Below are 60,948 nucleotides of genomic sequence, written 5' to 3'. Positions count from 1 at the left end.
AAAATAAATGCTGACTCCAAGTCTTTTTCAAAAAATCAAAATTTTCATAAAATAAATAAAAAGTGAGTTTCGTCGTCGAGTGGGGATGCATGTGAAAAACACGGGTCCACATGATGGCCTTGCAACAAATGGGTGCATGACATGGACAACAAACCCAACGTGACATGGGCACCTTGACATGACATAGAATTGGGCATCAGTGTGTGGGGCAAAGCACAATAATGATGCACAAGAGATGGGCTCGACATGCGAACATGGCTAAGGCAAGATGCTGATGCAAGCAATAGGCACACCAAAGGTGTTTAATGTGGGCTTGGCCCACATGGATTGAGGCTAAAAACCAGATTGGCAGAGGCTTAGCTTGTAACATGGATCAGACATGACCTTGGGTTGATGTGATAAGAGAAGAGCTTGTTTGGTTGAGTGGTAGAGGCGGTTACATTAGCACCTGTTGGCAAGAGACAACATGAAGAGGTAAGACTTGGCTTTGCATGAAGGGAACGTCAAATATGTCTTGCAGGCTCCACATGAAGCATGAAAAGGCAAATTCATACACACACAAAGTCGGATAAAAAAGGTGGATAAGTGTATACTAGTTTTAAAGTCTTATATAAGAGAAACCATATTTCTAGTTCCACATGTTGCTTACACATCAGCTGCATGATTACTTAAGCAAGGAGCGTAGGAGAAGGAATGTCCCAACTTTGAAAACATATCAATAAGTTGGCGCAGCTATCCATCAAACATTCACAATCCTTTCTCTCTCTTAGTCATCCATCATATAACATAAGTAGAATCTCCTAGTACTAGAAAATTGGAAAGGTCGAAAGCTTTCTATTGTACAACACTTCTTTCAAGAAGGCCTAAAGCATGTGTTATATTTTAGGTCTATCATTTGGAGAAGAGTCGGCGCTCTCTCAGTGGCATTATATTCATACACACATAGGTGGTCTTGAGGCGGATTGGTCTTAGCACTTTGGATGAGTATCGGTTAAAAAGCACAATACGTGAATTAAAAAGCTAAAAAATGCTTAAAAGGATGAAAAAAAAATTAGAAAAATAATTAAAATTAGATGGACTTGATACACTAATTAAAAAGTATTTAAGTATTTATCACATAAATAAAAGTAAGGGCTTAATATCTCTCTCTCTCTCTTTAATTTTCCTACTACAAGATTACTTCGCTATCATTAGAAAAACTAAGGTGGTGTTTGTTTTTTTAGTTTTTTGCTGAAAGCAATTTAGTTTTAAAATTTAAATTGTTTGTTTTTCTACTTTTTCATGACTTATTATAAACTTTTTACTAAATAGAAAAAGCTAAAATATATAGCTTTTTCTAAATAGAAAAAATAACATGTTGATTTTTTTTACTTTTTAATACTTAATAAAAATAAAATACTATAAAAACAATCAACCTAATATTTAACACTATTAAGTATTAAAGTTCTATTTAAAATTAAGTAAAAAAACAAACACCACCTAAGCTTCTCCTTGGACACCTCAATTCATTTTTTTGATAAGCAGATTAAAATCATTATTTTGGTGAATTAGGTCTTTTATTTACAAAATTGTCTTTACAGGTTGTTTACCATTCTTTGAATTAATATTTTAATTGTATTAATAAAACCTTTTATAACTAACTTAAAGATAATTTGCCTTTAATTTAAATGTATTTTTAACTTAAAATTACTATTAAGTAAAATTAATTTTTACGTTCAAAAGATTTAAAAAAACATCTTAAAAAAACATCTTTTGCTCTCTTGGATACACTTCTTATTTATTATTTTTAGAATTGAAAATAATAACAACTTTTATATTAACATAGAAATTTTTATATAAAAAGTATGAACTCCCCTTATGTTTTTAACAAGAATTTTTACAAGACTAAAAAGCATTGTCAGTGACGTCATTACTAAGTTGGACATTGAGAAGACATATGATCATGTCAATTTCGACGTTTTGCTAATAGTCTTTGAAAAAAATGAGATTTGGTTCCAAGTAGATAAAATGGATTAAGCAGTACATCTTCAGGATGATTCTTTGTTTTGGTTAATGGGACTTCCATAGACTTTTTCTAGATTTCTAAAGACTTGGGACAAGGAGATCCTCTGTCCCAATGTCTATGGCCAATGAGAAGCTCTCCAATATCCTTAACAAGGCTAAGGGGTGGGTGCATCGAGGGTCGGCACTGAGGAGTAGCTAACGTAGAAGTTCTTACTGGGGTAGTACGATGTAAGGTGGGTACCCTCCCCACTAATCTATCTGGGCCTTCCATTAGGAGCCCTTTTCAAATCATCTTGTGCTTGGGAGGTGTTGGACTAGAGATTTCATAGACAACTTGCTAAGTGGAAGAAACAACGCCTATCTAAAGGATGAACTAACTCTAATAAAAAACACTTTGTCCGATTTATTAACTTCATGTTACTATTTGTCATCTCAAAAGATGTGAGCTCAAGGTCAGAAAAGATCCAAAGGGGTTCTTGAGAGTCACATATGGTGAATCAGTCAACAGTTTGTATGAATAAGAGGAGTGAGGGCTTGGATATTTGGAAGTCTATCCACTCTTAACAAGGCTATTTTCAACAAATGATGCTAGAGATTCATAGCTGAGAGAAAATCCCCTTGAAAATGAGTAACTTTACGGAATTATGAGGAATGTGGGGGATGCTCTATTTAAAATAGAGTGGGTGACACATTCCTCAATTTTTGAACTACCATGGATCTTTTATTAGAAAGAAGAGGGAAAATGTCTAAATTGTTGCTTTGTTGTACTTATTTTAGACCATATAGAAGGAGAGATATACGAGACCATTTGATAATATAAAAAAGGTGGACCAAACTATCAAACAATCTTTTATATATGATTTCTTGGAATGGGTTGTAGCATACATAAGAAATTATTTTTTCTCTATAATGAACTTTGTTGGGTGGTTAAACACTAAGTAAAGCAAGGGAGACGTTTTTTTGTGTATCCCTCCACTTTGTTTTGACTTGTTGATGCCCTTGTATACATTGTGCATGCTTTTTAGTCAATCTAGAGAACATCCTAGCCTGTTAAAGTGTAGGCCCTTTCAATTCAAAGGTCGGACAGAACATATTAGTAGCCTTCTAAATTGAGAAAGAACTCACCCAATGTTCCAACATTGAAACACAAATCAAACATATTTTTTATATAACAAAAACTTTTGTAGCCAAGCCCTTCAAACTCTCCATGAGATCTACCACACACCCTAGCATTCGTGTTAACCGACTAGGCCCTAATGGGTTGAAACACAAATCAAACATATTTTTTATATAACAAAAACTTTCGTAGCCAAGCCCTTCGAACTCTCCATGAGATCTACCACACCCTAGCATTTGTGTTAACCGACTAGGCCCTAATGGGTTGAAACACAAATCAAACATATTTTTTTGTATAACAAAAACTTTCGTAGCCAAGCCCTTTGAACTCTCCATGAGATCCACCACACCCTAGCATTCATGTTAACCGACTAGGCCCTAATGGGTTGAAACACAAATCTAACATATTTTTTATATAACAAAAACTTTCGTAGCCAAGCCCTTCGAACTCTCCATGAGATCTACCACACTCTAGCATTCGTGTTAACCGACTAGGCCCTAAAGGGTTGAAACACAAATCTAACATATTTTTTATATAACAAAAACTTTCGTAGCCAAGCCCTTTGAACTCTCCATGAGATCTACCACACGCCCTAGCATTCGTGTTAACCGACTAGGCCCTAATGGGTTGAAACACAAATCTAACATATTTTTTATATAACAAAAACTTTCGTAGCCAAGCCCTTTGAACTCTCCATGAGATCTACCACACGCCCTAGCATTCGTGTTAACCGACTAGGCCCTAATGTGTTGAAACACATATCTAACTTTTCAAGGTGTAGTTTTTCATAAAGGCAAAAGGGATAAATGTGGAAAGAAAAGGGGATGTCATCATAAAAATGATAACAAATTATGTCCAATACGATTCCACTAAGTAGAAACTGCAGCTCAGCTGATTCCAATTCAAAGGGTTAATTATTTCTTAAGCTATGCAGAAACTCATCGAAATGGTAATGTTTCTATTAGACATGCTAGGGCTACCTAAGGCAATCATTGCTTGTAAAAGGAAAAATTACAGAACACCACATGGATCATTCAATCTTCATGTTCATGAAGCATGCTAGAGAAGGTTACTAAGTGGAACCCAACCACTCAAGGACTGCAAGTCTGTTTGGCAATGCCCTTAGAAAACACTATTAGCATACATAGTATTTTTGAAGAAAAATTAGACATTTAACAAAATTTCACTAGTATTTCTTAGAAAAATACTTGATAAATGATTTTCCTAAAATTACTTTTAGAGAAAACACTTCAATTAAAAACATTTCAAATGGAAACGCTCCCAAACGCATTCTTAGTAATCTAAGGATCACCAGCCTAGAGAGCTTGCACTTTTTTTTTACTTCGAACTTTCTAAACTTCTAACACAGATTACTTGCATGAATGTGACCCAGAAGGTTGCAAAGAAAAAAGTCAGCAAAGAGAATGTAAAACACTGGTGTTAAGCATTCTTACAAGGCAAAACAAGAAACTAAAATGCCCTTAAAAGAAAAAGGAAAAGAAACAGCCAATAAATTCGAAAATGGGCAACTAAATGGAATTCAGAAATGAAAGCTATCATCTAACAACTAAGAAACTCAGCCAAAATTCCTCAAAATTTGTCACATCTGTGAAAAGAATTCATGCATGGGGAGATAAAAGCATGCCCAGCTTAAGATACTTCGACAATATAGATCAATAATGAAGCCACTTACCATATCCTAGTGTTTTTGAGTGGTTTGAGGCCTATGAGAGCTACTGGGCTGAAGTCTTGTGCAATGAAGTCCCCACTGTATAAGGAGAATAACTGGAAGACCAAAAGAAAACCTGAAAAATGAAATATGTCGGATATGTTATAGGAAAGAAAGGAGAAACAACATGGTGATGAAACTATGCCCAAAACGCCTGACTACTTTATTCTGAGACAAGCTTAAAAGATACACCAAGATTACAAACACACCATTGAATCTATTGCAATTGCTGAAGGATAAAATGAAAAAACACTTTTGACAACTTTCACATTTGCATTGTGCATTTCTTTTGAGAATGCCCTAACATATGACAACGACCACATTGAACTACCCTTTTTGGCCGCTTAAAGTTCTCCACACGTAGGACCTTCTTTTTGGGCCTCCCAGGTGGTCGACGAGTCTTGGGTGGGCGGATTGTGATATCAACTTTTGCCCCTCCACCTTCTGCTCCCTCACCTGGCTCCTTCCAATGTCTCTTGTCCGGGACAGGATTTATCATCTGTGAATAGGTGTCCCGGTAGCTTGCTACTGTGAAACAAGGCTCAGCAAACAGATGGGCATTCTGCCCACAAGAGATGAGTGCTGCAGCAGCATGTGCACAAGGTAAACCATAGAGCTGCCAGCGGCGACATGAACACACACGACTACGTATGTCCACAATGTTTGTCCGCTCAGTTGACACAATCTCAAATTCAATTTCATTTGCACGAAGTACCTGATAGCAATGAGCATCTGCAATCGCCTCCAAAATCCGCTTCTCAGCAGATGGTACTAGAATTGACGTCCACCTCATACCCATATTGCGACGCTCATCAAACCAAGATGTCAACTGAAGACGAATATGCTCCATCATTTGCACAATAGGGAGCTCATGACATTCAAGAGCCCATTTATACAACAACTCTGTGACCCCCAATGAGAAATGCCCATACCGTACCCCATCAAAGTATGCAACAGCCCAAAGTTGAGGTGGAAAGCCCTTAAACCATGGAATGACATCTTGTGAAATCTCAATCATCTCGGTTATCTTGCTTTCAAATTCAACAGCTGTGAGTGCATAAACAGCATTCCAAAAAATATTCACCAACTTTGTGTTTTTAAATGTATCACGGAAATTTTCACTAATAAAACGTAGACAGAAGCCATGAGAAGCACTTGGGAAATGTGTTTCAACTGCCTCCACGATGCCACTTTGTCTTTCAGATAGGATTGTAAGTCTAGGCATGTTGTCAGTATTTACTCCAAGAAGCTTCCGCAATTCTGACATGAACCACATCCAATTCTCATCACTTTCCGTGTCAACAATAGCAATTGCCAATGGAAACAATGCATCATCAGCATCAACAGCTGCAGCACAAAGTAATGTACCCAAGTATTTTCCTTTAAGATGTGCCTTGTCAAGTTCCAAAAGTGGCCTACAAGCATTTATAAATCCATAGATTGATGCGCGGAAGGAAATGAAGAGGCGCTGGAAGCAATTTTCTTGTCCTGTGGCAAAAACCGATGCGATGCTTCCAGGATTTGTTTTCCTTATTTGTTCACAGTATCCAGGAAGAAGGCGATACCCTTCTTCAAATGTTCCATGAAGTGCAGCCATGCTGCGTTCCTTCCCACGCCAAGCTTGCATGTAAGACACTGCAACACCATGCTGATCACGTATATCCTGCAGGATTTCCTTTGGTTTGTATTGTGGATTATCCCGAACTCGTTGTTCTACAGATCTTGCAACCCAACCTATAGATGCTTGCTGATGATGGCAGTTGCGAACTCCTTCACAGGTATGCACCCCATGCAGTGTTCTAATTGAAAAGGTTGGAACTCCAGGACATTTCGCTACATGGACCCGCCATGGACAACCTTCCTTGGAGCACTTGGCTATAAACCGGCTGCGATCCGATTTCACGATTCGGAGATCAAAATGCAGTGCTATAGCAATATCTTTTAGTGTTCTTCTGCAAGTCTCAACATCAGGGAATTCTTGCCCAATAACTAAAGAATGATCAACGGAAGCATCAGAAACAACTAAAGAATGATCAAGGGAAGCATCAGAAACAACTAAAGCATGATCAGCCATGAATCTACCAAACCAAGCAGCAGCACTGGCTTTGGCAGACTCAAAAGCTTCTCCTTGTGACTTCTATAGATTGCATGCAAATGCCTCCAAAAGGGTGAACTTCTAACATATAGCCACCGCATAAAACCTCCAATAAGGTGTGAACACTGCAACAGAAAAACAGAAGAATAAATAAATATAAATAAACAATAATATTACATGACTTGAAGCAAATATTGAAGAATAATATGTTAATATTGAAATGGAAAGGTATATTTTACTGATAGAACAACAGCAGTGCAAGTAAGATCCTTTTGTGAAGATCATACACTGAAAGAGTTTTAAACTATGAATGGGAGCCACCCAAACGGATAAAAAAGCATTAAATTTGCCATAAAATGAACACTATACAATGTTTTCCAAGGTTATAGACACTCGTAAGGTGACTAGATTAAAAGGCTAGGAAAATCCATGAGTAGAAGTCACAATCCTGTAATTTTTCTTAATTCTGATCATAAGAATTAAGGGTATAAAATTTGCATTTACTTCCCTCCCATTTTTAGAGAAATAGAAAAAGGAAAATAGTGAGTCAAAACTCCATAAAAATTCACAGACAAACAAGTATAATTTATCAGTGCAACAAGAAGCTGGGACCTATAGTTTAAGCCCCAAATATTTTCCGCAGCAAGAAGCAAACGAGATTAAGCCCCAAATATTCACTCATAGGTTCTATGGACCAGTTTAACATGGAAAATAAAATGTTTTAGTCTAATGTCATATGCCAGAATGTGACAGTGGAAGGTAATAAAAAATGGCTCCAAAAACAATAATTTGATCATAGGCTGGGCTTCTCATCCCCCGGAAATCATGTGTTGACAGCTTGCATGTGTGCACTTAGAAACCATCCTCAAAATCTCCATGAAAGATTTTTCTCTCTTTTTCCTTTTTTTGTCTTGAAAAATCTAGCTCATGATAAGAAGAGACTCTGAACTAGTGGATGCTTCTCTCTCTCTCTCTCTCACACACACACACACACACACACACATACACACTCTCTCTTGCTTCAGGTTTTCAGGAGGGATATGTCATCCTCCTTCACAAATTTTTGTAAGTAGCAAAATTGACATTAATTATATATTCAAACTAAGAGAAGCACAGGTACAGCAAAGAAAAGGACAACAAACAAATAAATAACACCCAACTCATCATCCCAGCAATAATAATCTATCTCAATTGAGTAGATGGTTCTCAACAAAGTCAACAAGGCTCCTCTCTTGGCAGAGTTATCAGCTTCCACATCTTCTCAGTTTGCCAACCAGGAATTCCAAGAAAATGAACAACCCCTACATCTCTAAAAGCTCCAGTGTCCTTCACAACCAGCAATCATTTCTCCATGGCCCTTTCCTATCATGGGGCATCCAAGCAAGAGCTTTCACTGTATTGCCCTGCACTATAAGATTACAAACATCCAATGATTTCACATTTTTAAGTGTTCTACTAAGGCTAGAATCTCCACCTCGATGGCCAACCAAAAACCAACTAACTTTGAGACAGCCTTGATAATCCCAACGTAATGGTCTCTTAAAAGATCATTAATACTGAAATATTAATGGTCTGGGATACCTGAGGATACCCCTCAAAGTTAAGCTTAAGACTTCCAAAAGGTAGAGGAGTCCATTCAACCTTAATAGCGAACTCTCTCCTATGAGTACGACAAATCAATCTCTAGTTGAATGTGATGATGCTAAAGGTAACATTAGAGAACTCCTTAGTAACAAACATCCGTAAAGTGTTGTATAATAACAAATACTCTCCAATAAGTTAAGCACAAATATTGTTCTGTCTTTAAAGATTCTGACATCTGCTCAAGCTAATAACTAACAAGTAGTTAGGATGAACTCTCCCCTCCACAATCACAACACCAACCACACACCCTTCCCCCTCTCTCTGGTTTCTCAGGAACCCTACAAGGAGATAACCACATATCTGCATTCCTTTAATGGTGGCCCACATGGTCCAGGCCAGGGAAAACTACTTCCATTTAATTCTCTAATGACTTTTCTCAGGTAAAAAATTACAAGTTAGGCTTCTGGTTAATGTTCTAACAGAATGACCACCTCCCTATAACCAAAAGAAAACTAGCCTACATTGAGATAGACCCGAGCTCCTTGAGCAACTGCTGACTTGTCACAGCCTCCGCCTTTCTGATGTCTTTAAGAAGGTGTTCAATAAATATAACCTTAACTCACCACTACTTATGTTGATAATTAAGTTGGATACAAGGAACAAAGATTCTTGTGCTTGGATCATATTGTTACAATTGCAACACTTCCTTAGAACTGAAAATTGACCCCATGAATGTGATAGCCTATTCACTAAGTGAATCTAGAAAAACACAAGCTTGTGAATCATGAATGCCATGCTAAAACATGTCTTACATGCTCCAATGTGAACTAGTCTACTTGAGAAGCATCACATCTAAAATCAATGTGAAACAAATATCACATCCCACCAACTAAGCTATATAATGTATTGCTTGATGCATATTAGTACTGTCCACTACACAACTATAAAAGGGGTACAAAAAATTGTCCACCTGCTTAAAAGAAACTATGAAAGGGAGACAAAATAAATGCCCACCTGCTTAAAAAACGCAGTCGGGGAACTAAATTTTTTTATAACAAGCTAAGCTATAAGACTCATTTCTTGCCTTGGACAGACACATAGACACTGCTGAAATTTCCTTTTTCCAAAGTTCAATATGGGCTTCCAACTATTTGGTAATTCATCCATTTTTCTCTAAAGGTACCTAAAAATTATGATATATAAGACCAAATGATAATTTCACTATTGCTTGTGATCCCTGATAATGGCTCATTATATAGGAGTTTCCCCATTATCCGTAGCCCCAAATCAAGCCCAAGTAATCTGCTACAGAGCTTCCTTATTATATGTGAATGTGTGTGTATGTATGTGAAAGAAAGAAAGAGAGGGGGCATGAATGATTACTAAGGATTCAAGATATAAAAAAACCCATTCAGGAGAATTATACATGTTAGCAATATCGTCAAACTTTTGCATCAATACCATCTATCCAAACCATCGGCTATACCAAAACCTCATTTACCATCCATTCCTTGAAACAAAGAGGCTTTCTAGAAACGCACTCCCATATCATTCTACTCTTCCAAAGGACAGCCTAGTAGCAGTGGTGGAGTCAGAAAGTTTTTTCAGGAGGCCAATTGGATCATAGAGAAATTTTTTAAATAAAAACTAAAAACTTAATTGTTCACAATATCACTATTTAATAAATTTATAATTCTCCTAAATGGATTTTTATATCTTGAATCCTAATTAATCATTCATGTAAATACTTGTAAATATTCTATGAAATTTAAGAAGAGAATGTCCAAGCAGAATAAATGGTATATTAAAGTAAGTAATTCCAATAGAATATTGTAAAAAAATTTAAATAACAGTCAAATTTGTTGGATTATACATATGGACACATGAAAACAATTTAAATATCCAGATATTATAGTAAAAACAAGCGTTTATTTTATAACAATTATTTCAAAAAGAAAGATTATAAACATATGTTTCAATGAGTACCAAAAAAATCAATTAAAAGTAAATTTAAAAGTTCTCTAAAAGCTTCTCAAAAGAATTTTAAGAAAAAAATTAACAACAAAATTTATTAAACAATTTAAATAATTTAATAATTTTTGTGCCCAAAAGGTCCAATAGAGAATTTAATAAAATAATAATTTTACAAACAAATGTATACAAAACAGAATATACTTAATGATTATAAGATATTTCAGAAATACATTATCCTCACAAAAATCAGTAAAAGGTACTGACAAGGACTACAAAAGTGGGAAAGAACAATAGATTTTAAAATGACCGAATTGCTACGATACTCCTATGGTAAATTAGTGAAAATGCTGAGATTTTGGCTGAGAACCAGGTTCCACTCCAATACATCACACATATAAAGGGGTTTTTACTCTTTTCATTCCTCTTTGTTTTTTTTTTTTGGAGGTTCAGTGGGGCACATGTGCACCATCCTATCAGCACCTGCCAGTAAGGTTCTCTGCTTATCTTAGACCTCCATTTTCCCATCTCTTCCACCATATTTTCAAACTACTACCTGGTCCCATAAACTGTTCCTCTCCATTCCAAATCTCCATAACACTTGTCTAAAAGAGCTCTGTCAAATGACTATATGATCCCTTGAAATCCCAACTGTCCACACTGCATTGAGGTGCATATCTCCCAATTCTGCAACCCCCCACCCCCACTCCACCCCACTCCCATAAAAAAAAAAAAAAAAAAAAAAAAAAAAAAAAAAAAAAAAAATAACAAAAAAAAAACCAGCAATTTCTTTAATCTTTCTGCACTTAAAATTGAGATAGGGAAGATGGGAAGACCAGGTCATATGACTATGTAAGAAAATAATTTTGCGCCTTCAGAAAAATACAGTCCCACACCACTGACATTATATTGACATCATAATATTAGTACATGTTACAGCCCCAACCTTTGGAAGACAATCCAAACAGTAAAGCAAAGTAAGAGTTTGAAAAAAATACTCCACACTATACTCCATAAATCCACCTTTTAAGCAGAATTTTTTAAAAAATTTTGTTTTATTTTCTTTTTTCCCTCTTTTCTTGATACACAGATAAAGAATTATTAGAACAGTACATAACAAAGGGAGCACAACCTTTAAGCATTAAACCACGTCAAAGAACAAAAGGATGCATCCAAAATATCTCATTTATCTTATTCCATCAAAACCAATAGTGTCATCAGCAAGCAACAACTGGGATGTCAACTACTCCCTCCCTGTCTCACTACTCATTATGTGAGCCATTGAATCATATTCCTAGGAAATTAGCCCCACTAAAAGCCTCCATCACTGGGATTAAAAGAAAAGGGGATACAAAATCCCACCACCCCCTTCTGATAAAAAAAAAATAAAAAATCCCACCACCCCCTTCTTAACATTTGGTCCATGATTTTTGATAAATGTTTATGAACACCAAATAGAGTAATAGGTCCAAATTCTTAACTTGCACAACCCACTGCCCTGGGACAACAAAAGTTGCATCAAGCCCCTTTCAAATTCCCACAACAACAATAACAACACACACATGCACGCACACACCAAAAGACAAAAAAACAAAACCAAAAAAAGAAAGAAGAAAAAAAAAAAAGAGGAGAAGAACACATATCAAACATATCCACTTCCCAGTCTTTTGTTTAACTAGTGCATTTGAAAAGGAAAGAACAAGATAACTTTTGACAGAATAAAATCCATAATCCACAAACTCAAAGAGCAAGTGCAATTTATGAGTAGCTTGGGTAGCACTAGTGGTATCTTTGTTTTCTTTCTTTCCTTGCATTCATGTGCTGTACACAATCCAAATGTGCTTCATGTGGACATGGATTGCCCCCTCTTTGATACTATTTTTAGCTATTCTAATTTATCAAAAATAATAATTATTCTATCCTTGTTAAACCTTGTTCCAGGTGCTCTAATGACAGCCATTAAAACCTTCTATGAACCATTTTGAGGTTAATTTATGAGAATGTAAAGCTTATCCCATTACCATCATTATGTTGTCATTCATCACAATATTGTTCTTGTAGAATTCTCTTCATATAACTCGCTTGTGGCAGTCATTCTCCTTCTAGCAACGTGATCAAAACATTTCAATTGACTCTCCTCTGCCATTCTATAAGCTATTGGAGCAATAATAGGTTATCTAATTAATCAATCCATCAATCAAACAGTGTATTATCCCATGCAGGACATGATGCAAAATCCTGTCATGCATTTAACATCAAATTAAATCTTGGGATTTAAATCTACTACTATAGGTCCTGTTTTACCTTGTTTTTCCTTCTTTTTTTCTTTCCCCCTTTTCTAGTGATAAGAAACTATGCTTGTAATTATTTTTTTAATGAGTAAACGCAGAATATATTATCAAGAGGCAAAAGAGCCGCAAAGCATACAGGTAGTATACGAGGCGACAAAGGCCTCCTAACCAAAAAAGAACAAAACACACCAACCCCTAAGTGGAGGCTATCCACTCCAAGAAGCCTATAAGGGAGAGCATCTCCTCCCCAATGTACAATTTAGCCCAACCCCATAAATTACACACAAAAGAAGTTTTTAACTTTTGAATTGCTAACCCCCCCTTAAAAAGCTAGTCTATTCCTCTCCTTCCAAATCATCCAAAAAATGTACAACGAGATGGACTTCCACAACTTTTTCCTTTTTTTTTTCCCCACAAAAGAGCCCTTCCAGCTAAATAAAACCTCCTTTACAGATTCTGGAAAGGCCCACTGAACACCAAACAACCCAAGAATGATATCTCACAATACTCTAACAACTGTACAATGAATTAAAATATGATTTATCGTTTCCTCTTCGCAACCACATAAGAAACAACAATTAGGAAACTGCCACCCTCTTCTCTAAAGCCTATCAAGAGTGAGAACCTTCCCCTAAGCGGCTTCCCATGCAAAGAAAGCAATTTTGGTTGGAACTCTATCCACCCATATATTGCTATTCGGGAACTCGGCGACAATGGGGCTTGCCAACACGCTGTACGCTTTCTTGACTCTAAACAGCCCGTCTCTTCCTTCCTTCCAAATCACCGAGTCTTCTTCTAACGTAACCCTATACTCCCTCAACACATCCAGCAAGTTGCCCACCGTATCCAACTCCCAATCATTAAAGTCCCTTAGAAACCTTAAATACCACCCACCTTGGCCAAAATTCTGGTTCCACATTTCTTCCACCGTGGCATTCCTATGGGCAGCCATGGCAAAGAGATTCGGGAAGCTTTGGGACAGCACATAATTCCCGCACCAAGGATTTGTCCAAAATCTGATTTTGCTGCCTTTTCCCACCTTGAACGCCATATTTTCCCAACACCAATCAGATTCCTTCAAAATCTCCTTCCAAACCCCTACTCCAAACACCCCATTTGTCTTCCTTGTCCTCCATCCAAAGTCCTCTTGCCCATACTTTGCCTCAAGCACCTTCTTCCAAAGTTCCTCCTTAGCACAAGCAAACCTCCAAATCCATTTGCCTAGCAAGGCTTTGTTCAAACGAGCAAGCTTCCTTAATCCCAGCCCTCCCTTTTCTTTATCCACACACACCACCTCCCAATTGACTAAGTGGGCTTTTTTTTCCCCATTGCCCCCTCCCCACAAAAAGTCTCTTTGTAACTTTTCTAACCTCCTTGCCACTGATTTTGGCATGCGGAACAAAGACATTTGATACAAGGACATGCTGGCCATCGTGCTCTTTATAAGAGTGATTCTCCCACCTTTGGAAATATATTGGCGTTTCCAAAGGGCAAGTCTCCTCCTCTCCTTCTTTTCCACCCCATCCCACACGGAAGTGGCCTTATTAGGCGCCCCAAGTAGACGGCAGGCAGCTGTCCCACCCTACACCCTATTTCAACAGCCATCTCGTTCACCTCTTCCACCTCCCCTACCAAAACAACCTCACTTTTGTCCAAATTGATCTTTAACCCTGAAGCCGGTTCAAACCAAAAAAGTATCCAGCTCAAATGCGTTAAGTACTCTTTCTAATCATATCACCAAATAGAAAGATTTGACAAGAAGGATGAGAGGTCCTTGACAAAAGAAAATGCACATGGACACAAACAGACTAGAGAGAAAACAAGCCTTCTCAAACAACCCCACCATAAACTCAAAGGGGCATGAGATCCCCAACAAAGTCAACAACAGAAATGACTCCTCTCTTGTGTTACAAGTTCTAGTCCAATGTCATTTTTGTCTTTTCTTCCCAGTCATCTACCAAACACCTTACTGCTTCATCAATCATGGTAGATCTTGGTTTTTAAGGGAAAAGGAATTAGGAAAACTCTAAGTAAAAATAAACCACCAAATCTTTCTGGCTTGAATTTTCATGGCTAGTTTGGTATTAGAGTTGAGAATCTTTTCACAGCCAGAGCAAAGATCCTACAACCGTATGTTTCTTGACCCAAGCAGGATCCATCTTCCACATACTGATTGTTACGTCAGGTAGACATAGATGTCTAAATTTTGCATTCTGCATCAACACCAGCATTTAACTAATGAATTTCCAACCATACTTCCCAAGAAAGCCTTCAAACTGTCTCCAATTGCCGACATCATGAAGGCTGCCAAAGAATGATCTGCTCCTGTTGTTGCCAAAGTATAAAGATATTTCAAGCTCCTCCCCATTCTTAAAAATCATAAAAAAAATCTCCCTTTTAGTCATCAAGGAAATAAATCAAAGGGAATACAGCTTTATCATTAGAAAAACTCCCTGTAATTACAATTCCCAATGCATACTCACAGTGAATTATACCTAGAAAATTTTCCAATTAGTGGTTAGAGGTTATCTCAGAAACCATCAATGAGTGACTCCATCCTCTTTAGTTGAATGAACTCTTGGAATTTATATGTTTTATTCTTTTCTCAGTTCACTGAAACAACACTGAAAATGATGACCATAGACAAGCCATGGTTGCATATTTTATGACAGGCACTGTTGATGCAAAACCTCTCACCTGAAATTTTTAAAAAGGTTGTTAGGGGGGAGTGTAAGTGAGAGAGTGCAAGTTTCCAAGCATTCAAAACACTACCTAAAACCATAAAATCATAACAGAATTTTCCAAAAGTTACTTAGATTGCCATCCAGAGATTACAAGGAGTCGTGCCAATGATCCAAGTTTGAGCAGGTGTGAACCCTTTGATACAGAGAAAAATGACTATTCCAAAATCATTTTGAATTTACTAATGTAACTGCTTCCCGCCACCATACATAACTTCTAATATATTACTTGCAAAAGAACTTATAATATATTACAATATTGTAATAATATGGGAGATGCACTGAAATACTACAACGCATCTCACCACATCATCTGTTTGTTGACCTAAGTTTCTATTTAAATCTTTCTTAGATTTAATTGTAAACATCAAGTCAATTTTTATGACTGGAAAACAGAACATGTATTTATAATGCCTAAAAAATGGGCACACCACTAACACACATGATGTATACAATAGACACCACCAAGCTAGCAACAAGAAGAGAAATAAAAACCAAAACCCCCTCCTGAGCTCAACCAATTAACAAAGTCTATCATGGGCTCCAACTCAATCCAAAAAATTACAAATAAAGGACGATTTAATAGCTTGGTTTTCAACTCGACATTTCCAAATAACCTCTTATTTATTTTCTTCCATATAGTCTAAAATAAGCACAAAGGAATGACCCTCCAAGTCTTCTTCACTTCTTCCCCACAAAGGACTCATAACAATCTAAGAGATTTCCTCTCATAGAAGAGTACAACACCCAAACTATTCCAAACAAAGACACAAAATTCTTGCTTCAGCACAATGAAAGAGAACAAGATCAACCTATTCTTCTTCACCTTCACACATATAACATCTATTCACCAATCTCCAATCCCTCCTTTTAAGCTGATCTAGCATCAAAATCCTCCCCCAAACTGCTTTCCATGCAAGGAAACTCACCCTCATTCGTGCCAGGGGTTCCCAACTATGCTTGCAAGAAAAGGTTCTCTTCTTCCCTCAGCTAAAGAAGAGTTGTTAGATGGATAAAATGCCACACTTGGAGTCTATCCAAACTATTCTTACTTCCACATCGCTTCTAATTGTGCTTGTTTGCAACCTCCAAAAAGAAGCCTCCATCTCCTTCAAGTTCCCAATCCTAGAACAATCTTGAAAAGGAGGGACTCCATTGGCCCCAATTCCCAATTTGTTTCCACTTGTATACTATCAATGAGTCTTTTGCAATGCCTATTGTAAACAACACCAGAACAAGCTCCTAGACTTTACCATCTTTCCATTGCCTACCATGAACCAAGATCTACTTTTAACAACCTTTCACATGTTTCTAATTGCCTTTCATAACCCCATCCTAGAACTAATCCCTCATACCCCTTGAGCTCCATCCTCCCTCTCCTTCCCTAAACTTTCCATCAGTGACTTGTTACCAAAAGGAAACCTCTTAGTAGCGTATCTTCGAGAGTGGAAAGATTTTTAATAGCAAGGGCATCGCTCCTTTTTCCATGAAAGCGATAAACCAATTTACCAAATGAGGTTTTTTCACAAGCACTCCTCAACTCAAAAGAAATCTCTTTGGATCTTCTCTAGTCTCAAACTCAACCTTCTCGTAGTAACAGTCACTGACATGAAATCTATTGGTACATTAAGTAATGCAGATGAAATTAAGTCTTCCTCCTTTTGAAAGGTATTGCCTTTCCATACAACAAACCTCCTTTAAATCTTTCTTCCACCACATTCCAAACCCCGACAATTTATAAGGAGCTCTCAAAGGTAGACTAAAGTAGATATTAAGTAGTCTCCACCCTGCAACATAGAACAGAAATAATTCCTCCATGTTAGCAATCCTCTCAAAATTGGAATTAGCTCACTTTTCTCCAAATTAATGTTTAAACCAAATATTGCCTCAAACCACATGAAGGTCTAGCTTAAGTACCCTATTTGCTCTTTGATTGGCATGGTAGAAAACAAAGGGATCTTATTAAACAAGAGATAGGACACTTTCATCACCTCATCGCCTCTTCCACCCACCTTGAAACCCGAAATGAAGCCCCCCTTCTTAGTCCTCATTAGAATACAACCAAGTACCCTCATTAATAAAATGAATAAGTAGATAGAGGATCTCCCTAACTCACACCCCTAGAGATCTCAAAAAAACCATTAAGGTCCCTTGGCTAGCAGTAAGAATCTAACTGAGGATATGCACCACTTTATCAATCTCATCCACTTTTTAGCAAAACCCATTTTCTCCATGATCGTACGCAAAAAGTTCTAATTGACATAATTGTACATATTCTCGATATCTAGTTTACAAATAACTCCACTAATGGAACTCTTCAGTTTTGAACTTATGGTCTCAATTTGCAATAAGAACCACATCCAATGTTTGTCCACCCTCCACAAAGGCATGCTAATGAACATAAACCATTTTCCCAATACTTTTTAGATTAGTTGATCAAGACTTTTGTTAGGAGCTTATACAAACTCAATGAGTATCAAGTCTTTCAAGTCTTTGACTCTTTTTTTTTTTTTTTTGGAATAAAATCAAGAACTTGACATTCAAGCTTTTCCCAAAAATCCCGGAAAAAGACCATTGCCTCGAACTTTACAAAGTCTTAATACAACTACCAAAACGCCATAGTGAACCATCTAGCCTTTCTCTTTGGCGTTTTGGTAGTTGTATTAAGACCTTTCTCTCCACACAAACTAGACAAAGCACAAAACCTTTCTCTTTTGAAAAAGGGACCTCCAAGCTCCCAAAATCAATGCCCCTTAAAGTCTCAAAGTTTATCTCATTAATAAAATGAGATCCCGAAATGAAGCCCCCCTTCTTAGTCCTCATTAGAATACAACCAAGTACCCTCATTAATAAAATGAATAAGTAGATAGAGGATCTCCCTAACTCACACCCCTAGAGATCTCAAAAAAACCATTAAGGTCCCTTGGCTAGCAGTAAGAATCTAACTGAGGATATGCACCACTTTATCAATCTCATCCACTTTTTAGCAAAACCCATTTTCTCCATGATCGTACGCAAAAAGTTCTAATTGACATAATTGTACATATTCTCGATATCTAGTTTACAAATAACTCCACTAATGGAACTCTTCAGTTTTGAACTTATGGTCTCAATTTGCAATAAGAACCACATCCAATGTTTGTCCACCCTCCACAAAGGCATGCTAATGAACATAAACCATTTTCCCAATACTTTTTAGATTAGTTGATCAAGACTTTTGTTAGGAGCTTATACAAACTCAATGAGTATCAAGTCTTTCAAGTCTTTGACTCTTTTTTTTTTTTTTTTGGAATAAAATCAAGAACTTGACATTCAAGCTTTTCCCAAAAATCCCGGAAAAAGACCATTGCCTCGAACTTTACAAAGTCTTAATACAACTACCAAAACGCCATAGTGAACCATCTAGCCTTTCTCTTTGGCGTTTTGGTAGTTGTATTAAGACCTTTCTCTCCACACAAACTAGACAAAGCACAAAACCTTTCTCTTTTGAAAAAGGGACCTCCAAGCTCCCAAAATCAATGCCCCTTAAAGTCTCAAAGTTTATCTCATTGATGCTAAGTCCCCAATTGCCCGCCTCAGAAAGTAGATTATGAAAGGTCCCATAACATTATTCTAACTTTGATCAAGAAGTTTCTTCTTCTACGTGCATTAGCCATTTGATGAAAGAACTTGGTGTTTTTATCCCTTTTTCTTTACCAAAGTTCTCTTGACCTCTATCTCCACAAAGTTTCTTTCATTGAAGCCTACTTGTTAAACTCATCCACCAATGTCTTTCTAGCCTCAAACTCTTCAACAGAAAGGGTTGCTTCTCTCTCCTTGGAATCCCAAAATCCAATCTGATTTAGAGCTACAATTTTTCTAATCGAAATATTCCTAAACACCTCTTTGTTCCATACATTTAGGTCTTGTTTTAGTAGCTTCACTACCATAATATATGAGTCATTACTCAGGCTACACACCAAGTGTAGGGCCTTCTAGCCAACGGAAGATCTGGAACCTCAGCTCCTCAATGATCTCTAAATAGCAACACCTTAGATAATTCCTCCTTTCGCTAGGAAATCAAACTATATTGAAATCCCCTCCTACACACGAGGAGTCAGTCCAAAGCCCTCTTATATCAACCAACTCTAACCAAAAGTCCTTCTCCCCAAATCCATATTTTGGCTAGCTATTACACCCTTAAGAACAACCAAAAGAAACCATCCTCACAATTTTTAAAGTGACAAATATTGATAATAATCTTACTTCCATATCAATCAAATCTAGCGGTCTCTTATCCCAAAACATCATACCTCCTACACTTTAGTTTTGCTACTCCCTATTCAAAGAATCTTCCCACTCCTAAGCTTCTCACAAGTTGCACTTTCATCTACTACAACCTTAGTTTCTTGCAAGCAAGCAAGGTTTGCTATATGAGATCTAATAAAAAAACTCAATTATCTTCCTTTTATCCCCGTTATTGGGCCTCTAATATTCCATCATTTTTTTTTTCGATAAGTAAACACACATATATTAGCAAAGGCAAAGCGCCGCATAGCATACAGGGAGTATACGAGGCGACGAAGGCCTCACAACAAAGGAACAAAAAACAACAAAAACCCACCAGCCCTCAACTGGAGGCTATCCACTCCAGGAAACCTATAAGGGAACGAGGCTCCGCACCATTATACAATTTTGCCCATCCCCACATATTACAAACAAAAGAATACTTAACTTTCTGTATAGCTAACTCCCTCCCCCCCTCCCCCCCCCCTGAATGCTAATCTATTCCTTTCCTTCCACACCGTCCAAAAAATAAATAACGGTATGGATCTCCAAATTTTCTTCCTCTTTTTACCCACAAAAGAACCCTTCTAGCTGATAACCGCCTCCTTTACAGTTTCTGGAAAGACCCACTGGGCTCCAAACAAACTAAGAACCATCCCCCACAACACACTAGCCACTGTACAATGAATAAGAAGATGATTAACATTTTCCTCATCACTACCACATAAATAACACCGGTTAGGAATCTGCCATCCTCTCTTTTGAAGCCTATCAATAGTAAGAACCCTCCCCCAAGTAGCTTCCCACGCAAAAAACGCTAGCTTGGAAGGAACGTTCTCCACCCAAATGCCCTTTTTGGGAAACAAAAGGGTACTATGGCTGGTCAACAGCCCATACGCATCCTTGACGTCAAACTTCCCATTTTTTCCCCCCTTCCATAAGGCCAAGTCCTCCTCCAAGGTAATTCTTTGACTCCTTAGGATTTGAAGCAATTCGTCAACCAAGGTCAGCTCCCAATCATTGAAGCCTCTAATAAACCTTAGGTTCCAGCCTCCTTGGCCAGAATTCTGGTCCCATAAATCCCCCACAGTGGCACTCTTTTGGGCAGCCACATTGAAGAGTTGAGGGAACCTCCGGGCCAGCTCCACATCCCCTCACCAAGGGTCCTTCCAAAACCTGATTTTGGTGCCTTTTCCTACCTTAAAAGTCATATTGTTCCAACACCAATCAGCTTCTTTCAGAATCTCCTTCCATAGCCCAACACCAAAAGCCCCATTTGCTTTTTTAGTTCTCCACCCAAATTCCTCTTGCCCATATTTTGCCACAAGAACACGTTTCCACATCTCCTCCTTGGCACGAGCAAATCTCCACACCCATTTTCCAAGAAGGGCTTTGTTCAAATAGACTAGTTTCCTCAAGCCAAGCCCTCCCTTCTCCTTGCTCACACACACCCTCTCCCAACTGACTAGGTGTGCTTTTCTTTCCGTACTTCCCCCTCCCCACAAGAAATCTCTTTGCAATTTTTCTAGTCTTCTTGCCACTACCTTAGGCATACGGAATAGGGACAGTTGATATAATGGCATGCTAGCCAGTGTACTCTTTATGAGGGTGATTCTACCACCCTTAGAGAGGTATTGCCGCTTCCAAAGGGCTAATTTCCACCTCATCCGTTCTTCCACCCCATCCCACACGTAACCAGCTTTATTAGGCGCACCCAGAGGCAGCCCCAGGTAGGTTGATGGCAGCTGACCTACCTTGCATCCCAACTCCACAGCCATCTCAAGGATCTCATCCACCTCCCCCGTTGTAATAATTTCGCTTTTAGCCAAATTAATCCTCAGCCCTGAAGCGGCTTCAAACCAGCATAAGGCCCAACTAAAAAACAGTCATATCTTCTTTCTTAGCCTCACAGAAAACTATGGCATCATCCGCAAAGAGAAGGTGAGAGATACTAACAGCCTGCCCCCTACCCCTCTGGATTCTACATCTAGTGATGCAGCCCCCTTCCATAGCCCTCCGAATAAGGGCACTCAGCACCTCCATTCCCATGATAAACAAATATGGGGATAGAGGGTCGCCTTGCCGAAGCCCCTTAGAGCTAGAGAAGAACCCAGTTGGCTCCCCATTTACTAATACTGAGAACTTAGTAGTCGATATGCAGCTCCATATCCACTCCCTCCACTTAGTCCCAAAGCCCATTTTTTCCATAACCCTCATCAAGAACTGCCAATTGACGCTGTCGTACGCCTTTTCAATATCTAGTTTGCAGATTAGGCCCTTCTTTCCTTCTTTTTTCCATGAGTCAATCACCTCATTTGCGATTAGAGACGCATCCAAAATCTGCCTACCCATGACAAAAGCGTTCTGGTCTGAAGAGACCATTCTACCAATCACGTTTTTAATCCTATTGGCCAGCACCTTAGCCAAGAGTTTGTATAATCCGCCCAAGAGACTGATCGGCCTAAAGTCCCCCAGCTCCTCCGCTCCTCCTTTTTTGGGGATCAGAACCAAAAACATGGTATTAAGACTCTTGAGAAAAGCATTATGCTCATGGAATTCCTTGAACATCTCCAAAACCTCCTCCTTCACAAACTCCTAGCAGAATTGCCAAAAGGCTCCCGTAAGCCATCCGGACCTGGAGCATTGTCCCCATTCATGTCCATTAGGGCCGAATGGACCCCCTCTTCCATGAATGGCAGCTCCAAGATGTCCGCCTCTTGTTGGCTAATCTGATTCAGATTTAACCCCCCTATATCTGCCTTCCACTCCGAGTCTTCCGTTAATAACCGATGAAAGATGTCTACTATTCCGGTCCTAACTGCATGCTCCTCTGATAGCCAGGCCCCACTGATTTTTATTCTTTCCATGGTATGCCTTCTTTGGTGCGCGTTTGTCATTCGATGAAAATACCCCGTATTTTTATCCCCTTCTCTTAGCCACAGCTCCCTTGAGAGCTGTCGCCAGTGAATCTCTTCCAGCTTAACCCACTTAGCATAACCTTCTTTCGCTTCTTTCTTTTTGGAAAATTCCTCCTCTGACAGACTCCTCTCACTTTCCACTTGGTCCCAATAGTCCACTTGCTGTAAGGTAGCCAATTTATTACTCTCCAAGTTCCCAAACACCTCCCTGTTCCAAACTTTTAAGTTTTGTTTAATCCCCTTCAGTTTTGTTGCCAACTTATAGCTAGCCCTACCACTGACCGACATCCCCTGCCACCAACTCCTCAAGAGGTCTTTAAATCCTTCCACTTTCAGCCACATGTTCTCGAACCTGAAAGGTGAAGGGCCTCTTCTTTTGCCACCCCCCTCGATTGTGATTGGAAAATGATCTGATATAGGCCGAGATAATCTCTTCTGAGTCACATTGCTGAATTGATCAAGCCATATGGGAGAAACCAAAAATCTATCTAGCCTGGCCCAGGCTTGATTATGAAGCCCCCCACTCCACGTGAAAGAGCCCCCTTGAAGGGGAAGGTCAATTAGCTCAAGGTCATCCATAACCTGAGCAAACCTCCTCATAGCTGGGGTCACCCTCCCTTGCCTGCTTCTTTCCCCTTGAGCGAGAATAACATTAAAATCTCCCCCTACACACCATGGATCACCCCAAAGACCTTTGACTGCTCCAAGTTCATCCCAAAGACACTCCCTATCCTCTTTGGTAAAATAGCCATAAACACCCGTGAACACCCAGACTGCCCCATTTTCCACAGTTCTGAATTTACAAGAAATTGAGAATTGGCCCTCCTCCCACTCCAGCATTTCCAAGGACCTTTTGTCCCAACAAATCAACACACCTCCAGCAGCTCCAGCAGCTTCAAGAGTTCTCCAGTCTAAGAATCTCCCCACCCCTAAGCTTTTCACCACCCCATCAGTCATTAACTGAATTTTTGTCTCCTGGATACAAACCAAGTCCACCTTCTGTTTTCTAACCACAGACTTAATAATCCTTCTTTTATTAACGTCATTTGCACCCCTCACATTCCAACTCATCAGTTTGAGATTCATTAACCCAACAATAATTGGCCCCCTCTACTTTTTAAATGACTGTTCTTCTTGTCCTTCCCCTTATATTTGACTGAACATTCCAACCTTTTGAGCTCCCTCTCAAATTTTGATTTCTCCAGTAACCCTTTGCTATGTATCCTTTCCCGTCTTTTCCTAATTTTGGACAAAAAGTCCAGAATTTCCCTCTCCAGACCTTCTATTGAAAATCCCAACAGCTTGCTAAACTTAGCCAAGCTACTTTCCTCCCAATTAGTCTCCTTCTCGCTCCTTAGAACCTGGGGCCCAGACAGAACTGGAGTCCATTCCGGGTTTTGAACCTCTAAAGCGTCACAATTGATCTCAATCAGGTCCCAACAGCCCTCTCTACTCGCTGTATCCCCCCCTGTAGCTGCGAGCTCCATCTTGTTTTCTTTCTAGCGGCTCTCCCGGACATGTTACTCGGAAAACTAATAGTGCAATTACAAATTGCTTCTGTTTTGCGTTTTGTGAGAAGTATCTCTCAACCTTCTCAATGTGTCCATCAACAATGTGTTTATTCTAGAAGAACTTTTATATTTCTTTGCACAAAAGATATTAAATGTATGTCTCCTTGACATGTTACTCGAAAAACTAACAGTGCAATTACAAATTGTTTTTGTTTTGTGTATTGTGAGAACGATCTCTCAACCTTCTCTCTATCTTTTATCAATAAAAATTTATCTCTATTTCTGATAAAAAAATTGCTCCTAGAATTGGTCTTGCTTTTCTTTGCCCCCTTAAAAATACAAACAAAGCTTTATATTCAAAAAAATCTATCATGCACACTTTGAATGTATTAGGGTAATTGCTTTTTTCTAGCATACATAACTTCCAACATATTTATTGATAACAAGCGTTGACAAGTATAGCACATGAATCACAAGAGAGAATAATTTATATTATTGTAATCAATGTGGAGTTACACTAAATTTGAGAACATTTTAGTTAATTGGATTTAAGTCAAATGGGAAAGAACGTAGTGAGAGTATTTTAATTACTTGGTTTAGAAATGAAAAAATAAAAACAAACAAACAAACAAAAACAAAACAAATAAAAAACACACATTTGATTACCATGAAATTAATGAGTACAAAGAATTATCAGAAATCCTTCCCCAATCACGTAACCTCCACACAAATCTGATCAAAAGCAGGAAAAGCCAGATTTCTAATTTTCCATGTAAACCTTTCCTACATTTAATGGTAAACATCATGTCAATATTCAATGAAGGTTTTAGTATTTTTTTTTTTATCAAAAACACAACAATTATATTAATTAAGAAATAAAGGTTTTAGCATTACTTAATGGTACTTGCACAACACTATGGAACACCTAGTTTTTGTAATTTCCACATTTTCAGCTAGCAGCCATTCCACCCATCTCTCTTGAGCTCTCATTCTATCTTACTTTCTTCTTAGTCATTTCTACACTCCATTCTGATTAAGAATAAAAACCTTATGCTCTTTGAACCTTATGAGTTTCTGGTTGCATCCATGAAGGCAGTTGCTTTTGGTATTACTTGTTTGTCTGTGGAAATGATTTAATCACATTTTCAAAATTGTGGATCCCTTTGTTGAATACTTGAATTGTAGGTAGAAAACGAAAGAAAAGAATAGAAAAGCTTAAGGACTTAGAAAAAAGCCAAGATGGTTGGATCTCGAAGCACATTTGGCATAAAGATACCCAACCCAAACAAATATTCCCAATTTCAGCCTGTGAAAGGAGTTCTGCTCTTTTTTTCTTTCTTCAATTTGGATGACTACCATCATCAAAATTTAGTGGCAGAAGAATTTTCAAATGAGTATCCATACATAAAGGGAGCAGATCAAGAACTAACACCAAACTTACATAAGGAATTTCACTAAATCCCCATAGCTTTGAGAGGAACGATAAAGAGACTTTTGGGCTTATTCTCTTACTAACATTAATTTTTCCATTCACCACAATCTTATCCTTTAGAAATTTCTACCATTTAGAGCACATGATTAAATCTACTATTATAGGTTCTGTTTTACTCTCTCTCTCTCTCTCTCCTTCATGATAAGAAACTATAATTGTAGTTTCATTTTTATTTTTATTTTTTTAGCTAAGAAACCATACTTGTACTCAAAATGCATAACAGAGAGATTTGATCAGAAGGATGAGAAGTCCATGACATAACAAATGTACATGGACACTAGAACATTAGGGAAAGAAGACCTCCCAAGGACATCCCATCAGTCATCACAAACTCAAGGGGATGTGAGATCCCCAACAAAGTCAACAAGAGGAATGACTCTCCTGTGTTATATGTTTTAGTCAAACTGCACTTTTGCCTATCATCCCCTGTCATCTACTTAAATATCCTTTTCTTAACTATGGTTCATTTTCAAAATAGTTTTTCTTGATGACCTAACACCCTGAGCCATTAATCATCATAGGTCTTTGTTTCTAAAGGGAAAGGAATGAATAAATCACTAAGAAACAATAAACCACCACATTTATGTGGTTTAAAGTTTCATGACTGGCCTGGAAGTAATAGAGTTGAGAATCTTTCCACAGCCAGAGCAAAGATCCTCCAAACTGTATGATTCTTGACCCAATCATAATCCTTCTTCCAAATACTCACATTATTTCAGGTGGTCATAGATATCTAATGGATACCTAACTTTTGCATTTTGGGTTAACACCATCATCTAAGTACTGGATATCTTACCATGCTTCCCAAGAAAACCTTCTAACCATATCCAATTGCCACATCATGAAGGCATCTAAAGAATAAGAGGGTCCTGTTGTTTCCAAGGGATAAAGCTATTCCAAGCTACTTCCCATTTTTAAAAATCTTCAGAAAATTCTCCCCTTCAGCCATCAAGGAAAAGGAAGTCAAAGGAAACATTTTCATCATGAAAGAATTCCTCATAATCAGTCTTCAATGCAGTCTGTGTATGAATTATACCTAGAAAGAAAGATTCTGATTATATGTCACAGGCTATCTACGAAATCATAAATGGAGTGACTCCATTCTCTTTACTTGAACGAACACGTTGAAACTCATACATTATACACTTTTTTCAGTTCATTGAAACACCCCCAGCAGTATTAACCCTAGATTACTGTGTGGCTACATATTTCAAATTTCCAAAACAGTCATTGTTGTTCATAACCACCATTAATTCTTTCTTTTTTTTTAAAAAAAAAAAAAAGAACAGTTTAGCCAAGGAAGAGAGAGAGAGAGAGAATGGTATTCAAGTGTTTGAAACACTGCCAAAAAGTACCAAATGACAACATATTCATTCAAAATTTGATTGGGACTGCCGTCCATATATTGCAAATAATCATGCCACGCGTCCAAGTTTGAGCAGGTGTCAACTCTCAGTTACAGATAAAAATGCATATTTTGAAAGTGACCAAATAAAGATAATTACTAAGATAGTATCAAATCTTGCACATAAACAATGATACTACTGTAGTGACACTTAATTCTCCCTTGAAAAGCAAGTCCATTGAACCACAGACACAGAAATCACACAACATGAGCACGCTGCGTAGCAACAATGAATAATTACAGTCATATAATATATTATCATTATTGGGCTTTGACAAAAAGATTGAATTCCCTAGAATCATAAAGCCAAAATGATGGTCCCCAGCAAGTTGGTATTGTCGTCATGATGTGTAGGATTGCTACTAACTCCAATCATGGCATACAAAAAAAAAAAAAAAAAATTTTTACAGAGAAGTTTATACAAAGAGAACAGGGATCAGTTCCTATCACGACAAAATTCGAGAATATGTTTTTTTCATTCACTTGGTACAAACTCCTAATGCAATCCTTCTGCTCCTAAACCATTTCCCCCACAAAATTCGCAGCTTCCAAATTTGTTTCCTAGAAGTATGAATTTAATACTTTCCAACAGCAATAGAATCATATTGATCGAACTACATCAACAACTAAACATCAAATGCAAACAAATCATCAAATCTCACACACACATAGCCATAATAAGCTCAGTTGAGTGGAGGATTCTAGCTTTTTCGGGTCCAAAATGACCGATATTCGCCAAGATCCGAAATTTCAAACAATCAAACGCAAAACCTCATTTCCTTTCTAAAGTTTTCCTCCATTTTCTCAGCAACCAGACAGAACATAGGGGAACAAAAAATTAAAGGAACCCAGTTTGGCTGCTAGGAAACGGAAAAGAAGTTGAAATTACAAGTGGGTTTTGAGGTGAAGAACAAGGATACAAAACCCAAGTCAGATTTTAAACAAAGCTTCAAAATTTAGGGTTTTCTTACCTGGAAAAAAAAGGAAGCCAAACAAACCCTGGGGACCTTTTAGGCTTTCTGAGAGCCTCGTGACTGTTAATAAACCCTGAAAATTAGGGTTTCAATTTCTTCTTCTTCTTCTTCTCACTCTCTCTCTCTCTCTCCCCTCCCTCTCTGTAATTTCTCTCTCCACTTTCTGTCTGTTTTTTTTTTTCTCTGACACCATATATATTATTGAATGGAACATGGAGTTTAATTAATTTATTTTATTTTCCGATATTTTTAAATAAATAAAAAAGCATCTATTTTAAATTTCAGTTTTTGTATTTTATCCTTTCAATTTTCTTATGAGTTTCTAGTGCTCATCGTGCACATAACCACCATTTATGATTTTATTCTAAAATAAATTTTATATTATTTAAAAAATGTATTACAAGTATTTAATTTTTCCATTCTTCATTAAAACTATGGAAAAAAAATTCTCAAAAAAAATTATTCTAAAAAATTTCTTGAATTTAATTTAAATTTATTTGGGCTAAACTCTTTAAATAACTTTTTATATCTTTCTTAGATTATGTTTGAGGGTGTTTTCTATTTGAAATATTTTCTCAAAAAATGTTTTTAAAAGAATTACCAAGAACATGTCTCTAAAAAAAAAAAATACTATTAGTGATTTTTTAATATTAGAAGTCATTTTTCAAAATTTTAAAAGTATTTTTTAAATTTGATTAAATATCTAATATTTAAAAAAATATTTTTTAAGTTTCAAACGTTTTCTAAAATTACTATTAAATAGACTTTTACTATTAAAACCATATTTAGAAAATTATAATTTGAATTATTGTAATAATGTGAATGTATATTAAAACATGATATTTTTCAACAATATACTATAAGGCTAGTTAACATATACAATTATATTAAAAATAATAATAATACAATTGTATTAATAATAATAATAAAATTATTGTTAATATATACAATTATATTAAAAATAAATATGTAAATTACCCTAAAATGTGAAACTAAAGTTAAATTTGAACTTAAAGGTTTTTTTTTTTAAAAAAAATTCAATCAAAAATACAAAATGAAAACAATGTTTTGAAAATTAAACCAAATGGGTAGGTCTAACTTGTCCAATCATAGACCAGTAAACTTTTTAGTTCTCTCTTTTTGGGACCACAGGCTAAAGGTAAAATGGCCACACTACTTTGTTATACCTTCGTTGGTGTTAATATTGATAAAAACTAAATAAATAAATAAATTATGTTTGTTATTTCAACAAATAATATATATACATATATACACTTTCATTTTCAATATATTTTCATATTTAAATATTAAACATAATTTATTTAATAAAATTTAAAATATTATTACATTTATATAAAATATGAAAAAAATAAATATTATTATTTTTAATTATATATTTTTAATTTTAATAAAATATAAATTATATATTTATGACATCACGATTTGATTGTGGTTCGACTATCAATCCAACCATTAAATTACGAATTGATAACGTTTTCAATTTAATAACCGATTCGATTTTTAAAATATTCACAAAAGCTAACCTAATTCTATAATAATTTATAAGTGATAAAAACGGGAAAATGGTGTTCAAATCCCTTGAAGTAATTTTAAACAGAAACATCAAAAACAACAAAGATAGAAAATCCAAAAGAAAAAAAAAAAATAATAAATGTAATATCTTCAAAAGTAGATAAGCAAATATTTTTTGATGTTGTAGACAAAATTCAAGATGAAGAAATACAAAGAACTTATTTACAAAATTTAAAAAATTTAATTCTCACTGAAAATCCAAATAAAACTCAAGACATCAAACCCAATCAATATTCAATGGATGAAATTTATAATAGATTCAATAAACAAGAATATAAATTTAATTCAAAGAAAGAAAGCTCATATAAATTATCTATCAAAAGAAATTCAATATAAAAAGGTAGATGAACAACTCTTAGAAGATAAAGTTCAAAAGAAAATTAAAGAGATTCAAGATCTTTTTCAAAATGAAATTTGTTCTGATCTTCCTAATGCTTTTTGGTCAAGAAAGAAACATGAGATAAGTTTGCCTTACATTCAAAATTTTGATGAGTCCAAAATTCCTACTAAGGCTAGGCCGATTCAAATGAATGAAAAACTTTTAGAATATTGTAAACAAGAAATTGATTCATTATTAAAAAAGAAATTAATTAGACCCTCAAAATCTCCTTGGAGTTGTGCCGCTTTTTATGTTCAAAATGCTGCTGAGATAGAAAGAGGAGCACCTAGATTAGTCATTAATTATAAACCTTTAAATAAAGTATTACAATGGATAAGATACCCTATTCCTAATAAGCAAGATTTACTTAAAAGACTTCATAGTTCTGTCATTTATTCAAAATTTGATATGAAATCAGGATTCTGGCAGGTTCAAATTAGAGAAGAAGATAGATACAAAACTGCTTTTACTGTCCCTTTTGGTCATTATGAATGGAATGTCATGCCTTTTGGTCTCAAAAATGCCCCTTCTGAATTTCAAAATATTATGAATGATATTTTCAATCCTCATTTTCAATTCATAATTGTGTATATTGATGATGTTTTAGTATTTTCTGATTCATTAGAAAAACATTTTATTCATTTGAAAAAGTTTTTTAATGTCATTAAAGCAAATGGAATGGCTTGTTCTGCTCCAAAAATGAAATTGTTTCAAACAAAAATCAGATTTTTAGGTCATGAAATTTTTCAAGGAAAAACAAAACCAATTCAAAGGTCCATAGAATTTGCTGACAAATTTCCTGATGAAATAAAAGATAAAAAACAATTGCAAAGATTTCTAGGATGTTTAAATTATGTTTCTGATTACTTCAAAGATTTGAGAATCATTTGTGAACCCTTATACAAAAGACTAAGAAAAAATGCACCTGCTTGGAGTGATCATCATACTAATTTAGTCAAAGAAATCAAACAAAGAGTCAAACGTTTACCATGCATTAGCATCCCTCATCCAAATGCATTGCTCATTGTAGAATCAGATGCATCTAATTTAGGTTATGGAGGCATATTAAAGCAAGAATATAACAATCAAGTGCATATAGTTAGATATCATTCAGGGATCTGGTTGGGCGCTCAAATAAATTATTCAACTGTCAAAAAAGAAGTTTTATCAATAGTTTTGTGTATTTCAAAATTTCAAAGTGATTTGATAAACAAGAAATTTCTTTTGAAAATTGATTGCAAAGCTGCAAAAGATATTTTACAAAAAGATGTTAAAAATTTGGTTTCAAAACAAATTTTTGCAAGATGGCAAGCTTTACTTTCAAACTTTGATTTTGAAATCGAATTTATCAAAGGAGAGTTGAATTCCCTTCCTGACTTCCTTACTCGGGAGTTTTTGCAGGGTAAGGATCCTTCTCCATCCTAATGGGTACTCCCGTTAGGCCTCAACTTCCTTCATCATCCAAGAAAACCAAAGCTTCATATGCTATGATTTCAAACTTTTCAAATGTTCGTCCTACTTTTCCTTTGCAGACATCAAATTCTTTTCAAGTTTTGAGTCCAGATTTTCCTCCTCTTCAACCTTCAAAAAGTTTTATTCAAGCTTCTAAATCATCACCTAAAAATATTGTTGTTCAGAGTAAATCCAGCCCCAACACTATTTCAACATTACCTTCTCCTTCTCAGTCTCCTTCTCCTTCATATTCCTATAGTCAATATGTCAAAAAACCCAAAACATTAGAAATTGCTTTCATTGAGCCAGAGTTCAATTTTGAAGAAATTCCTAAAATTCTTCCTTACATCTTTCCTCAAGGAGTCAACCTTGGAGTTAATTAGACAGATTTAATTACTGCGTGCACGAACTGTTGTATGTCCTGGGTACAAATGGTATCAGAGCCATTTTCTGCTTGAGAACCGAGTGGTGTTACGAGTTGGAACAGTGATTAATCGCACATTTAGTCCTGACTTAGTTCGGGTTGAATTTCCTGTGAACGGTTTGGTCAGCCTGTAATAAGCGGTGTTTAAGGGCAGAAGGAGCGTAAGTCCCGTGTTGATCCGCTTGTGGTGGTCCCTGTTCAGAAAATAATCACAATTTTATCCTTAATTAATTCAGATAATTTCCTGAACAGGGACCACCACAAGCGGATCAACACGGGACTTACGCTCCTTCTGCCCTTAAACACCGCTTATTACAGGCTGACCAAACCGTTCACAGGAAATTCAACCCGAACTAAGTCAGGACTAAATGTGCGATTAATCACTGTTCCAACTCGTAACACCACTCGGTTCTCAAGCAGAAAATGGCTCTGATACCATTTGTACCCAGGACATACAACAGTTCGTGCACGCAGTAATTAAATCTGTCTAATTAACTCCAAGCATAAAAACAGAAATATTTAATGTCTAATACTGTCTAATTTATTGCAGAAATTTAAGCATAATAACACAAATATTTGAATCTGAAAATATTGTTTATTGAAAATATACCTTGATTACAGAGAGCTGATGACTACAAGTTGTTGACAGCAGAGGAATGACTCTAACTCAAAAAGAAAATTACAAGAGAAATTTTTGAACTCTCAAAATATTTTTTTTTTGCAACTCTCTAATAATTTTCTCTCTTGCAGCTAACACTCTTGGAACCCCTTGCCGAGCTCTACCTCATGAAGAAGGTTGAAGCTCCTTTTATAGGTGAGGATTCGGACTTCAAATTAATCTTCAATCTTGAAAGTTTTTGAATTCCATCACATGTAGGCCAGGTGGAGCATTCTGCAGAAGAAAGAGTGAGAGAAGAAAGAGAAGAGATATTCTTTTCTTTCCTAAGGCTCCACGTTGCTTGCCAAGTGAGTTGGTAGACAAAGTCTACTGTTCACTACTATTTATCTTTTGACTTATTGGGTTTTTTTTTTTTTTTTTTTTTTTTTTTTTTTTTTTTTTTTTTTTTTTTTTTTTTTTTTTTTACAAACTTTGCACACCTTCAGATTTTTTTTTTTTTTTTTTTTTTTTTTTTTTTTTTTTTTTTTTTTTTTGTTTTTGTTTTTGTTTCTGTTTCCTCCACCTCTCCCGGGGCAGAAGAAAACAAAATTTGATTAAATTTTGTTTCACTTGATTCTTCTTTTGATTCTTTACTTGACTCTTCTAGATTTGGTTTTTGTTGTTCTACCAATTTTTTATTATGTGGAGAATTTTCTATTGCTTTTCTTGAAGTTAATGTTGCAATTCTTTTAAGGGGTTTCCTATATTTGAAAAACCAAAGGAAAAAAGGAATAGTCATTTTAACTTGTTGCATATATTTTTCATATTGTTTTCTTAATGCATTTCTAACTTGAGGAGGAAGTTGTTGAAAATAATTTCTTTTTGCAGTATTTTCAGGAGAAAAATAATTTGCTTTAATTAATTCTACTTCAGGAACAAAAGGATTTCTTTTAATGTATCTTTTCCTAATGATATTTATGTTTAAAGGAGGTTTATCATGATAGAAAATTTTTGACTCAGACTCTTCTTCAAAAAGAGAAATTTCAGGAACAAAGTTTGAACTATTTTTTAGTTGATTTTCTATTTGATTTAATTCTTCATTAAATTTTGAATTATTAAATTTTATGTGATGACACAATGATGATGCAGCTAATGATGCAGCAGGTAATGATGCAGATGATGATGCAGTAGATGCATTTGAAAATCTCATTATCTTATATGAAGAATTTTCTAAATTATATGCAGAATTATTTAATGCAGATGCAGAACTATCATGGGACCTAAGAGATCTGGAAGAACTATTTCTACTTAATTCCCTAATAATATTACTCATTGTCACAGAAAATAATCACAATTTTATCCTTAATTAATTCAGATAATTTCCTGAACAGGGACCACCACAAGCGGATCAACACGGGACTTACGCTCCTTCTGCCCTTAAACACCGCTTATTACAGGCTGACCAAACCGTTCACAGGAAATTCAACCCGAACTAAGTCAGGACTAAATGTGCGATTAATCACTGTTCCAACTCGTAACACCACTCGGTTCTCAAGCAGAAAATGGCTCTGATACCATTTGTACCCAGGACATACAACAGTTCGTGCACGCAGTAATTAAATCTGTCTAATTAACTCCAAGCATAAAAACAGAAATATTTAATGTCTAATACTGTCTAATTTATTGCAGAAATTTAAGCATAATAACACAAATATTTGAATCTGAAAATATTGTTTATTGAAAATATACCTTGATTACAGAGAGCTGATGACTACAAGTTGTTGACAGCAGAGGAATGACTCAAGAAGAATTCCTAACTTTGAAAAGCAAATGTCAAGCTTCATTAGCAGCCGCTACTGATTTAGTCCTGACTTAGTTCGGGTTGAATTTCCTGTGAACGGTTTGGTTTCAAAAATGGTGGACTTTCTTTGGTCTACTAGATTCAATATTTCCTACGGATATTCAAGAGAAATTCAACTTCTATAAGAGCAAGACTTCATCACAGTATATCAATCAGCCTAGACTCCTGACGTTCTGTTCAAGATTAAGAATTCCATGGATTCTCACATGGAACATCATCAAGAAGCAAGAGCAACCTCTTCCTTTTCCATTATCTCTTTCTAGAGAATTCAGCATCAAATGGTGGGACAAATTCAATCATGATTTTGTATGTCAACAGAAGGTTTTGCAATTAATATCAACAAGGCCAAGTTCATCAAACTCAAAAGATTCAACTAGTTCTTCTCAAGGACCGACTCAAGAAGAATTCCTAACTTTGAAAAGCAAATGTCAAGCTTCATTAGCAGCCGCTACTGATTTAGAGCAATATCGTCAAGGACTTATTCAAACCCTCAAGAAGTTTGGAGATCAAGAAAATGAAGAAACAACTGAAGATGCAGTCTTATCAGATGATTCATACGTAGACCCTGAGTTTATCCTTTACGGAGGACCTATGGGTCAATCTAGATAAAAAGATTTCAAAAATCTCTTGTACATCTGTATATCTGTACAATTGTCTCTTTGTGTTTATCCAGTGAAAAAAAAAAAAAAAAAAAAAAAAAAAAAAAAAAAAAAAAAAAAAAAAAAAAAAAAAAAAAAAAAAAAATAAAAATAAAAATAAAAATAAAAATAAAAATAAAAAATCTGAAGGTGTGCAAAGTTTGTAAAAAAAAAAAAAAAAAAAAAAAAAAAAAAAAAAAAAAAAAAAAAAAAAAAAAAAAAAAAAAAAAAAAAAAAAAAAAAAAAAAACCCAATAAGTCAAAAATAGTAGTGAACAGTAGACTTTGTCTACCAACTCACTTGGCAAGCAACGTGGAGCCTTAGGAAAGAAAAGAATATCTCTTCTCTTTCTTCTCTCACTCTTTCTTCTGCAGAATGCTCCACCTGGCCTACATGTGATGGAATTCAAAAACTTTCAAGATTGAAGATTAATTTGAAGTCCGAATCCTCACCTATAAAAGGAGCTTCAACCTTCTTCATGAGGCAGAGCTCGGCAAGGGGTTCCAAGAGTGTTAGCTGCAAGAGAGAAAATTATTAGAGAGTTGCAAAAAAAAAAAAAAAAAAATATTTTGAGAGTTCAAAAATTTCTCTTGTAATTTTCTTTTTGAGTTAGAGTCATTCCTCTGCTGTCAACAACTTGTAGTCATCAGCTCTCTGTAATCAAGGTATATTTTCAATAAACAATATTTTCAGATTCAAATATTTGTGTTATTATGCTTAAATTTCTGCAATAAATTAGACAGTATTAGACATTAAATATTTCTGTTTGGAGTTAATTAGACAGATTTAATTACTGCGTGCACGAACTGTTGTATGTCCTGGGTGCAAATGGTATCAGAGCCATTTTCTGCTTGAGAACCGAGTGGTGTTACGAGTTGGAACAGTGATTAATCGCACATTTAGTCCTGACTTAGTTCGGGTTGAATTTCCTGTGAACGGTTTGGTCAGCCTGTAATAAGCGGTGTTTAAGGGCAGAAGGAGCGTAAGTCCCGTGTTGATCCGCTTGTGGTGGTCCCTGTTCAGGAAATTATCTGAATTAATTAAGGATAAAATTGTGATTATTTTCTGTGACAATGAGTAATATTATTAGGGAATTAAGTAGAAATAGTTCTTCCAGATCTCTTAGGTCCCATGATAGTTCTGCATCTGCATTAAATAATTCTGCATATAATTTAGAAAATTCTTCATATAAGATAATGAGATTTTCAAATGCATCTACTGCATCATCATCTGCATCATTACCTGCTGCATCATTAGCTGCATCATCATTGTGTCATCACATAAAATTTAATAATTCAAAATTTAATGAAGAATTAAATCAAATAGAAAATCAACTAAAAAATAGTTCAAACTTTGTTCCTGAAATTTCTCTTTTTGAAGAAGAGTCTGAGTCAAAAATTTTCTATCATGATAAACCTCCTTTAAACATAAATATCATTAGGAAAAGATACATTAAAAGAAATCCTTTTGTTCCTGAAGTAGAATTAATTAAAGCAAATTATTTTTCTCCTGAAAATACTGCAAAAAGAAATTATTTTCAACAACTTCCTCCTCAAGTTAGAAATGCATTAAGAAAACAATATGAAAAATATATGCAACAAGTTAAAATGACTATTCCTTTTTTCCTTTGGTTTTTCAAATATAGGAAACCCCTTAAAAGAATTGCAACATTAACTTCAAGAAAAGCAATAGAAAATTCTCCACATAATAAAAAATTGGTAGAACAACAAAAACCAAATCTAGAAGAGTCAAGTAAAGAATCAAAAGAAGAATCAAGTGAAACAAAATTTAATCAAATTTTGTTTTCTTCTGCCCCGGGAGAGGTGGAGGAAACAGAAACAAAAACAAAAACAAAAACAGAAACATCAAAAACAACAAAGATAGAAAATCCAAAAGAAAAAAAAAAAAAAAATAATAAATGTAATATCTTCAAAAGTAGATAAGCAAATATTTTTTGATGTTGTAGACAAAATTCAAGATGAAGAAATACAAAGAACTTATTTACAAAATTTAAAAAATTTAATTCTCACTGAAAATCCAAATAAAACTCAAGACATCAAACCCAATCAATATTCAATGGATGAAATTTATAATAGATTCAAAAAGACTCAAAGGCCAATAACCATTAAAGACTTGGAAGAAGAAATAAAAGAAATAAAAAGTCAAATAAATCAATTAAAATTAGATAATGAAAAAATAAAATTAGAAAATGAAATAATAAAACAAGAAAATGATCAAATAAAACAAGAGAATGAACAAATTAGAAACGTAATACAATATAAACAAGATTTAGATGAAACTTCTGAAAACCAAGAACCAGGAATAATAATACCTAATAAAATAACTCCTATAGAATCATTTATAAATACAATATCAAAAATAGATTTTCAAAGATGGTATACAAATGTAAAACTTATAGTTGAAGATTTTGAAATAGAAATAGTAGCATTAATAGACTCAGGAGCTGATATGAATTGTATTCAAGAAGGAATAATTCCTACTAAATATTATGAAAAAACAGGACAAGAACTTTTTGCTGCAAATAAAGGAAAATTAGAAATAGAATATAAACTTCAAAATGTTCATATATGTCAAGATAATTATTGTTTTAGAACTCAATTTATATTAGTACAAAATATGAGTGAACCTTTAATATTAGGAACTCCTTTTATTACCTTACTCTATCCTTTTCAAGTAAATGATGAAGGTGTCAAAACTACAATATTAGGAAATACCATATTTTTTCCCTTTATATATCCATTAACTAAAAAAGAAATACATCAAGTTCAAAGTGATTCAATAAACAAGAATATAAATTTAATTCAAAGAAAGAAAGCTCATATAAATTATCTATCAAAAGAAATTCAATATAAAAAGGTAGATGAACAACTCTTAGAAGATAAAGTTCAAAAGAAAATTAAAGAGATTCAAGATCTTTTTCAAAATGAAATTTGTTCTGATCTTCCTAATGCTTTTTGGTCAAGAAAGAAACATGAGATAAGTTTGCCTTACATTCAAAATTTTGATGAGTCCAAAATTCCTACTAAGGCTAGGCCGATTCAAATGAATGAAAAACTTTTAGAATATTGTAAACAAGAAATTGATTCATTATTAAAAAAGAAATTAATTAGACCCTCAAAATCTCCTTGGAGTTGTGCCGCTTTTTATGTTCAAAATGCTGCTGAGATAGAAAGAGGAGCACCTAGATTAGTCATTAATTATAAACCTTTAAATAAAGTATTACAATGGATAAGATACCCTATTCCTAATAAGCAAGATTTACTTAAAAGACTTCATAGTTCTGTCATTTATTCAAAATTTGATATGAAATCAGGATTCTGGCAGGTTCAAATTAGAGAAGAAGATAGATACAAAACTGCTTTTACTGTCCCTTTTGGTCATTATGAATGGAATGTCATGCCTTTTGGTCTCAAAAATGCCCCTTCTGAATTTCAAAATATTATGAATGATATTTTCAATCCTCATTTTCAATTCATAATTGTGTATATTGATGATGTTTTAGTATTTTCTGATTCATTAGAAAAACATTTTATTCATTTGAAAAAGTTTTTTAATGTCATTAAAGCAAATGGAATGGCTTGTTCTGCTCCAAAAATGAAATTGTTTCAAACAAAAATCAGATTTTTAGGTCATGAAATTTTTCAAGGAAAAACAAAACCAATTCAAAGGTCCATAGAATTTGCTGACAAATTTCCTGATGAAATAAAAGATAAAAAACAATTGCAAAGATTTCTAGGATGTTTAAATTATGTTTCTGATTACTTCAAAGATTTGAGAATCATTTGTGAACCCTTATACAAAAGACTAAGAAAAAATGCACCTGCTTGGAGTGATCATCATACTAATTTAGTCAAAGAAATCAAACAAAGAGTCAAACGTTTACCATGCATTAGCATCCCTCATCCAAATGCATTGCTCATTGTAGAATCAGATGCATCTAATTTAGGTTATGGAGGCATATTAAAGCAAGAATATAACAATCAAGTGCATATAGTTAGATATCATTCAGGGATCTGGTTGGGCGCTCAAATAAATTATTCAACTGTCAAAAAAGAAGTTTTATCAATAGTTTTGTGTATTTCAAAATTTCAAAGTGATTTGATAAACAAGAAATTTCTTTTGAAAATTGATTGCAAAGCTGCAAAAGATATTTTACAAAAAGATGTTAAAAATTTGGTTTCAAAACAAATTTTTGCAAGATGGCAAGCTTTACTTTCAAACTTTGATTTTGAAATCGAATTTATCAAAGGAGAGTTGAATTCCCTTCCTGACTTCCTTACTCGGGAGTTTTTGCAGGGTAAGGATCCTTCTCCATCCTAATGGGTACTCCCGTTAGGCCTCAACTTCCTTCATCATCCAAGAAAACCAAAGCTTCATATGCTATGATTTCAAACTTTTCAAATGTTCGTCCTACTTTTCCTTTGCAGACATCAAATTCTTTTCAAGTTTTGAGTCCAGATTTTCCTCCTCTTCAACCTTCAAAAAGTTTTATTCAAGCTTCTAAATCATCACCTAAAAATATTGTTGTTCAGAGTAAATCCAGCCCCAACACTATTTCAACATTACCTTCTCCTTCTCAGTCTCCTTCTCCTTCATATTCCTATAGTCAATATGTCAAAAAACCCAAAACATTAGAAATTGCTTTCATTGAGCCAGAGTTCAATTTTGAAGAAATTCCTAAAATTCTTCCTTACATCTTTCCTCAAGGAGTCAACTTCAATTCAAATGATCCTTTAAAAACTCGTCAATTCTATGAGTTCATATTGGTGGACACCGATTCCGTTGAAATTACTCATAACACTGATAAAAACAATCCTCAGAGGATTGCTTTTTCCAAATGTCAAATTCTCAGAGTTATGACCATTGCAGATTGGAATCAAAAACCCTTCACTTGCAAGGCTTTTAGTCAACCTTTCCATCCCATGAGCTACAATTACATGGACTACATGGATGCTTGGTACAATATGTTTTACTTGCAAAGTTACCAGCATTCTTGGTTCATCCAATTTTCAAGAAATTGCAACACCAAATTTCCTGCTTGGTTTCAAAAATGGTATTTTTCATATTGTTTTCTTAATGCATTTCTAACTTGAGGAGGAAGTTGTTGAAAATAATTTCTTTTTGCAGTATTTTCAGGAGAAAAATAATTTGCTTTAATTAATTCTACTTCAGGAACAAAAGGATTTCTTTTAATGTATCTTTTCCTAATGATATTTATGTTTAAAGGAGGTTTATCATGATAGAAAATTTTTGACTCAGACTCTTCTTCAAAAAGAGAAATTTCAGGAACAAAGTTTGAACTATTTTTTAGTTGATTTTCTATTTGATTTAATTCTTCATTAAATTTTGAATTATTAAATTTTATGTGATGACACAATGATGATGCAGCTAATGATGCAGCAGGTAATGATGCAGATGATGATGCAGTAGATGCATTTGAAAATCTCATTATCTTATATGAAGAATTTTCTAAATTATATGCAGAATTATTTAATGCAGATGCAGAACTATCATGGGACCTAAGAGATCTGGAAGAACTATTTCTACTTAATTCCCTAATAATATTACTCATTGTCACAGAAAATAATCACAATTTTATCCTTAATTAATTCAGATAATTTCCTGAACAGGGACCACCACAAGCGGATCAACACGGGACTTACGCTCCTTCTGCCCTTAAACACCGCTTATTACAGGCTGACCAAACCGTTCACAGGAAATTCAACCCGAACTAAGTCAGGACTAAATGTGCGATTAATCACTGTTCCAACTCGTAACACCACTCGGTTCTCAAGCAGAAAATGGCTCTGATACCATTTGCACCCAGGACATACAACAGTTCGTGCACGCAGTAATTAAATCTGTCTAATTAACTCCAAGCATAAAAACAGAAATATTTAATGTCTAATACTGTCTAATTTATTGCAGAAATTTAAGCATAATAACACAAATATTTGAATCTGAAAATATTGTTTATTGAAAATATACCTTGATTACAGAGAGCTGATGACTACAAGTTGTTGACAGCAGAGGAATGACTCTAACTCAAAAAGAAAATTACAAGAGAAATTTTTGAACTCTCAAAATATTTTTTTGCAACTCTCTAATATTTTTCTCTCTTGCAGCTAACACTCTTGGAACCCCTTGCCGAGCTCTGCCTCATGAAGAAGGTTGAAGCTCCTTTTATAGGTGAGGATTCGGACTTCAAATTAATCTTCAATCTTGAAAGTTTTTGAATTCCATCACATGTAGGCCAGGTGGAGCATTCTGCAGAAGAAAGAGTGAGAGAAGAAAGAGAAGAGATATTCTTTTCTTTCCTAAGGCTCCACGTTGCTTGCCAAGTGAGTTGGTAGACAAAGTCTACTGTTCACTACTATTTTTGACTTATTGGGTTTTTTTTTTTTTTTTTTTTTTTTTTTTTTTTTTTTTTTTTTTTTTTTTTTTTTTTTTTTTTTTTTTTTTTTTTTTTTTTTACAAACTTTGCACACCTTCAGATTTTTTATTTTTATTTTTATTTTTATTTTTATTTTTTTTTTTTTTTTTTTTTTTTTTTTTTTTTTTTTTTTTTTTTTTTTTTTTTTTTTTTTTTTTTTTTTTTTTTTTTTTTTTCACTGGATAAACACAAAGAGACAATTGTACAGATATACAGATGTACAAGAGATTTTTGAAATCTTTTTATCTAGATTGACCCATAGGTCCTCCGTAAAGGATAAACTCAGGGTCTACGTATGAATCATCTGATAAGACTGCATCTTCAGTTGTTTCTTCATTTTCTTGATCTCCAAACTTCTTGAGGGTTTGAATAAGTCCTTGACGATATTGCTCTAAATCAGTAGCGGCTGCTAATGAAGCTTGACATTTGCTTTTCAAAGTTAGGAATTCTTCTTGAGTCGGTCCTTGAGAAGAACTAGTTGAATCTTTTGAGTTTGATGAACTTGGCCTTGTTGATATTAATTGCAAAACCTTCTGTTGACATACAAAATCATGATTGAATTTGTCCCACCATTTGATGCTGAATTCTCTAGAAAGAGATAATGGAAAAGGAAGAGGTTGCTCTTGCTTCTTGATGATGTTCCATGTGAGAATCCATGGAATTCTTAATCTTGAACAGAACGTCAGGAGTCTAGGCTGATTGATATACTGTGATGAAGTCTTGCTCTTATAGAAGTTGAATTTCTCTTGAATATCCGTAGGAAATATTGAATCTAGTAGACCAAAGAAAGTCCACCATTTTTGAAACCAAGCAGGAAATTTGGTGTTGCAATTTCTTGAAAATTGGATGAACCAAGAATGCTGGTAACTTTGCAAGTAAAACATATTGTACCAAGCATCCATGTAGTCCATGTAATTGTAGCTCATGGGATGGAAAGGTTGACTAAAAGCCTTGCAAGTGAAGGGTTTTTGATTCCAATCTGCAATGGTCATAACTCTGAGAATTTGACATTTGGAAAAAGCAATCCTCTGAGGATTGTTTTTATCAGTGTTATGAGTAATTTCAACGGAATCGGTGTCCACCAATATGAACTCATAGAATTGACGAGTTTTTAAAGGATCATTTGAATTGAAGTTGACTCCTTGAGGAAAGATGTAAGGAAGAATTTTAGGAATTTCTTCAAAATTGAACTCTGGCTCAATGAAAGCAATTTCTAATGTTTTGGGTTTTTTGACATATTGACTATAGGAATATGAAGGAGAAGGAGACTGAGAAGGAGAAGGTAATGTTGAAATAGTGTTGGGGCTGGATTTACTCTGAACAACAATATTTTTAGGTGATGATTTAGAAGCTTGAATAAAACTTTTTGAAGGTTGAAGAGGAGGAAAATCTGGACTCAAAACTTGAAAAGAATTTGATGTCTGCAAAGGAAAAGTAGGACGAACATTTGAAAAGTTTGAAATCATAGCATATGAAGCTTTGGTTTTCTTGGATGATGAAGGAAGTTGAGGCCTAACGGGAGTACCCATTAGGATGGAGAAGGATCCTTACCCTGCAAAAACTCCCGAGTAAGGAAGTCAGGAAGGGAATTCAACTCTCCTTTGATAAATTCGATTTCAAAATCAAAGTTTGAAAGTAAAGCTTGCCATCTTGCAAAAATTTGTTTTGAAACCAAATTTTTAACATCTTTTTGTAAAATATCTTTTGCAGCTTTGCAATCAATTTTCAAAAGAAATTTCTTGTTTATCAAATCACTTTGAAATTTTGAAATACACAAAACTATTGATAAAACTTCTTTTTTGACAGTTGAATAATTTATTTGAGCGCCCAACCAGATCCCTGAATGATATCTAACTATATGCACTTGATTGTTATATTCTTGCTTTAATATGCCTCCATAACCTAAATTAGATGCATCTGATTCTACAATGAGCAATGCATTTGGATGAGGGATGCTAATGCATGGTAAACGTTTGACTCTTTGTTTGATTTCTTTGACTAAATTAGTATGATGATCACTCCAAGCAGGTGCATTTTTTCTTAGTCTTTTGTATAAGGGTTCACAAATGATTCTCAAATCTTTGAAGTAATCAGAAACATAATTTAAACATCCTAGAAATCTTTGCAATTGTTTTTTATCTTTTATTTCATCAGGAAATTTGTCAGCAAATTCTATGGACCTTTGAATTGGTTTTGTTTTTCCTTGAAAAATTTCATGACCTAAAAATCTGATTTTTGTTTGAAACAATTTCATTTTTGGAGCAGAACAAGCCATTCCATTTGCTTTAATGACATTAAAAAACTTTTTCAAATGAATAAAATGTTTTTCTAATGAATCAGAAAATACTAAAACATCATCAATATACACAATTATGAATTGAAAATGAGGATTGAAAATATCATTCATAATATTTTGAAATTCAGAAGGGGCATTTTTGAGACCAAAAGGCATGACATTCCATTCATAATGACCAAAAGGGACAGTAAAAGCAGTTTTGTATCTATCTTCTTCTCTAATTTGAACCTGCCAGAATCCTGATTTCATATCAAATTTTGAATAAATGACAGAACTATGAAGTCTTTTAAGTAAATCTTGCTTATTAGGAATAGGGTATCTTATCCATTGTAATACTTTATTTAAAGGTTTATAATTAATGACTAATCTAGGTGCTCCTCTTTCTATCTCAGCAGCATTTTGAACATAAAAAGCGGCACAACTCCAAGGAGATTTTGAGGGTCTAATTAATTTCTTTTTTAATAATGAATCAATTTCTTGTTTACAATATTCTAAAAGTTTTTCATTCATTTGAATCGGCCTAGCCTTAGTAGGAATTTTGGACTCATCAAAATTTTGAATGTAAGGCAAACTTATCTCATGTTTCTTTCTTGACCAAAAAGCATTAGGAAGATCAGAACAAATTTCATTTTGAAAAAGATCTTGAATCTCTTTAATTTTCTTTTGAACTTTATCTTCTAAGAGTTGTTCATCTACCTTTTTATATTGAATTTCTTTTGATAGATAATTTATATGAGCTTTCTTTCTTTGAATTAAATTTATATTCTTGTTTATTGAATCACTTTGAACTTGATGTATTTCTTTTTTAGTTAATGGATATATAAAGGGAAAAAATATGGTATTTCCTAATATTGTAGTTTTGACACCTTCATCATTTACTTGAAAAGGATAGAGTAAGGTAATAAAAGGAGTTCCTAATATTAAAGGTTCACTCATATTTTGTACTAATATAAATTGAGTTCTAAAACAATAATTATCTTGACATATATGAACATTTTGAAGTTTATATTCTATTTCTAATTTTCCTTTATTTGCAGCAAAAAGTTCTTGTCCTGTTTTTTCATAATATTTAGTAGGAATTATTCCTTCTTGAATACAATTCATATCAGCTCCTGAGTCTATTAATGCTACTATTTCTATTTCAAAATCTTCAACTATAAGTTTTACATTTGTATACCATCTTTGAAAATCTATTTTTGATATTGTATTTATAAATGATTCTATAGGAGTTATTTTATTAGGTATTATTATTCCTGGTTCTTGGTTTTCAGAAGTTTCATCTAAATCTTGTTTATATTGTATTACGTTTCTAATTTGTTCATTCTCTTGTTTTATTTGATCATTTTCTTGTTTTATTATTTCATTTTCTAATTTTATTTTTTCATTATCTAATTTTAATTGATTTATTTGACTTTTTATTTCTTTTATTTCTTCTTCCAAGTCTTTAATGGTTATTGGCCTTTGAGTCTTTTTGAATCTATTATAAATTTCATCCATTGAATATTGATTGGGTTTGATGTCTTGAGTTTTATTTGGATTTTCAGTGAGAATTAAATTTTTTAAATTTTGTAAATAAGTTCTTTGTATTTCTTCATCTTGAATTTTGTCTACAACATCAAAAAATATTTGCTTATCTACTTTTGAAGATATTACATTTATTATTTTTTTTTTTTCTTTTGGATTTTCTATCTTTGTTGTTTTTGATGTTTCTGTTTTTGTTTTTGTTTTTGTTTCTGTTTCCTCCACCTCTCCCGGGGCAGAAGAAAACAAAATTTGATTAAATTTTGTTTCACTTGATTCTTCTTTTGATTCTTTACTTGACTCTTCTAGATTTGGTTTTTGTTGTTCTACCAATTTTTTATTATGTGGAGAATTTTCTATTGCTTTTCTTGAAGTTAATGTTGCAATTCTTTTAAGGGGTTTCCTATATTTGAAAAACCAAAGGAAAAAAGGAATAGTCATTTTAACTTGTTGCATATATTTTTCATATTGTTTTCTTAATGCATTTCTAACTTGAGGAGGAAGTTGTTGAAAATAATTTCTTTTTGCAGTATTTTCAGGAGAAAAATAATTTGCTTTAATTAATTCTACTTCAGGAACAAAAGGATTTCTTTTAATGTATCTTTTCCTAATGATATTTATGTTTAAAGGAGGTTTATCATGATAGAAAATTTTTGACTCAGACTCTTCTTCAAAAAGAGAAATTTCAGGAACAAAGTTTGAACTATTTTTTAGTTGATTTTCTATTTGATTTAATTCTTCATTAAATTTTGAATTATTAAATTTTATGTGATGACACAATGATGATGCAGCTAATGATGCAGCAGGTAATGATGCAGATGATGATGCAGTAGATGCATTTGAAAATCTCATTATCTTATATGAAGAATTTTCTAAATTATATGCAGAATATTGATAAAAACTAAATAAATAAATAAATTATGTTTGTTATTTCAACAAATAATATATATACATATATACACTTTCATTTTCAATATATTTTCATATTTAAATATTAAACATAATTTATTTAATAAAATTTAAAATATTATTACATTTATATAAAATATGAAAAAAATAAATATTATTATTTTTAATTATATATTTTTAATTTTAATAAAATATAAATTATATATTTATGACATCACGATTTGATTGTGGTTCGACTATCAATCCAACCATTAAATTACGAATTGATAACGTTTTCAATTTAATAACCGATTCGATTTTTAAAATATTCACAAAAGTTAACCTAATTCTATAATAATTTATAAGTGATAAAAACGGGAAAATGGTGTTCAAATCCCTTGAAGTAATTTTATTCTCTATACATAAATAAATAATAGAAAAATAAAATAAAATACATTTAGTTTAAAAATAAAAAACTAATCTCTTCTTTTGTGTCTAAATGATTATATATATATATATATATATATATATATATATATATATATATATATATAATTGCAATATCATTAAAATTAATTCAACCTATACAATACTTCATTTGGTTAATTTTATTTCCCCATGAATAAAATAGTTGTGTATTTATACAAAAATCCAAAAGGAGTATCAATGTGTTATTTTGGATGCTAGTTTATATATAAGTCTCAATCAAAGTTACACAAATTTAAAAGTAAAAAATCTTAGGTAGTAGGCATATATTTTTTATTTTTAAAAAATGATAGAAATTTCTATATAAAATGAAAAAAAAAACTCTTCAAAACTTACTTTAAAAAGATAATTGATTTTTAAAATTAGTTTAAAAATATTAAGGACTTGTTTGGTAACCATTTTTTAAAACAATTTTAAAAAATAGTTTTTGAGATCAGATTTTGAAAACTATTTTATGATATTTTGTACAACAAAGTTTGTTTGAAAACTTAAAATATTTTTAATATTTTAAAAAATAAATTATATGTTTTGTGTTTTATTTTTAATCATCCTACATATATTATATAATTATCTTTTTAAAATAACCCTTAGAAACTAAGTGGAAAAAAAAAAAAAACTGAAATATGTTCTCTAAAAACACCTCATTTTCTATTCTTAAAAACAAAAAACAAAAAAAATAGATATAAAAATTGTGACCAAAGTTATAGGGTGCAAAAATAATAGTAAAATATAAAAAACATAACAAAATACTAAAATATGAAAATCGTGACCTAAGTATGAAGGAGCATTAACCAACTATATGAATATATAAATATTCTCATTTTCTTTAACAAACTATTGAGTTTGTTTATTTTATTTTATTTTATTTATTTTTGTTTTATTGGCTTTCTTCCTCATATGAAAATTTTGGCTTCATAATTATTAAAAACATGATTATATGATCAAATACTAAAGTAATGTTTGGTTTTCAGAAAATACTAAGGAAAGAAGAAAGAAGTTAAGGAAAATGGTTTTCATTATTTTTTATCAAATACCTAGCAATAAACTCTTATGTTCCTTTCATTACGGTATTTCTAAACAAGTTCCTAGATAACAAGCTTAATGATTTTCTTTTTTATGATATCGATATTGATGATAATGACGATATCGATTGTGACCTTGATACGGAGTTGGAGTTGCTAACTATGATAAATGCGTTAGTTTAATCATAATATGAAAAAAAATCAAATATAATTAAAATTAGTTAGAAGTTTTTTAAATTATTTAGTATTTATTATTAGAATAACTATGGACTCACACATATATTAATCATAGTTTATGATTAAGCTATCTGTACATATTTCAATTTATGTTCATTGAGTATGGGCCACCTTATGTGTAGAACCCGATGCCACATGTGTCTTACATGATGGGTCTAAGACACATGTGGCCCAACATCCCAATGGGTATGGTCCCAAAGGCATAGAGGAAATTAATATTTAAGGAATTCATAAGGTTTTGTGTCAATTCCATTTTTTGAAAAGACGGAACATTCGCTCTCCTGCCTCCCATCACAAGAGAGAATACAGAAAGGTGGTTTCCCCTCTATCGCCTTAGAAGAATCATACTTCTTCAACACCCATAATGGATTCAGGTTTGTTCATATTCTATAAAATGTTAGACATGATTTCTTTATATGATTTAACATGAGATTTTTGTCTAGTATTTGGGTTGATAATGAAGTTCCAACAATTAGTATCAGAGTTACATGTTGAATCATTAAGAAATTGCCACAATTTGAACAAAAAAAAACCTTAGTCCCCTTCGGTCCTGTACCATTTCTCTGCTTCGAGGAAATAAAAAAAAACTCTATTCAGAGTTTTGATTTCTTCATTTTCCAAGATTTTTCTCAATAACCAAATGGTATAATAGATTCAGATTGTATTAGAACTATACACACTCATTTCTAGTTAAAATGAAGAACAAAAACTATTTCCGAATCTAAATAGAATATCGATTATCATTTTCGAAAGGGCATAAATTTTGGCTTCAAAGACATGAAACCCACTTGTGATCCGTTGATCATAACAAGTTATAGACAAGAAATCAAAAAAAAAAAAAAAAAATTAAGAACAACAACAATTGCGAAAGGGACCTTTGACTGAAGCGATCTGAACCTTTGGTTGAAGCGATCTTTCGTGTTCGCTGTGACACCCGTGGCGTTTCTTCTCGCAAACGCCGTCTCCATGTCATCCTGTGATGCCATTCCGCTAGTCGTTTCGTCGATCGAAGAAGCCTGCACCGCCATTCTCGACGTTGTTTGGCAATTGGAGAAGACGATCCCGTGGCGTTCCTTCCCTATGACGCCGCTTTTGGAACGATGTTTGCGATTCCAATCCTCGGCATTCACAGAGATGCTATTTTGGCGATCGAATAAGGTCGTTTCAATGTGGGCGCCACTGCCGACATCGTTTGGCGTCGCTTGCCCACTTTGTTCTCAACTGAAAAGGCATATGGGTTTATGCATGTAAAATAAATGCCATCTCAAAGCTTTTGGCTATAAAGGACTGGTGGTTTTATAGGAAAATGGAAAGCGCAAACCTTATAGTTGGCTAGTATGATTAGTTCTAGAAGTCAATGCCAGCACTTCTCTTATGTAAATATAAAAATTTGCATTGATATTTTGGAAGACATGTGACATGTGATTTAGCAGTCTTTGACGGTCGAGCTATGACTCAGGTGGGTTAGCTCAGGCCAAATTTAGTCAAGCCCTGTGAAAGAGAATGAGGTGAGTGAGTGGCTGTACTTTTAGTGAAGGCCCAATTTTTAACTATAACTAAAAAAAAAAAAAAAAAGCCCATTGTGGGGCTCAAACCCACGACCACAAGGTTAAGAGCCTTGCGTTCTACGAACTGAGCTATGAGACCCTTATGATGTTTATGATTCTGTAAAATAAAAATTATTTCTTGCTACATTTGTGTTTAACATTTAAAAATAAATGAGTTATGATATTTGTTGCCAAAGTAACTTATATTATGTAATTTTATTTATTTTGAAATATGTAAACATGTTATTATTGAGTAAAATAATAGGCTCAAAGAAAGATTATTTTAATATAATAATAAATAAAGTAGTCATAAATGTGTGACATATAAAGTTTACCTTGCATGCTGTATGTTAGTCCAAAGACAAACATATTGCTTCGGTTTTCTACTGTCAATATTTATGAACTAATTTTGTAAAAGAATACCAATTACAAGTTGATATTTTGTTTAAAGACTGAATATTAATGTTTGTGCTAGGTATCTTGTAATAGGCCCCCATGCATACATACATACATACATACATACATACATATATATATATATATATATATGTATATGTTAGATTTTTATTTATTCATATATGTATGATATTTTTTGTGATTGATTGTGAGCTTTATTGTTATGGATTCAACATTTTCTATATCTGCTAATGTTAATAACATTTCTGTGCTTAATGGCACAAACTTCAAGAAATGGAAGGAACAGGTTATAATTGTGCTCGGGTGCATGGATTTGGACTATGCATTAAGAGAGGATTGCCCTATGGACCTTACTGGTGCCAGTACTGTTGAGCAAAGGGCTGCTATGGAAAAATGGGAGCGATCCAATCGCATGAGTCTAATGATAATGAAGCACTCAATTCTAGAAGCTATAAGGGGTGCAATACTTGAGGAAACCTGATCCAAGACATTCTTGGACTAGATAGCAAACCGATTTGCTACAAACGAAATGGTTGAGACGACCACTATTCTTAGTAAGCTTGTCTCCATGAGGTACAAAAGGAAAGAAATAATAAGGGAGTATATAATGGAAATGTCCAATCTTGTGACTAGACTCAAGGTACTAAAGTTAGAGTTATCAGAAGACATACTTGTGCACTTGGTCTTGGTCTCTCTGCCTACACAATTTAGTCTATTCAATATCAGTTACAACACACAAAAGGAAAAATGGACTCTGAATGAGATTATTGCTCAGTATGTACAAGAAAAGGAGAGATTAAAACAAGAGAAGATAGAAAATACTCACTTGGCTTCCACATCTCAAGGATATGGTACCAACAAGAAAAGAAAGAGGGACAATAAAGGAGAACAAATTGCATTTTCTGGGACATCTAAGTAAAAGGTGCAGAATAAATAAGATAAGGAGATCACTTGTTTCTTTTGCAAGAAGGCTGGTCATATGAAGAAGACATGTACCAAATACGCCGCTTGGCGTGAAAAGAAAGGTACACTTCTCAACTTTGTTTGTTCAGAAATTAATTTAGTTATAATGCTTATTGACACTTGGTGGATAGATATGGGAGCAACTACTCACATAAGTGTCACGATGCAAGGTTGCCTAAGGAGCCGAATGCCAACTGATGGTGAAAGATACATCTATGTGGGAAATGGCAACAAGGCTGCAATGAATGCTATTGGTCTTTTTAGATTATAGTTAGATTCTGGTTGTACTTTGGATTTGAAGGAGACTTTTGCGGTACCGTTGTTTAGATTAAATTTAATTTCTATTTCATGTTTGGACAAATATGGATATTTTTGTTCATTTGGAAATGGAATGGTTAGTCTTTATCTAAATTCAAGTGTTATTGGTACCAGTAATCTAATAGATAAATTATACAAATTGAACATAAAGGCCTCTAATGGTAATGAAACCTTGCATTCAAGTAATTATGACATTAAGCGAAAGTTAACAAATGAGTTATGGCACAAGCATTTAGGTCATATTTCAAATCAACGTATTCAAAGGCTTGTGTCAGAAGGAATTCTTGATCCACTTGATTTGTCACACTTTCAAGTCTGTATAGAGTGTATTAAGGGTAAACAAACAAATGTGAGGAAAAAAGATGCCAATAGGTGTGGTGACGTCTTGGAATTGATACATACATACATTTGTGGTCCATTTCCTACCCCTTCTTGGAATGGACAACAATATTTTATCACTTTCATTGACGATTACTCATGCTATGGCTATCTTTATTTCATTCAAGAGAAGTCTCAGTCATTGGATGTGTTCAAGAATTTTAAAGCCGAAGTTGAGAACCAACTAAGTAAGAAAATAAAGGCCATTAGATCTGACCATGGAGGTGAATATTATGGCAGATATGATGGATCCGGTGAACAACGTCCAAGGCCATTCGCCAAATATTTGATGGAGTGTGGTATTGTCCTTCAGTACACCATGCCGGGGACTCCAAGCCAAAATGGTGTAGCAGAGAGGCAAAACCATACTCTTAAGGATATGGTAAGAAGTATGATTAGTCATTCCACTTTGCCAGAATCACTTTGGGGCGAAGCTGTCAAAACTACAGTTTATATTTTGAATAAAGTCCTAAGTAAAACAGTAGCCAAAACCCCATATGAGTTATGAACTAGCAAGAAACCTAGTATTAGGCATTTGCATGTCTGGGGTTGTCCAGCTGAGGCTAGGCCTTACAAGCCAAATGAGAAGCAATTGGACTCCAGAACTGTGAGCTGCTACTTTGTAGGGTATTCTGAAAGGTCAAGAGGTTTCAAGTTTTATGATCCCTCAACTAGGCCTTTCTTTGAAACGGGCAATGCTAAGTTCATTGAGGATGTTAAGTTAAGTGGGAGAGAGCCATTAAGAAAGGTGGTATTTGAAGAGGAATCTGTTAGTATTCCTGTTATTGCAACTGAACATGGTCATATTATATTTGATGACACTATCCAAAATGTACAACCAATAACAGAGATTGTAGACACACCTGAAATTCCTCCTACTCAAGTTGTGGAACCAGTTCAAGTTCATTAAGAGGTAACCCAACAACCTCAAGAACCTCAAGTACAAGTGCCACTAAGGAGATCCACTAGAGAAACGAGAAGTACAATTTTAGATTACTATGTTCTATATTTCCAAGAACATGAGTTTGACATGGGTTTGAAAGATGATACAATTTCAGTTAGTCAAGTCAAACAAAGTTTTGATTCTAAAAAGTGGATAGAAGCCATGAAGGATGAGATGAAATCAATGAAAGACAATGGTGTTTGGGACCTAGTAGAGTTGCCTGAAGGTGTAAAACCGATTGGTTGCAAATGGATTTTTAAGACCAAGCGGGATTCAAAAGGCAACATTGTTAGGTATAAGGCACGCTTAGTCGCAAAAGGTTTCACTAAAAAATAAGGCATTGATTATAAGGAGACCTTTTAACTGGTTTAGTCAAAAGACTCATTTTGAATTATCATGGCACTTGTGGCTCATTATGATTTGAAGCTACATTAAATGGATGTTAAAATTGCGTTACTTAATGGTAACATTGATGAGACAATATACATGGTGCAATCGGAGAACTTTGAGTCTAATGATTCAAAGCAACTTGTATGCAGATTAAAAAAGTCCATTTATGGTTTAAAGCAGACATCCCGACAATGGTACTGAAAGTTTGATCAGGTGATTACTTCATTTGGTTTTAAGGAGAACATTATTGATCAATGCATATATCTCAAGTTTAGTGGAAGCAAATTCATTATTTTGGTGCTGTATGTAGATGATATATTACTTGCAAGTAGTGATGTGAAACTTTTGCATGAAACCAAGTGATTTCTATCCAGTAAATTTGACATGAAGGATCTTGGTAATGCATCTTTTGTGCTGGGTATACAGATCTATAGGGATCGTTTAAGAGGTATACTTGGGCTATCACAAAAGTCATACATCGATAAGGTGCTAAGTAGGTTTGACATGAGCAATTGTGCACCAGGGGACACACCTGTGGCAAAAGGTGAGAAATTAAGTTTGCACCAATGTCCAAAAAATGAACTTAAGAGGAAAGATATGGAAAAGTTTCCCTATGCCTCAGTAGTAGGAAGTCTCATGTATGCACAAGTTTGTACGCGTCTGGATATTGTGTACATTGTTAGAATGTTGGGCAGATATTTGAGTAACCTAGGTATGGATCGCTGGAAAAAGGCAAAACGGGTTATGTGGTATTTACAAAGAACTAAAGATTATATGCTTACATATCGAAGATCCAGTCATTTAGAGATCGTGGGATATTCGGACTCCAATTTTGCGGGATGTCTTGACAGCAAGAGATCCACTTTAGGCTACATCTTCATGTTGGCTGGATGAGCAGTTTTATGGAAAAGTGTTAAACAAACACTTATTGCTTCTTCCACTATGGAGGCAGAATTCATAGCCTACTACAAGACATCAAACCATGGGATATGGCTACGGAATTTTATCACAGAGTTGCGAATTGTTGATGGGATTGAGAAACCAATGAGAATCAATTGTGATAATAAGGCTGCACAATTGTATTCTAAGAACAACCAAAGTTCATCAAAGTCCAAACACATTGACATCAAGTTCTTGGTTGTGAAACAAAGAGTTCAGAGTCTTCAAGTATCAATCGAACACATAAACACAAACTCCATGATTGCGGATCCACTCACTAAGGGTTTGCCACCCAAAGTATATTATGAGCATGTCACACATATGGGTGTTGTTCATATTAATGATGTGTTAGTATAGTGAGAGTTTGTATTTGGGTTTTGCGTTTGTTTTATTGATGTATTGTTATGTTTGTGTTATCTGTACATACTTTAGTTTTAAAGACTATTGTGTTTGAATACTCTGAATTGAAATGATGACTTTTAGAAGCAGTTTAACATCAAGTGTTGAAAGTGGAATTTGACTATTTTTAGTCATAAAGTAGGACCAATTGGAAATAGACATATTAAATATCACATTTTATGTAATTTCCATGCTACACATCCATACTTGATCCATGTTGCTAATTTTGTTAATATTGTGATCATTGATGGGTCTAGTTATAATTGTGATTAACGAAGGCTACTTTAATCCTGTGTTAGTATAATTAGTAGATCAGATTGTTTAAAGATATTTGGATAGGATAGCAAGGATAAATAAAGTATTATCATGAACATTGTTAGGTAATATATGTGGACCAAGTGGGAGATTGTTAGAATGACTATGGACTCACACATATTAACCATAGTTTATGATTAAGCTATCTATACATATTTCAATTTATGTTCATTGAGTATGGGCCACCTTATGTGTAGAGCCCAATGCCATATGTGTCTTACATGATGGGCCTAAGACACATGTAGCTCAACATCCCAAAGGGTATGGTCCCTAAGGCATAGAGAAAATTAATATTTAAGGAATTCATCAGGTTTTGTGTCGATTCAATTTTTTGAAAAGATAGAACATTCACTCTCCTGCCTCCCATCACAAGAGAGAATACAGAAAGGTGGTTTCCCCTCTATCGCCTTAGCAGAACCATACTTCTTCAACCCCCTTAATGGATTCAGGTTTGTTCACATTCTATAAAATGTTAGGCATGATTTCTTTATATGATTTAAAATGAGATTTTTGTCTAGTATTTGGGTTGATAATGAAGTTCCAACATATATATATATATATATATATAAGTTAGTAAGTGAAATGAGTTTAAAGTGGTATATACAAATAATTGATTGAATTTACATTTATTTATTTATTTTTTATTTTCTATTATCAAGTTGTGTTCTTAGTGAAAGAAAATACATTTCCAAGTGATTTATTTTCCATTTAATACATCTTTCATCATTATTAAAATATAGTAACAAAAACATCCACTACTAATACGAAGAATGCGTTTGATAGTGATTTTAAAAAGTGTTTCTAACTTTTTTAATGCTTAAAATTTTTTATATTTCAAGAATTAGAAATATTAAAAACACTTCTTAAAATCACTCTCAAACGTACTCGTAGTGACAAATCATGACAACTTTGTTATAAATCATTGGAAGTTATAGCAATCTTGGTGCAATTATCCAAGTTACATACATTTATAATTATTTTTTAAAGTTTTTTATTTTGAAAAATAAGAAACCATTTATTTTTTTTAGATTTAACATATATAATCTTTAATACATTATGGTAAAAAATTATTATAAGAATATAGAATGTCAAATGGCATATACATTAAATTTAACAACAATTTAATTGACATCATTTAATACTAATTTGTTTGAGTTTTGGGCCAAAATGGGCTTCTTCCCAAACTTAATATTAAAAATGGGCTTTATCCAAAACAATTATTCAAAGTAGCCCTCATATGTCCACATAAGCATAAAGACCATTTTTTTTTATGTTATTTTTGTTAACTTTCCCATTTGCTTCTCATCCCGTGATTGCTCTGTTCAATTTTTCTCTTCAAACCCTAGCCCCACCAATGGGCCACTGTGAGAGAGACATTGTTGGAGCTGCAAAGCATCAAGGTTGAGGTTGGTCCCAATCTTCCTTTTGGATTGTTTTATGTAAAAGTTTTGGCGCTTTCTCATCTTTTTCCCCATCTCATAATCTCGGTTTTTAGAAATATAGAGAAATCTTCCATTGAATTGAAACAGGGCACTTAGGTTTCTCCAAAACCTTTCCTAAAGATGTAACTGAATCTATGTATGCTCGAAATAATCCCCCCTTGTAAGAGTTTCTTGAAAAATTCTATAAAACACATATACGTATTTGTATTTTTGTATTTTTGTATGTTTTTTCCCAATTGTTTTTGCTTTTTTTTTTTTTTTTTTTGTTTACGTCCTTCACTGCTATTTTAGCAAAAATGGTATGTTATCATCCAAAGATTCAAGCCCTTAAGATGCAGACAAGACTCATAAATCAAGAGTTTGGGTTACAAATAGTTTTCTAAAATGTTTTACTAGCATCCAAACAAGAGTATTATTATTTCAACAAGAAGAGATAAGGTTCTAGATGTGGCTTGAAGTTTCATGGAAAATGAATTTTTCTCAGGAAAATAAAAATAAGAAAGGATTAGAAAATAGGCTTGTTTCGTTTCATTTCGTTTTTCCGTGAAGGTTAGTTGGTCTTCAAGAGGAGGACGACCATTTTTTAAATGCTCTTTGGAATCCCAACAATAAAATAATCATTTAATTCATCTATCATTTTCACGTGAAATGCAAGAAAAATGAGAGACATAAAATTTGGAAATTGATTTAACACCTCAAAAAAGAAAGGTTTGGAAAATGTTGGGAAAAAATAATAATAAAATAAAATAAAATTTGAAAATCCAATTAAGATTTAAGTGAAATTTGGAAGCTTAATCTTGTACTTTGAATTGGGAAAAGAAATAAAAAAGTAATCCAATAAGTCATTAAGTTGTCATAATCTCATGCTTCATTCTAATAATAAAATAAAATAAAATTTGAAAATCCAATTAAGATTTAAGTGAAATTTGGAAGCTTAATCTTGTACTTTGAATTGGGAAAAGAAATAAAGAAGTGATGCAATAAGTCATTAAGTTGTCATAATCTCATGCTTCATTATATTAATTATGAATTTTTATTTTTGGTTTAAAAAAATTAACATATTTAACATATATTTATTTTAAAATTTAATTTTTAACATAAAAATATTAATTTAATTTTGTCAATAAAATATTTAAAATTAATCTCATCTTAATTGTCAAATTAGAAAAATAAACTAAACGTGTTTGTATCCCAAACACATGTAAACCATTTTATTGGACCAAAAAATAAAATAAAATAAAATACGTCAAATTAAGCAATAAGAGACATAGTAGTAAGCTCAACAGTTTCTCAACATCCAAACAAGAACATTACCATTAGATAGTTTTCTAAAAATATTTTATAAATTTTTGTATTGTATATAAGTATGTAGTAATTTTGTGAAGAATAAGTTGAGCAAATTGTATTTCACATTTGAATTCTCGAACATAATTTTGTTCTTAAAAACAATTTTTTTAGAACTATAGGATAGAGTTAATCGACTTGTCTTTTTAGATGTGATATATGTTATTGGGACTTGGGGAACTTACTTAGTAGCCTTTCATTTTTTTTTTCCATGTGGCTGTACAAATTGTCAATGGAGAAACCATTAGGTAGAAGCTAGTATTTAGGGAATGATGAAATAATTCTTATCCATTTCGAATATGCTACCACCCCAGACAAGGGTCCTAATGCCCATATTGATGTTTAGTATTATGACCAATGCTACAATTTATTGCCATTATTTAGGCCATCTAAGACATACTCTTGATTTTTTATTTAAAAATCAATAAAATAAATTGAACCTAAACCTTATGCTATTTTCTTTTATTTTTTGAATATAAAATGACATGTGAATTTGTTGCCATGAGTTCTTCATTTTCAAATATTTATTGATATTATGATATTAATTCATAATATCATCCTAATATTTACTTATACACTTATTTGCTTATAAATTGTTTTCATTTGAGTTGAACTTGGTATTTAGACATGAAACTTTGTTCCATTCCAATATTTATTTGGTTTATTCTTGTCTTTTATGAATCATTGACTGTAAAGTATTATTTTTTACTTGAATAAATATTATTTTTTATATAAAAACCATTTTTTATTATCTATATGAAGGCAATCATTATTGATTCCATGGTAGAAGTGCCATGTTATTGAAATGAAACAAATTTGAGGATAGAAACGAATTTGAGATATATTGGAAATAAAGTAGAGATTGAGCTTATAGATGTGCCCATTCATATGACCTTTGTGGTGCTGTTGATTATGATATATGATATCATTGGTGTTGACAAACACTATCAGTTAGTCTTGAAATGTCGACATCCAATTGAAAATAACAAATTTCAACCATTAGTGGTTAGAAATGATCAGACAATTGCACGTATGCTGCAGTGCCATCGAAGCATGAAATGTCTTTAGTTCAATTATTCATAGAGCAAGCTCCTAATCACTATCATTTGAGTAATGAAATGGGCCATTTGACACGGTTGTCGGCAGGCGATACTGATGTTGATGGTGAAAATGAAAGAGATAAGGAAGATGATAGAGATGATGCAATCAATACAAATGAGACTCATTTACCTAATGATGATGAAAATTGTTGTCAAAGAGAAAATATTGATTTGGTGATGGTCCAACAAGTTGTGGAATGTGAAAGCACAAGATATGTGAACCTTGAAGTTGAAGTTGGTGATAGGTTTAATAATCCTGAGGTTGAAAGCACATCACCAATTGCCTCTCCACATGGCACCCAAGTTAATATCTTTAATGGCAACCTAGAGGCAACATTTGCACCTATTTCATAGCATATGCCACCTACACCACAATTTTTAAATATGGACGAGGCAATTAATTGTGTTGTAAGTGATTAGACTCCGTGGAAAAATCCAACTTTAGGAAATATTGATGGGGAGTTATCAATTAGCTAAATATTTCCCTCAAAATCATATTTGCAACATGCTGTGAAAATGTTTTCCATAAAGTCGCACCAAGAGTTTATTGTTTATAGATCAAATGCAAGTGTGTTAGTTCTTAAATGTAAAAAAACACCAGAGTGCCAATGGCGACTAAGGGCAATGATAGTGAAATATACGGGTATGTTTAGAATCACAAAGTACAAAGGTCCCCATACATATGTCAATCCATGTATAAATAAAGATCATTCGCATTTGGATTCTAGCTTTGTATCTGAGTATATTGGAACATTGGTGAAGACAAAAATGACCATTACTGTTGCTGCAATTCAAGTTGTTGTTGCCGAACAAATTGGTTACCAAATTTCTTATCAAAAAGCAATGAAGGCAAAAAGGAAAGCAATGACTCGATTATTTGGTGATTAGTACAAGTCTTATGTAGAGTTGCCTTGCTTCTTCCTTGCTTTGGAGCAGTCAAATCCTAGATGTATTGTGTATTTCAAAATGGTTCCTGGAAACAACCAGAATGAAGAAAATTTTCAGCCTGTTTTTTGGGCATTCACTCCATCTATTAAAGGGTTTACTCACTGTCAACCAGTTCTTAGTATTGATGGGACACATTTGTATGAAAAATATAAAGGGGCTTTGCTGATTGCTATGAGATGTGGTGATAATAACCAATTGTTTTCACTTGCATTTGCCATTACAGAAGGAAAGAATATAGATAGTTGGAGTTGGTTTTTGACATGTATCAGAGTTGGAGTAACACAAAGGAAAGGCTTGTGTCTAATCTCTGATCGTCATCCTAACATTATAGCTATTGTAAATGAGACATATTCGGGATGGACTGAACCAGATGCTTATTATAGATTTTGTATGCGTCATTTAATGAGTAACTTCAACTCAAAGTTCAAAGATAAGACTTTAAAGGATCTCATGTGTAGGGTTGCTATGGAGAGTAAAGTTAAAAAATTTATTTCTCACATGGATATAGTTGGCCAGATAAATGTCAAGGCTAGAAATTGGTTGGAGCATATTCCTCTTGAAAAATGGGCACGCTCACATGATGGTAGGCGGAGATATAGGATTTTGACAACTAATAGGTCTGAAGTTTTTAATGGTGTCCTTAAGGGTGCTCATAACTTACCAATAACAGCTTTAGTCCAGTTAAATTTCTATCGGGTTAACAGTTACTTCACAGTCAGACGAGAGCATGGTGCTAGTTGACTCGCTTCAGGTGAAGAATTCACTCCATATATTGACGTTAAGATAAAGGCTAAAGTTGTTAAGGTAGGTTCACATGAGGTTGTTTTGTATGACCATGTGGAGGGATGTTTTCACATTAAAACTAGACACTCTGTTGGAAGCAGTAATAGGAAACCTCGCACATATCATGTTAACCTTCAAACGGGTTCTTGCACATGTAACAAAACACTTTTGTTAGGATTCCCATGTTTGCACATTCTTGCTGCTTGTTATTGTCGGTCAATTGATTTTCGACAATTTGTACAAGGTTATTACACCACACGTGCTTACCTATCATCAGCCTCAATATAATGGACCGATAATTGTACCTTCGGACTCAATGAAGCGTTTAACTTTTGGTTGACCAAAATCAAGTCGTTTGCATAATAAGATGGATCTAAGGGAAACTAGAACTCCACAAACATGTAAACTTTCCAAGCAATTGGGTCACAATTGAAGTTTTTGTCCTAATAAAGAAACCAATGATAGGAGGAGTTGATGTACTTAATGAACATCTTATTATACTGTTATTTTTTTATTTACTATTATTGACCTTAATCGTTTTAAAATATATGTAGAAACTATCTTAATGAACATCTTATTTACGTTTGTTTGTTAGAAATTGTTGTTTTTTGTCAATTCATTAATATTTTGCTTATATCAGGTTACATGGAAAAACTCTGAATCTCTACTGTTTAAGGGAGATGCTGCTCAAATTTTTAAAATTTTAATAATAAAACTCATGTTGTTAGAAATTTTTGTTTCTTGTCAATTCATTCATATTTTTCTTATATCAAGT

General features: G+C 33.8%; 2 protein-coding genes across 4 annotated transcripts; both read right to left on the bottom strand.

The window, feature by feature from the left end:
• Positions 1-4,990: 4,990 nt before the first annotated feature.
• On the bottom strand, positions 4,991-28,395 carry LOC100261536 (uncharacterized). Of its 3 annotated transcripts, XM_059736356.1 has the most exons (3): positions 28,096-28,279; positions 15,287-15,488; positions 4,991-7,070 (listed from the first exon to the last, which is right to left on the bottom strand). In XM_059736356.1, exon 3 carries the CDS (start codon positions 6,922-6,924, stop codon positions 5,116-5,118), a length of 1,809 nt encoding a protein of 602 aa, XP_059592339.1. In that variant the 5' UTR covers positions 6,925-7,070; positions 15,287-15,488; positions 28,096-28,279; the 3' UTR covers positions 4,991-5,115. The 3 variants fall into 3 exon arrangements, with proteins under 3 accessions (XP_059592339.1, XP_002274082.1, XP_019075090.1); XM_002274046.5 differs by lacking the exon at positions 15,287-15,488 and having other exon boundaries at positions 28,096-28,395; XM_019219545.2 differs by lacking the exons at positions 15,287-15,488; positions 28,096-28,279 and adding an exon at positions 24,894-25,005.
• LOC132253677 (uncharacterized) lies at positions 22,384-23,673 on the bottom strand. Its single transcript, XM_059736583.1, has one exon. It carries the CDS (start codon positions 23,671-23,673, stop codon positions 22,384-22,386), a length of 1,290 nt encoding a protein of 429 aa, XP_059592566.1.
• Positions 28,396-60,948: the final 32,553 nt, after the last annotated feature.

This window comes from Vitis vinifera, chromosome 4, assembly GCF_030704535.1.
Source record: "Vitis vinifera cultivar Pinot Noir 40024 chromosome 4, ASM3070453v1".
Lineage (NCBI taxonomy): Eukaryota > Viridiplantae > Streptophyta > Magnoliopsida > Vitales > Vitaceae > Vitis > Vitis vinifera.
This window is presented reverse-complemented; position numbering and strand designations above follow the sequence as displayed.

Coding starts and splice junctions, on each gene's coding strand:
- LOC100261536 (XM_002274046.5), bottom strand. CDS start 6,924: ATGGCTGATCATGCTTTAGTTGTTTCTGATGCTTCCCTTGATCATTCT.
- LOC132253677 (XM_059736583.1), bottom strand. CDS start 23,673: ATGACTGATGGGGTGGTGAAAAGCTTAGGGGTGGGGAGATTCTTAGAC.